Genomic DNA, 72089 nt, shown 5'->3' with positions numbered 1-72089 from the left:
ACCCAAACCCTAACCCCGGCAAACACCATTGATTCCGGTGACCCAAGCTCTCGGCCGGCCATCTTATTCTTCCCTTTTCCGAACTCCATCATGAGCCATCGAAACCCTAACCTATTTCTTCATCTTCTCCGATGAATCCCGCTGAATTCTGGCCAAATTTCAACCATTTTATTCGGTCACATCTTGTTAGATCCGGTCATTAATCTTAGAAAGAGAAAAAGAGAGAGATGGAGGTAAGCAAAGAAAATCTCAGATCTGAGAGGGAACCCTCAGATCTAAGATCTGAAATTGAAGGATTTGTTTTGATTAGGTTTTCCCTAATCTGAAAAAGGAGAAAAAGAAAAGGAGAGAGATCTGAGAGAGAGAAAGTGGCCGGTGATTTCGAATCTCCTTCTCCGGCAGATCTACCGGCCGGAATCTGAGCTCCGACCGCCAGATTCTCTGTTCAAAGTCATTCTGGGGAGAGTTCACTAATTCTGAGAAGAAGATAGAAATTCATCTGTAGCAGCCAAGTTTCTTGTGGGAGAAATTGAGGTAAGATGAAGTATTTGTTTGGGGAAATCTTAGCTAATGAAGGTCAATTGTTGTTCTAGAGTTTCATTTGTATGATGGTCTTAATTCTGTGTGTGATTAGAATATGTTATGCTTGAGTAGTTTTTGTGTATCCAAAATGTATAGGGAAAGATAAGCTTTCATGTGTATAACAAGGTTGGTGTTTGGGTTTAGAATGCTTCCTTTTCCAATGTTGACCATGTGGAGTTGTGTAGCTGAGATTTTTGCCGCCCATGTTATGATTCTTTTTATAGATAATGCAGGCAGCACTTTTACTTCTCAATGATTTTCATTTGCTCGATTACAATAAATTTCTTTTAATTCCAGTCGATTTTTCATATCACTATTGGCTTGATGCTTAAATCTCATAGAAAATAATCCTGCTCAGTAACAAGAATATAATTAGTTTGCCCTTTTTATTATTCTTGTTCTCAATTCTCTTTCTCTGTGGAGTTATGTTGAGCTTGGGTAGATAGATTTTGTGTTTCATTGTGTTGCATGATGAGTTTTAAGTTTGTAAAATGCTTTTTATTGAAAACCAATGATTTCCTTTAAACGATTGCATCATGACCACTTACTGGTTGCCTTATGTCATGATTTTCATTAAGGTGCTAAAATGTTTTGAATTCAATAAATTATTTGCAAATGATTTTGGTGTTGACCTGTTAAATACTTATCACTAATTTTCATTATAATGATGATTGTCTATAAGAATCCTGAAGTTGGCAGCCTTTTTATCTGTTGTAGGCTATTGATCATAATTGACAAGCATATTTTATAAATCAGACAGATATTGCACCGTGCTTAGAAATTTAAGTGTATTAAGAATTGCAAGGGCGATGAAGGCGCTAGCCCAAGCCCATCATCTTTAGGGGACTTGCTCAGTCCAGGTAGCTCTCCCCTCCTTTATATAGTAGATTTGTCTTGTCTTTTAGAAACCTTTAGACGTTAAGTCCCCTCATTACCAGGGCAATGATGGCGATAGTCGAAGCCTCCCCTTTAGAGAGACAATTTGTGTCTCTATAGAGCAAGCCCAACCTCAGGGGACTTACTTAGTCCAAGTAGTGTCCCCCCTCTTTATTTAGTAGACTTCTTTAGTTTTTTTAGAAACCTTTAGATGATAGTTTATCTTTCTCATTTAGAAGACTATTGTGGTCTTATTAACGAGTTCCATGCTAGGAGACACACTCTGTCTCATTGAGGTATTTCTCTTGTGGAGACAAGCCTCATTTTGGACCTACCCTTAGGGAGGTCGCTTTAGTTTGGTAGGGAGTATACCCATAGGAGGCATGCCTTGCCTCATTTATAGAGCTTCTATTTGGAGACAAGCCTTGTCTCATTTAGAAGGTTTCTATTTTTAGAAGGCTGACCAAGCCTTATATTAGAGCAGCTCCTTTTAGAGAGTTTTTAACTCATTCCTCCTTTAAGTTGTAGTATTAGAGAGCCTTTGGCTCATTTATCTTCATTAGTGTTTTTTATTAGAAAGTCGTTGACTCGCTCGTCCTTTGGATGTCGTTGTTAGAGAGTTTTTGATTCACTCGTCCTTTGATAACGGTATCAGAGAGTCTTTGACTCATTTCCCCCTTCTTCTATAGTTATTTTTAGGAGCTTCTCCTTAGTATTGTCGTCGTTCTTCTTTGTTAGAAACTGGCACAGTTCATTAGAGTTTTTCTTGTTTGTGATCTTAGATCATTCCCTCGTCCTTGATCATTAGTTTACCTTCTTTAGGGGTTTCCCCTGTTAGCCCTAGGGTTTGGCCCTAGGGTTTTGCTTTGTATATTCCCTTAGGTCTTTGACCAAAAGGGTGAAAACTCTTTAAACTTCAAAAACATTGGAAAAAGTTTTAAAATCCAAAAACATTGAATATTTTAAAACTCAAAAACATTAGAAATTTAAAACATCAAAAACAATAAAAAATATCAAAATCCTCAAATCTTTTAAAGTATTGAGTGTTTTAGGAGTAGTAATTAGGAGAGTTCGTTTCGAACTACGTTGGCTTGATCCTCTTCCACGAGGTACGTAGTGCAGCTTGGGATCCACATCCCAGGTCCAGCCAAACCTTTAAAAATAAATTTGTCAAAACTAAAAAAAATACAAAGCTTCTTGAAAACTTTTTTTCAAAGAGATCTTCCCCTAGAGTTAGGAGTCTGTCCTAGCCGTTTGGTTTGTTTTAGAGTTAGGAGTCTGTCTTGATTTGTTTGATATGGTGTGTCCTGTCGTGTGAGTGTCCCTAGAGTTAGGAGGCCTCGAGTCGATCGATTAGACATTTAGTCGAACCGATTGCTAGACTAGGAAGCATATAGTCAGCCCATGGTTTTCATTAGGTCGCACAGCCTAGATACACATAGGTTATAGGACCCACCTGCATTAGCTTAAGGCTAATCAATCTGCATTTAGTTAGGGCATATAGGGTGTCCTAAAATCCACAATTCACTGGAATTTAAATAATCATACAAGAAATTTTAATAACTAGTCCGGTCTTTTAGATCGAGTCTAGGATAGAGGGCTAGGTGTCTTAGGCATCATAGCTTAGAATAGGTCATCGAACTACGTGGACTCCGATTCTTCCCGAGGCCGGGATACGTAGAGCAGCTGGGATGGACGGCCATCTTGGTCCGAGTCAAGTCGCATTAGAGTTAGGATTTGTTTTGTCCTATCATATATAGGATTGATTTGTATTGTATGTTTTGATATGTTTTCTTACTTCCTTGTACTGATCCTATACCTTTAGCTATAGCTTGCATGTGTTTGCACATCAGAACTTAGACACCCATTAGGCATGTCACTCACAACCTAGCTATGCTTAGGTGACACATCTTTCATTTTATTTTATGTGTGCTTATTATCTTTATCCTCAGGAAATGTATGCTTAGGTAGACGACTCCTGAGGATTGTTCCCATTTCACATGATTTTTACCCAAACTTCTTTGAAGTCAATAAAAATGGCATAAGAGACCAAGTGCTTGCACTCGTACGAATTGGGGGTGCTCTCAGACCTTCCCCATTCGTAACCAGGCACGAACCCATATATATTTCTGGTTATCCATTGCACAGAGGATTTGATTTTAGGGTTCCATGGCATATCCATGGATGGCGACTCTGAGTTTATTTCAGGTATGTCTTGGTTTCGAGCCTTGGCTCCGGATCGAGACATATCTCTTTCTTTTTATATCGCCACTCGTGCTATGCTATGAGGGTGGCATCCGTTTCGAGAGTTCCTTGGCAGAGCTCTCCATTCACGTGGATGATCCAGAGGGTGTTAGGGACACGTTCTCTCGCCGCCTATCTTGGATCGGGGTCCACACTACCTTACACAAATTGGAACCATAGGGGGTCCACTTGTAACATTTTAAACATTATGGGTGCGTTTGGATTGCCAGAATCAGGAATCGGTATCGGTATATGATACCGACTTAGGCAATTCCAACGTTTGGCTGCATTTTGCAAATGGAATGGGAAAGGAAATTTCAGTCCGAACGGAATTAACATGGGAATGTTTGGTGTAATTTGATACCCACCTAAGGGGGTGGTATTCTGATTCCCGGAATCGAGAGAGAAAAAAAAGGCTTGAAATCTCAGGTCGATTTTAGCTTCTAATAATACTAGGTTTTCCCCACAGACATACCCCTCATCTCCTCTCCTCTCCTCTCCTCTCCTCTCCTCTCCTCTCCTGATCTGCAAATCAAAATGGGTTTCTCCTCTCCAGCTCTATAATCGAATCCAAGTTAGAATGTAGCATCTCTCTCTCTCTCTCTCTCTCTCTCTCTCTCTCTCTCTCTCTCTCTCTGTTTCTGTCGAAACCCCCAGGTGTCTCTATTTTTTTTACAAAACCCAGAGATGGGTCTTGTTAGACCGAAAATCGGTCACATGTACGACAATGACGTAAGAGCTGAGCTAGGTGACCAGAGGAACGGAGTCCTGGGGGACCAGAGCGAAGTGGAGTGAAGGGACTAAATCCTGCTGAGAAAACTAAGTCCTGCACAAAGGCAAGCGAGGTCAAAAGACCAACCCGGGTGTTACTATGGACAGGCCCTTCGACACTCAAGTCAGTATGAGCAGGAGTACAGAGCTAATTTTAAGAGTTTTGGGTGGAGAGAAGATTTTTCATTACCCTTGGTTTGGGCTTTGAACTCCCTTTTATAGAAGGAAATGTGGTGACGTGGGATGACCTGTGCGAGGACAGATGGCGGCCTGCCATAGGCTGGAGTTCACCTACTCCCAGGACAGGTGGTGGGACAGGTGGTGGCCTGTTAGAGGCTGGAGCTCACCTACCCCCAAGACAGGTGGTGGCCTGTGATAGGCTAGAGTTCGCCTACTCCCAGGACAAGTGGTGGGAGAGGTGGTGGCCTGTTAGAGGCTGGAGCTCACCTACTCTTAGGACACGTTGTGGGACAGGTGGTGGCCTGTTAGAGGCTGGAGCTCACCTACTCCCAAGACACGTGGCGGGACAGGTGGTGGCCTGTTAGAGGCTGCAGCTCACCTACTCCCAGGACAGGTGGTGGCCTGTGATAGGCTTGAGTTTTTGCACCCCATCAGTTGCCCCCTAGTTCTCCAAGTCATTGTAGTGACTTGGGGAAGTGTGGTGAATTACATTTCTGAATGGGCGAAGTCTGTCCGGAAATTTGCTGGAGATGAGTCCGGAAATGAGTCCGGAAATCTGCTGGAGATGAGTCCGGAAATGAGTCCGGTCTGGAAGTGAGTCCGGCTTGGGCCGGACTGGCGTTTAACGAAGCGTCATATCCAGTCCGCGTCATATCCAGTCCGGCTTGGGCCGGACTGACTTTTGTCGTTTAGCGAGACGCGTTATATCCAGTCTGGCTTGGGCCGGACTGACTTTTGTCGTTTAGCGAATGCGTCATATCCAGTCCGGCTTGGGCCGGACTGACTTTTGTCCTTTAGCGAACGCGTCATATCCAGTCCGGCTTGGGCCGGACTGACTTTTGTCGCCTAGCGAGACGCGTTATATCCGGTCCGGAGACCCTTAGGCCCTTAGCTTCTTGGAGATACGCGTGTATTCCCCCACGCCTTCGCCTAGAAGTGTGTGTGCGTCATACACGTGGCACCATTCAAACGCCCTCAAAGTATGTGCCCTTCATTAAATGCACACTGCCTTGGGTAAGGCTATAAAAGGAGGTTTTTACCTTCTTATTTTTCACTTTTCTCTTTTTATTTCTCCTCCTTTTCTTCTTCTCTCTGCTCTGCCAGTTCGGTTTGCGAGGTGGGTGATTGGAGTCGTGCGCGGACTAGGAGCTTTCTACTCTGCCCAGTATTCTTCTCAGCTTTTCTTTTTTCTTCATCATGTCCCATATTAGCTCTAGTTCTGAGTCCGGTTCAGAGTCCTCTTCCAGTAGCTCAGAGTCTAGTCCGGTTCAGGATCCTATATTGTTTAATCCGGACGTTAGAGTAGAAATTGTAGATAGCGATGACGGGGGAAATCAGGACGAGGTGATTTTGGATCTGAACGTCAAACCACTCCCAATGGATAGTTATCTTCGAGCAGAAGGGAGTGTTGGTAGTGACGTCGCTGAGGCGTCCATAACGTTTCATCCTGGCCGGGCCGTTGAGGTCGTAGCTAGGGCCCGGATGGAAGCCAACCCTAAATACAACATTCGGGCTCTTGTCGAGGAGAACTACTTGATGAGTCCATGATGAAGGACATCAGAAACAAATACTGTGTACCTCCGAGGTTTGGGATGAGGGTAGCGACAGAGGGAGATAGGGCTTGTAATGAAAGCTCAGACCTCTGCATCTATGATGAGTCGTTGAGGGCTGGACTCAGGTTCCCCTTGCACCCGTTCTTCGTCGCAGTGCTTCAATATTATGGACTGGCCCCAGCTCAGGTTGCTCTGAACTCGTAGAGGTTACTGACGGGCTTTGTCTATCTTGTCCAGGGCCGGCTAGAGAGAGGCTTATCTGTGCCGTTATTCCGCGCTTGCGCACACTTAAAGAGGCATAAGGAGGGGGGCTGGATTTACATTAGCCAACACCCAGAGTTGAAAATAATCACTGGCATTCCTTCCTCCATACACTCGTGGAAGAACAGATTCTTCTATGTTGAGGACAGGGAGTCCAGCGAGCCCTGGCCGGTTCCTCTAACATGGGATGTCCCTGACACAGTTGCGTTGAGTCGCAAGCCGTATCTTGAGGGCGACGATATGAAGACGTTTACCCTAATGCGTGAGGAGATGGAACGAGGGGGCCTTATTTATTGCGGAGAGTTCTCGGGGGAACCAATTTTGGTCGGGCTTGGTCTTAGTAGTGCGACTCCGGCACATATGTGGCTAGACTTGTTCTGAACTCTATTTGTTTTTTCTTTTCACTTCTGACTTCTCTGTTTATGTTCACTTGCAGAGAGGAAGCAACAGTCAACAGTTGAGAGAATAAGGCAAGGGGCTCTTCCAAGGGCTCAGCTGGGGGCTCAACAAGTGGCCCAGCAGAGCCAAAAAAGGAAAGCAGCCGAGATGGCGAGTCCGGCTTATACCCAGGACACTGCGCCTCCACCGCCTCCCAAAGGCAAAACCACGGTGAAACTGGTTGGTCCGTTTGGCCAAGGAACTGGCTCTTCAAAATCCGGTGGCGCATCCGCTGGAGCCGGAGCCCGTCCACCCCCAGCGAAGGCGGGAGACAATGTTTTTCGGCCCAACTGAGCCATTCAGAAAAATGATACTGGCCTTGGCGAGAGCCGAGTAGCTGTCGAGATTCAGAGCAAGTGTATCCTCAGCAAAGACAAGCAGCAGGTTCTCCACGAACCGCCCGCTATGGCCGAAGAGGCCGTATTTTCTTCACTTTATCAGGTAAGATGGCCAACGAGCACGCTCGCTTTCTATCCGTCTTTTGCTTCGCTTTCCCGTGTTAACACCTGCTTGTCTGTGCCTGTAGATTGGAGTGTACTTCAATGATCTTCAGGGGAAGAGTAAGAAGTTCTTTGAAGCAATCACGAAGTCAGAAGCGGAGAATGGGAAGCTGGCGATGGAGGCTAAGGAGCTTCAAACGAGTATCGGACAGGTGGAGGCGAAGAAGGTGCTGCTTAGGGAGGAGCTGACCCTTCAGAAGCAGAAAGCAGCCGAAGCTCTTAACGCCCAGAGGGAGAGAGCCAGGGAGAGACAGATAGCGGCCGTTAAGGAGGCCGTCGCAGAGGCCGTACAAAAGCGGGAGGACGAACTTTTCAGTTTGTCCAGTGAGGCCTACAAGATTGGATACTTCGACTGTCTCGAGCAGGACAAATCGTCCAACCCGACCACGACCTTGACCGGCCTGAACCTTCCTGAAGTACCAATGCTTGTTGACGAGGAGCCGGTAGCTACTGCCGCCGCAGTGGTCCCAGAGGAGGACTTACCTCGGAGCGGTAGCCACGGGGTCTCTTGAGCTCTCTTCTTTTTTTCTTCTGAGTCATCTCATCTGATTCTTTTTGTAATGGTCCTTAGAGACCCAACTTTTGTAGCAGCTTTTTGAGGCTCTCATCTTTTGTAATGGCTCTTTGAGGCCCTACTCTTTTATGAATAGAAATCATACTTTGATGTCTACTTGCTCTCCATTTGTCTGCCTCTGAATAGTAACACTGTTTGACTTCTTGCTGTGGGCACACATTTGAAATAAATTAACTTGCGAGTTCCCAAGTTTTGGTAAACCGGGTCTCCAAGCGTCAGATACCCAGGTTTAAAGAGCTAGGTTCCAAATAGATAATAAGTACCCAATTTTTAGCGAACTGGGTTTCCAGATAACGAGTACCCAAGTTTTAGCGAACTGGGTTTCCAGATATAAGTACCCAAGTTTTAGTGAACTGGGTTTCCAGATATAAGTACCCAAGTTTAGTGAACTGGGTTTCCAGATATAAGTACCCAAGTTTTAGTGAACTGGGTTTCCAGATATAAGTACCCAAATTTTTAGTGAACTGGGTTTCCAAGAGGCGTGGGGATCTGTAAAAGAGTTTTCATATTATTCATATTTAACATGTATTTATATTTACAAAATCACCTTTCACGCCTGACGTTTTGGCTACTGATAGTATTTCTTGAGATTCTTGGAGTTCCATGCGTGAGATAATAAGTGTTCCTCCAGTGTCTCCAGCTTATAACTTCCTGGGCGAATAAATTATTTTACTCGATACGGCCCCTCCCAGGTCGGGAAGAGTTTTTTTACTTCGTTGGTTGGGAGACTGCAGCTTTCCTCAGGACTAAATCTCCCACACGGAATTCTCTGGGGCGTAGCTTCAAATCGTGGTAGTTGGATACTTTCTGCTTGTAGGCGGCGACTCTGATTCGGGATTCTTCCCTCGCTTCCTCCAATAAGTCGAGATTCGCGCGGAGCCCGTCGCCATTGAGCTATTCATTGAAGTTGGTAACTCTTGGAGACGGGGTGCCTACATCGACTGGTATCACCGCCTCTGTTCCAAAGGACAGGTTGAACGGTGATTCACCCGTTGGTATGCGCGGATTGGTACGATACGCCCACAGGACATGATAAAGCTCATCCGCCCATCGGCCAGCCTTGTCATTCAGTCTCTTTTTTATCCCCTGTAGTAGGATTTGGTTCGTCACTTCCGTCTGCCCATTAGTCTGTGGGTGAGCTACTGAAGTAAACCTCTGCTCGATTTTTAAGTCGGAGCAAAACTTTCGAATGTTCCGGCAGTCGAACTGTTTACCGTTGTCCGTTATCAAAATGCGGGGAATCCCAAATCGGCAAACTACTGACTTCCAGAAGAAGTTCTGCACGTTTTTCTCTGTGATCTGGACTAGAGGTTCAACCTCCACCCATTTGGTGAAGTAGTCAATCGCCGCCACCACAAACGAGCGCTTCCCGGAGGCCGGAGGAAAGGGTCCCAGGATGTCCATCCCCCATACTGCAAAGGGGAGTGGGCTGATGATCGGGGCCATCGCCACGGCCGGTTGGTGGATGGTGGGAGAGAATTTCTGGTATCTCTCGCACCTTCTAACCAGATTGAGTGCGTCCTGTCTTAAGGTGGGCCAATACAGACCTCTGAGTAGCACTTTGATTGCCAGGGCTTTGCCCCCCAGATGTTCTCCGCAGATTCCTTCGTGCGTCTCTTGCAGGGTGTAAGCGGCATTGCCTGGCCGGAGACACTTCAGGTATGGGAGGGTGTACGACCTTTTGTACAGACTCTCATCACTGAGGGAAAATCGAGCGGCCCTCTGTATCACTTTGCGGGCTTCCTTCTTGGCTTCAGGAAGTTTACCGCTGCGCAGGTATTCAATGATTTCGTCCATCCAGCACGATTCGTGCTCCACCTGCATTACTTCAGCGGCCTCACTTTCGATACTAGATTTCTGTAAGAACTCCATACATATACTCCCGAGGGTGGTGTATCCGGAGGCGGCCAGCTTGAACAGCACATCTGCTTTTGTATTCTCTGTTCTGGGGATTCTGATGACCTCAAAACTTTTGAACTTGCTGGCTAACTGGCGAACCTTAGAGAGGTATTTGACCATACGCTCGTTGCGGGCCTCATAGACTCCTTGAATCTGATTTGCAACCAGCTGGGAGTCGCAGTACGCTTTAAGCCTCTGGGCACCGGTCTGGATTGTGAGACTCATCCCGGCGAGGAGGGCTTCATATTCTGCCTCATTATTGGACGCGCGGAATCCGAACCTCAGGGCATAATCTGCAGTGAAGTTATCAGGTCCGGTGAGAACGAGGCTGGCTCCACAGCCACCCTTGTTTGAAGATCCGTCCACTTATACTTCCCAGAGCGGTCCGGAGGGCGATGGATCCCGTCCTGCTGGTATGGGGATGGTTTCTGTTTCAGTTCCTCCTGCTGTGCATTCTTCAGTTGTGATTGATTTTTCCATAGCTGGGGTTTGAACAACTTCAGCCTCGGTGATCTGCTGGAGGATGGTACACTCGGCCACGAAGTCTGCCAGCACTTGAGCCTTGATCGCTGGCCTTGGCATGTACTGGATGTCGAACTCGCTCAGTTCCACGGCCCATTTCACGAGTCGTCCCGAAATGTCCGGTCGATGGAAAACTTGCCTGAGCGGTTGATCGGTCAGCACTTTTATAGTCTGGGCTTGAAAATACGGTCTCAACTTCCTGGCCGCCATTACCAGCGCGTAAGTGTAGACACCCCCATTTTGCTAGGCTTTAAAAAGTAAAAGATTCGGTAGTATCATCAATTTTTATATCCGTATTCAGCATTAGATTAGGCATCCATGCATTTTAGGGTAGATTTCATTTCATTATGAGAGTTTTGAAGTTGATTCGCAATCCTGAAGGTCTCTAGGGGGTTCCTTTGGCCTCTGAAAGATGAAAGTTCAAGTTTCCAAGCAAATGAAAAAACCTGCTATTTTTAGAATTTTCAGGGTTTCCCTCATTTTTGCCTATTTTGCACTGCAGGGGTATTTTGGTCATTCCCGATGTGTCTCGTTTGACCCCCGAGTTATATTTGAAAAATCTTGAGTGATTTTACAAATTTAAAAAAAGCTGCTATTTTTAGAAACTCATGGGGCTTCCACATTTTCATCATCTTATGGATATTTCAATCATTTCTCATATGTCAAAAACCATCTCGAGGGTACGGCTGATGGATTATGAGTAATTTCGTAAGTTTTGGGAAACCTACTAAATTTAGATCTCTCAAGATTTTCTCTTAGTCTTGCACTTCGGGGGTATTTTAGACATTTCCAAACATATCATATTTGATCCCTCAGTTGTGTCTAAGAAATCTTGAGTCCGTTCATAAATTTTCGAAAATCTGCTATTTTTAGAATTTCTCAGGGTTTTCCCTAGTCTCGCCAAATTCTAGCACCTTGGGGTAATTTGGTCTTTTCCTGTGTAATTCTTTTGATCTCCAAAATATGTCTGAGAGATTATGAATGATTTCCTGAATTTTGGAAAACCTGCTAAATTTAGAATTTCTCAGAAATTTCGCTTAATTTGGAAATTTTAAGTGTTGAGGGCATTTTGGGTATTTTTAGGGGATACCAAATGATTCTGTTTAATATTGCTCACCGAAAGGACCCAATTTTAAAAGTTTCTATTTTTGAAGTTCGACCACAAAGACTTTCCATTTGTAAGCCCAAGGGTCTACTCTCCTATCTTGTTTTGATGATTCTAAACATAATTGATTGTGTTTTTGAATACTAATCAATTTGCTTTGAAGTGTTGTGTTTAAGATAGGATTGATCATTGAAGAAACCAACACTCAACTTGGTCATGCTTAAAGGTGTACCAAACAAGAGCTAAAGGAGCTAAGTGTAGCTCACATCATCACTCAAGCAAGCATCCAAAGATGGAAGATCATTTGAAGACCAAAGCTAAAGAGGGATCGAAGATTGCATAGGTATCATTGTACATCCTTTCTCTTTAGATTTTCAAGTCAAGGCAAAACGTTTTCAAAGTGTTTTCAATTTGTTTTTCAAAGAACACTTAAGAACTTAAAATGGATTAGTGAATGGTTATGTGGTGGACCAACATGTTGGGACCCTCATAAACATTCCAAAATAACCATAGGAGTTGAGTTCCAAAAGCTAAAAATCAAACAAGCAATAAAAATCAAAAACTGCGGATTTTTAGGCTTCTCGGAACTCCGAGAATTTTTCTCGGAACTCCGAGAATTTTTCTCGGAACTCCGAGAAAAGGTCCAGTAGCGTCTGGACATTTTCTCGGAACTCCGAGAAAATTTCTCGGAACTCCGAGAAAATTTCTCGGAACTCCGAGAAATGGTCCAGTAGAAATTTTATTTCTTCTGGCCTATGTCTCGGAACTCCGAGAATGATTCTCGGAACTCCGAGAACCCTGCGACAGCTCAGAATATAGCCGTTGGGATTTGAATTAATTCTTGTATTTTGATATTTCCACCCCCAAACGGTCATATTCTTTGGAGAGGCTATAAATACAATATGTAGAGAAGTTTTTCTCACTCTCTTGATCATTTGAAAACATCCTTGAGCATCAAAGAAAACTTGCAACCTATTATTGCTTGAGATTTTTTGTTTTCCCCAAACTTGCCTTGCAACTTGCAAATCTAATTGAGTTGGGATTTTAGAGCTTTCACTTGCAACCATCATTGAAGAGCAATCAAGGATCTACAAAGAGCATCAAGCTTTCAAGAAGAAGCCAAGCTATTCAATCTTCATTCCTTGTATAGGTGGCTAGGGCATTCCGTTTTTAATTTCCTAGAGAGCAACCGCTTAGAACTCGGCGGAGAAGGAGAGTCTTTGTAAAGGTGTAAGGGCATCCTTGTTTAATATCCCTTGGAATTGTAACCGCCTCGGAGCCGGGCATCGTGGAGGTCTCCAATAGTGGAATCCCTCAAGTGCGACCTTGAGTAGAGTGGAGTAGGCCGTTGGCCGAACCACTATATATCGGTGTGTCATTTCTCACTCTTGCATTTCCATTATTGTTTGGCTTGGCATTTCACTTTGTTCTTTCAATTATATTTGCACTAACCAAATATTTAATTAAGTGAAGAAAAATTCCAATTAGGGTTTATAGGTAATTTTCAAAAGGCCTAATATTGAGTTAAATTCAATTCACCCCCCCTCTTGATTATTTCACCATTTTTAATTTTTCCCTTTAGGGGTGGATTTTTTACGGAAAAACCCGAAACCCGTGTGAAATGGCCCATTGGGCTAAAGCCCGCAAAGATGGAGCTCATGTGGGTTCACCCATATGGGTCAACCACCATGGTGGGCAGCCCACATGGTTGACCCACATGAGTTGAGCACCCACCTTGATGATGTCACAATGGTGACATCATATTTGTTAAAAGAAAAATAAAAAGAATAAAAAATGAAAAGAAGGAAAGAATGAAAAGATGAATGATTACTTAAAAAGATTTTCTTCCAAAGAAGCAATGTGGAATGAGAATAACATGTCTTGATTAACAAGAAATTAAGATTGGAATCAAATCCAATTTGGAAACAAGAAAGAAAGAAAGCAAGAGGGGAAAATTGGAAACAAGCAAAAAAGGGAGCTCTCACATTGGAAATTGCTATTTCTCTCTTAACCCTAACTTTTTTTATATAAAAATCAAAGCAAACAATCCAAAAAAAAAAATCTAAATTCGTCCATTTTCTCTCTCCTCCCAAGAAATTTTTTTTTTCTTTTCTCCCTTGAAGTGTGATCTCTCTCTCAAGTGTTCTTCACAAAAGGAATTCTTAAATTCCTTCTTCTTCTCCAAGGCATCATACAATCAAGAATTATTGGAGTGTTCTTTGGGTCTTCTTCGTCATAAAAAAGGGTGTGACAAAGGGTATACCTCGGATCTACGCACCCTAGAGACAAGAGCGCGATCAACGTGGTGGAAATAAAAAAAAAAACAAAGAAAGAGAAGAAATGACGCAGGATCGAGCGTCGGCGAGATTTTTTGAAATTTTTGGCTTTTGGATTCGGTGAGGATCTCCATCACAGGTAGCTGCACTATTCTCAGATTTTTCCAGGATTATTTGGTATTCTTTATATATTTTTGCATGGCTTTTAGCATTTAATTGAATTTAATTCGATATTATATGTGTGGTCAAAATCATGATCTACATGAGTGTTTCAATTCCGATTCGTCCCGAAATTTAATACACTGATCTATTTAAATAAACTAAAATAACCATCGGATCGGATCGGGCATTGAATCAAAGAATTTTGAAAATTTGAGTGAAGAGTGAAATTTTATTTAAAATAATGACTGAGAAATTACAAAAGTTGAAAAAATAGCTATCTCAGGATGATTTGTTTTGTGGAATTTCAAATTTTTCTTGTGTTCATCACATCAGAACAAGGTTAAAGGACATTTTCTGGAGTCGTAATTTTCTCGAAAATCTTGTTTTAAAAATAGAAGACTCTTCAAAAACATCTTTTTGACGAAGAAAAATAAAATATATACTAAACAGATTCCAAAATTAATGAAATTTCGTGGAAAAATAATATGATACTGATACATTCTACCATGAAGTTTTGAGAATTTCTAAATTTTGTTTGATATATTATTTAATGTTTTTTTGAAAATTATCAGATTTTGTGAGACTTTTTACTAACATCAGATCAAAATTAAAATTCTCAAAATTTTTATAGTAGTCTTATATTTCATATTTCTTGCTTCTGTAAAATTTTCAAGTGATTTGGATTTTTATTCCTAAGGGTTGTAGTGTAAATCCATAATCTGGTCTTAAAATTGAAAAATCCGAAATTTGTAGTAAATGGTTTTTAAAATTCATGAAAATCTTACAGCATACTATGTTTACTCATATCTTATTTCTGTATAAATTTCAATGAATTTAGATTTCTATTTCTAGTAGTTTCTGTGTTATTTTAACAATCTGGTCATATTATTGTTAAATCAAAATTAAATAGGAGCTTAATGTAAAAACCTGCAAAACTTTTCCAGTAAGCTACATACATTCCCATCTTGCTTCTGTAGAAATTTCAATCCATTTCAAATTCGTTTGCAATAAATTCACTTGTAAAATCACTCATGCGGTTTAAAATTGATAAAATCCACTCAAAATTGAAATTAATTAAAAATCATTATCAAAATTTCTAAAGAACCTTAAATTTTTGTTACATATTAATTCTTTAATCCATTAAAACAGAAATCTTAGGATCTTTAGATTTCCCTGGTAAAATGGTCAGTGCATCCATAATCGTATCCCAATTGCAACCGATCTTTGACAATTTGAATATTTAAGCTATAGCATGTTATTGGCTCCGAGGTTACTATCCACGAAAATCCTGAGATATGCTAGGCAATAAGGTGCTATAACCTAAGTATTAAATTGCACAAGGAAAGAGCGCACGATTCCCTTCCTTGGATGCCATTCGAGGCCGAAATTGGAGAACCCTAGAACCTTTGGTATTCCTTAAATGTCCAGAAATCGAAAATCCTTGAAATCTGAAATTAATTAACTTCAAGAACTTGAATCGATTTGTCTCGAGTCTTTCGGAACCATTGGATTATGGTTTCCGATATAAGAACCATTAGAGCCCAACTCAGGAACACTTATGTCAGGTCGTGTCCTAGGTCTTAGGGAGTCTTAGGTTTTAGGGAGTCCTAGAGTTAGGAGTCCAGCCTCATCACGGACGTTTGCTATGGATAGCAACCGTGCCATAGGTCTAGTTACACTAGTCACCCAAATTTTCCCTATGACAAGCCTAGTTACCTAGGATGTAGGTTAACCTGCATTAGTCTAAGGGACAACTTGCACTTAGATAGGATCATATAGCATCTTAGATGAAATCCTAGGATAATAAAATCTTCAACTTGAATTAAATAACTTATCTTAAAACTGTTGAAACAGTCAATCCAGTCTAGATCGGTGTCTTAGTTGAGTTAGGCATAAGTAGCTTAGCTTAGGTGCACCGAACTACGTCGACTCTGATCCCAGTGAGGCTTGGGTACGTAGGCAGCTTGGATGTCTGATGGCATACCAACCGCGAGTCTGCTCCACAACAAATTGTGGGGTTTTGTATATTAATTTTCTTGTAAATTCTTAATTAAATCACTTAGGATCTATATTGAAATTAGATCATAGGATGCATGTCACATAGTTCGCACACTAACAAAGAGTTGAATGAGCCATTTAAAATAAATTTAAAAGAGTTAGCTTTTGGAATTGAAGACTGATTATCGGGCAGGAATGGTGCATGTGGTGGATAATTCCCCATACCTTCAATTCTTGTAATCAGGTAACGAGTCTAGATTTCTGGTTAATTATGGGTCCTAGATCCCACATCTAGGTGGCGACTCTGTCAGTCTCTTTTGTGTGGAATTCGGATTGCCTTAGTGATCCCAAGTTCACATAAAAGATGAATTAAAATCAATAATAAAAGAGCACACGCCAATCGCGTGGGTACGAGAGACCAAGAGAGAGCGTGGCGGCTCGCGCCCCACCCCTCTCGCGGGATGGGTCCCACAGTAAGCCAATTTCTCGACCCGCTGGTACCTGATTTCTGCATCATGGAGAACTTTGCTGACACAGTAGATGGGTTTCTGTTGGCGATGCTCTTCACGAACTAGGACAGTTGCCAGAGCCGTGGGGCTCACGGAGAGATACAGGAGTAGCTCCTCACCTGGTTCCGGCTTTGTCAATAGTGGCGGGGAAGACAAGTATTGCTTCAATTCTTCGAACACGGTCTGGCATTCCTCTGTCCAGATCGTAGTCTTGAGTCCTTTCCCCAGCGCGGCTATCATTCCTGTGAGCCGCTGTACTTCTCTGATAGTTTTGGGTGGAGTGAGCTCCACCACGGCCTTGATCTTCTCTGGATTGGCCTCTATCCCTCGTTGACTTACCATAAACCCCAAGAACTTTCCTGAGCCTACGCCGAAAGTGCACTTGGTGGGGTTCAACTTCATGCTGTGTTTTTTCAGGACCTGAAATATTTCTCTCAAATCTGACACGTGATCCTGTGCACTTCGGCTTTTGACCAGCATATCGTCAACATAGACTTCCATGTTACGGCCGATCTCGTTCTTGAAAAGTCTGTTCACGAGCCTCTGATAAGTAGCCCCAGCATTTTTGAGACTGAAGGGTATGACACGGTAACAGTAGGTCCCTTGATCTGTCACGAAGGAGGTCATTGGTATATCTGATTCATACATTTTGATCTGGTTGGCGTCCATGAAGCTCAGTAATTCATGACCTGCGGTGGCGTCAATGAGCTGATCAATTTTTGGGAGCGGATAGCTGTCCTTGGGACAGGCCTTATTCAGATCAGTGAAATCAACGCAGGTCCTCCATTTTCCATTTGTCTTCTTGACCAGGACTACGTTTGCCAACCAGTCCGGGTATCGGATCTCCCGAATGAAGTCAGCCTTTAGGAGCCTTTCCACTTCCTCTTTTATCGCCTGCCGTCTCTCGAAAGCGAAATGCCTTCTTTTCTGTTTCACCGAGTCAACACCGAGTCTGTGCGTGCTGATCTCTGGGTCAATGCCAGGCATGTCAGCGGGAGCCCACGCAAAGACATCCGCGTTGTCTTGAAGAAATTCGGTGAGGTGGTGCTGGATGCTGTTGCTTAGAGAGGATCCGATCTAGACGACTTTCTCCTTATCGTCCTTGCTCAGAGGGATTGAGATGAGGTCTTTGGCGGGTTGAGTCCCCCAGAATTCGTCCCTTAAATCGAGTAGCTTAATCGGAAGCGATCCCACTGCATTTTTGCCTTTGAGTGCCATTGCATAGCACTCCCTGGACTAGGGTTGATCTCCCCGAACTTCACCGACACCGTTTGGCGTTATGAATTTCATTTTCTGGTGATACGCTGAAGCCACCGCACGAATCAGGTTCTGCCCAGGTCGTCCTAAGATAGCGTTATAGACCGAAGTGGCCCTCACTACCAGGAAATTGACCATGGTGAACGCTTGGCAGGGCTGTTCTCCGACGAGGACTGGAAGTTCAATCTGCCCCTCCACCTTCACAACCTCTCCTGAGAAACCGAACAGATCTGAGTTCGCCGGTTTCAAGCGGTCGTCGCCTATCATCATTTTTTGAAAAGCGTGATAGTACAAAATGTCTGCCGAACTCCCGTTGTCCACAAGGATTTTCTTTACTTCCCAGTTTGCGACGAGCATGGTTATGACCAATGCGTCGTCGTGTGGCAGTATCAGGTTGTTGAGATCCTCATCTGATAAGGAGATCTCATTCTCCGTCCTCATCTTCTTGATGCATGTATGCACGGCGTTGACTCGTCGTGCATATGCTTTTCGAGCAGCAGACGATGTGCCCCCAGCGGCTGGTCCGCCCATAATTGTGCCAATGACTCCCCTTGGCTGGGATTGTGGTGCCTCTGGTTGTGAGCTAGATGGCAGATAGGATTGGTTCCGGATAGGAGGCGGCTGCTACCGTCGAGGGCTGCGGCCCTGAGGACTCTTCTCTCTTCTTTCTGGTCTGCGGCCGTCACTTCGGACATATTTTTTCAAGTAGCCCCAGCCTATCAGCTGCTCGATTTCTTCCTTGAGCTGCCAACATTCATCTGTGTCGTGGCTGTGGTCCCTGTGGAACCGACATTATTTTGATTGGTCTCTTTTATTTCCCTTGGAGATCATTCTAGCTGCCCACCTCACGAATTCTTCATCGCTGATCGCAGCCAGTATGTGTTGAGAGGCGTGAAGTTCTCTTCTCTCCTCTGGGGGGACTTCTCTCTTCTGGGGGCGGGGACCTTATCATCCCTACGCTGCTTGGTGGTAGGGTTCTTGTCTTCAGAGGTTCTCCTCTGATTTGAGTCGAGGGCCGCCAGTGTCTCTTCCACCGTTATGTATTCCTTAGCACCGGTCATCAGATCTGCCAATGAGTGCGGATGTTGGCGTGCTATTGACCGGCGGAAGTTGTTGGATCTGGCACCCGCGAGGAGCGCATTCATGGCAGCTGAGGGATCTAGGTTTGGCACTTGGAGTGCCTCCCTATTGAAGCGGCGGACGAATATTTTCAGAGGCTCATTGTTCTCCTGGCGCATGGCCATCAAGGATGCTGTTGTTTTCCTTGGCCTGCGGCTACTCATGAAATGGCGGACCAGATCGTCCCCGAAATCTTCAAAGTTGCTGACGGAGTTCGGTTTAATCCTGGAGTACCAGTCCCGGGCTGCACCGGTCAGTGTTGTCAGGAATGCTCTGCAGAGGAAGCCATCGGATGCTCCGTGGAGGAGCATCATTGTCCTGAACGTCTCCAAGTGATCCACAGGATCAGTGGTTCCATCATATTGTGGGACGGTAGGCATTTTAAATCCTCTGGGTGCTGGGGCACCCATGACCTCGTCGGTAAATGGCGTTATGCTCGAGAACGCCCGCACAGTAGGCCGGCTCTGATATCTTGCCAGCTCTTCTATGCGGTGATCCATTTCTTCCATCCTTTGAAGCATTGGATCACCTCTGTGGTCCGGTTGGTCCAGCAGCCTATTTCTCTCCACTGATGGGCTCGCCGCAGAACCGGACTGACTCTCCGGACTCCTTCGACGAGGCCGAGACTTCTCTTGCTGTGTGCGATTTTCACGAGCTCGGTGCCTTTGTGCAAAGCGGGACCGCGGCTTCTGGCGGCGGAGAGGCTCTGTATGAGCATGCCTGGCTCTGGGGAGATGGACTTGCCTTGAGTCGTGAGTTTGGTCTTCTCCTTGGCGTGCTGACTCTCCCCCGTGGACATTCGACCTTTCCCGTATAAGCCATGGAGCTTCTGGAGGAGGTTGGGGAGGCGCTTGGAGTAGCTGCTGATATTGACCGACCAGAGCCGTCATCTGCTGGAAAAGAGCTTGAATTTGATCCGGAGTAGGCATAGGGTTGAGATGTTCCGAACGAGCCGGGCTCTGTTCAGCTGTAGCAGAGGTTGCCACCACCAGCGAGGCGATTCGCTCACTCCGGGTCCTGCGAGGTAGCACGCCTTGAGTCGTTCGTACGGTTGGTACTCGCGCACTCTTGCGCCCTGCCATTTTTGTAAGGGATTTGAACAGCTTTTGGTCCTGGGGTCCCACGGATGGCGCCAATCTGTTAGACCGAAAATCAGTAACATGTACGACAATGACGTAAGAGCTGAGCTAGGTGACCAGAGGAACGGAGTCCTGGGGGACCAGAGCGAAGTGGAGTGAAGGGACTGAATCCTGCTGAGAAAACTAAGTCCTGCACAAAGGCAAGCGAGGTCAGAAGACCAACCCGGGTGTTACTCCGGACAGGCCCTTCGACACTCAAGTCAGTATGAGCAGGAGTGCAGAGCTAATTTTAAGAGTTTTGGGTGGAGAGAAGATTTTTCATTACCCTTGGTTTGGGCTTTGAACTCCCTTTTATAGAGGGAAATGTGGTGATGTGGGATGACCTGTGCGAGGACAGATGGCGGCCTGCCATAGGCTGGAGTTCACCTACTCCCAGGACAGGTGGTGGGACAGGTGGTGGCCTGTTAGAGGCTGGAGCTCACCTACCCCCAGGACAGGTGGTGGCCTGTGATAGGCTGGAGTTCACCTACTCCCAGGACAGGTGGTGGCCTGTTAGAGGCTGGAGCTCACCTACTCCCCGGACACGTGGCGGGACAGGTGGTGTCCTGTTAGAGGCTAGAGCTCACCTACTCCCAGGACACGTGGCGGGACAGGTGGTGGCCCGTTAGAGGCTGGAGCTCATCTACTCCCAGGACAGGTGGTGGCCTGTGATAGGCTTGAGTTTTTGCACCCCATCAGGTCTCTCTCTCTCTCTCTCCCTGTTTTTTACAAAACCCAGATTTCTCTCTTTTGAAAGTTTATCTGATCAAATATTATCTTTCCATCTGTTTGGGCATTTCTTTGTGGCTACTTCTTTGATCCATTTGTATACGGGAATTGGGTTTAAGGGTGATGCTCATGAAGTGTTTGAGGAAATGCTAGTTAGAGATTTGGGGTCTTGGAATGCCATGATTTCTGAGGTTTGCCAAAATGGTAAGTGGGTGAGACATTGGGTGTGTTTGAGGAGATGATGTTGGGGGGATGAGGATGGATTGGGTTACGATCTCAGGTATTCTCCCTGTTTGTGTGCCATTGATGAACATCTTTTGATGGGAAGGTTGATCCATGTTACGTGGTGAATAGTGGGTTAGATTTCAACGCTTTTGTGCCATTTTGCGGAAAGCCATTCGGCAGCTGAATTTTGCAATAGAGAACAACCTCCTCAAATGAATTGAATGAATACGACAAAATCTGATGAAAATTGAGAATGTGTGGTTGTTCTCTTGTGCAAAGGTCAGCCGCGAAATGGCTTTCCACGAAAAATTGCCTAGCAAATCCTATTGGGATAATATGAAAAAAAAAAGTATTAAAAATTGATTCCATTGATGTATTGGTACCAACACTAGAAATGGAATCATGACTGATTCACTTGTTGAATTCCAATACCTACTCAAACACTAGAATTGGTATGAACACTCCGTTTACAGGGGGATTGGAATGAGATTGGAATTTGTTACCCATACCAATTCCTGATTCCTGCAATCCAAACGCATCCTAGGGTTAAGTTGAATGTGTCGGAAACCCCCCTGTTCCCCCCCCCCCCCCCCCCCCCCCCCCCCCCCCCCCCCCCAATGACAGCTGCATCTTCCAGTGTCCCAAGAACATACTCCCCAAGGAAATAAAAAGGTGCTGCATGGCTGTCGTCAGCGTATTTTTCCCTAATAATTTTCCTAATAGTAAGTAAATAACGGTTCAGATTCTCCAAGTGACGTACGTGCGTACGCTACTCGCGCAAGTTAGCAATTCAATTTTTTACTTAAACTTAACCTCGAAGGAAAAGAGAAAAAAATAAAGGTAAGACAGTGATAGCCGAGACGAAAGCAGGGAAGCGAATAATTGGAAACGTCAATACACCAATTTCCTTGCTATGTCCATCGTCCTTGGTAAGTAATAGCATCGATTTTTCCTCTTCCCAATACTCTCGTCCCTTCCCCAACCACCCTTCCAAAGAGATATGCTTTCTCCTTTACTTCTTTGCTCTTGATCCCTACTCACCTGCTGGTTTGAAATTTTTTAGATTATTTTGAACTGGGTTTTTCCTTTAAAGTCTTGTTATTCAGCTTTGGCACTTCCATTTCCAAATACCCTTTATAAAAGACCATCCACAGCTTCTCCTAATTTCTGCTTCTGATATCAATTGCCTCAATTCTGTCGAAGAAAAAAATGAAGGGTGTAGGTTCATTTGGTCAACGATCATCATCTACCTTGTCTCCGTTAGCTCCACCCTTCACAGTCCCAAAACCAAAACCTAGCTACCTCGAAGATCCTTACGATTTTGAATTCAGACCTTATCTCGACAATTGGCTCCATTCTTACCCTCCTACCTCTTTGTCTTATCCATTCTCACATCCTAATTTCGACACAGACTCGATTCGTGCAAGTTACTCTTACTTCGGCTCTCAGTCTGTTGGTTCACATAAAAGCCATTTGCCTTCTTTAATCCATAGTTTCCCATATGATCAGCAGTCTAAAGCAGAACCATATTATCCCCAATATAGCCTTGTTGAAGTAGAGCCGTATTATCCCCAATACCCTTTTGCAATTCATGGTGATAGTTCTTCTGTCATTGCCTCTTTGGATGGGCCCTCTCAAACCGATTATGCGTGTAATTTATCTGATTTTAGCTACTTGTCGATGTGGGCGAATCCATGGAGTGCAACGTTCGATGGAGATTCCAAAGGCAAGGCAGTTTCATCGAATTTCAGAAATCCGATACAGAAAGGTATTGGAAATTTCTCATGGGCTTGATTAACTCATACTGATAGTATTTCCGCAATAGACTATAATTTCCCGCGTTTTCATTCTTATAGTATAGCTTAATTGCCTTTCCCCTTAGGCCTTCTTTGTTTTAGATTATGACAACCGATTGTGGAGTCCCCAACCGCTTATTGGACCAAAAATTGCACTAAATTTGAGTCCAATAATGGGTTGGGAACTCCACAATCGGTTGTAATAATCTAAAACAAACAAGCCCTTAGTTTTGTAATCACAGATTCTGAATTTTTAGCATGATTCTTATACTGATCCATACGCTGAGTAAATTCACATGGTATCTTTTATTCATCCCCTTAATAAATTTTGGGATTTCTCTCTTTATTATGTTCATGTGCTGATTTCACTTTCTTTTTGTTTGTACACTGAAGGTATATTTAGTATATCTGTTGGTAATTAAGGTTGATGTAGTATATGATTCCACCTGATCTAAGTACTGACTTGAAATTTATGGAGTTAAATGTGAGAGGCTGGTTGTCGGACTGAAATTAGGGTCTATGGAACCAAGATGGGGTGAATTGGTTTTATAAAAAATTTATCCCTTTTTGAAGTCAAAATTCTAATCTAATTCAATTTTTCTTTTCTTGCTTAATTTGGTTAGTTCACATAATATCAAAGACACGGAAAAGCTAAACCAAAAGGCAAAAATAAGAGTGCAAGAATAAGAGAAGAACACACCGATGTATAGAGGTTCGGGCAAAGCCCTACTCCACTCTTCTTGAGATCGTCCTTAAGGATTTCCACTATTTGAGACCTTCACGATGTCCGGCTCCGAGGTGAGTACACTTTCAAGGGTATTAAATGAGGATGCCCTTGTCACCTTTACACCGACTCACCTTCTTCGCCTAGTTCTAAGCGCTACTCCCTAGGGTATTACAAATAGGATGCCCTAGCCACCTTTACAATGAATGGAAAGGAGATTGCTTGGCTTCTCTTGAAGGCTTGATGCACAATGATTGCTCCTCAAAATATTCTCCACAAAAGGATTGCAAGTAGAGGCCCTAAATCCAAACTCTAATGATTTGCAAGTGCAAGGCAAGTTTGGTGGAGAAGAAAAACAAAAGCTTAAGCCAAAAGGGTTTTCAAATGATTTGAATGCTTAAGGTTGTTTTTGAATCATTCAAGAGAGGTAGATGAACCTCTTGAATGTGTATTTATAAGCCCTTAAAATGATATGACCGTTTGGGGGTGGATGTATCAAAAAGACCACAAAAAGCAACTAGCCGTTTGAGTTCAAACGACTATATTTTTTTGCTGTCGCGACGTTCTCGGAGCTCCGAGAAAACAACCAGAAGGCTTTCTGGATTGTTTCTCCTAGTTCCGAGAAATCAAACAGAACTTGAAAATCTTCCTGGAAGGTTTCTCGGAGTTCCGGAAGATTTCTCGGAGTTCCGAGCTCGGTGCTCCGAGAAGCCTAAAACAACAGTCTTTTCTTGTTTTTGTTGCTGATTAATTTTTGGCTTTTGGAACTCTATTTTAATAATATAAATGGAATGTTATGAGGGTCCAAAAAGGTTGATCCACCTGACAAACATTCTCTTAACCATTTAAGTCTAATGCGGGGAGTGTTAGTCTTTTTGAAAAATTCATTTTGAAAAGTTTGCCTTGACTTAGAAATCAGAAGAGAGGATGTACAACAAGTCTAAGTATAATTACGCTCCTCTTTGGTCTTGGTCTTCATAGATCTTCTATTGTGTGCTTGCTTTGCTTGAGTGTGTTGAGGTGAGCTCCCCATTGATTGTTCTTCCGAGGTAAGTTGTCCCATGTGGTCTCTAGCTCCCTTGACCCCTGTGTAGTACAACTTCAAGCATGACCAAGTGATATGATGGTTCCTTCTATGATCAACTTATCTTATCACAACACTTCAAGGCAAATTGATTAGTATTAAACAAACATAATCAATTGTGTTTAGAATCATCAAAACAAGATATGAGAGTAGACCCTTGGGCTTACACGGACTCATTTGGTTGCTTTAAACAGAAGACAATTGTTCAGAAACCATTTAATTAAATATAAGAAAATCTACTGGGGAGATGCACAAGAACTAAAATCAAAAGATGGAAAATATTAGTTGACATGTTTCCCAAATTTAAATGGTTGAAGAATAGATGTCAGGTTGGCCCATGTGATGCAGCACCGTGAAGAAAAATTGAGGAAATGGGAAAGAAATAGACGAAAGGGGATAGAATTAGAAGAATAGGGGAAGAAGAGACGAAAATAACCTGAAGAAGAGAGGAAAATAACCAGAAGAATAGACGAATTTAGGGAGAGAAGAGAAGAAATCAGAAGAGAGAAGAAGAAAATCAGAATTAGAGGGAGAAAAATCTTTATTCAATATCGATAATCATCAAAAGTTACAAAATAAGCTGTGAAGAGGCCTATAAAATAGGCAATTAACAACCTAAAAGTTAGAAACCTTCTAAAATAAGAATTCCTAAAAAACTAAACTTCCCAATTCTAAATAACATGGAAAATAAATCCTAATGGGCAAATATGCCACTTATTTAACCCTAAAATCTACATCATTCTCTCCCGGTTGAAAAAGAACTCGCCCTTGAGTTCTAGTCTACCTGGGTCGAAAATGTAAACAATCCACTGAAGTAGTAGAACGCGTAATCCGGCGGAAGCAATCATGCTGTCTAACGCTAGAGACAATCGGGAGAAGCATCTGCAAGGTCGGCAGAAGAAGAGGGAAGAAAGTGCCCATGTAGACTCATGCGAACAGAATCTGCGCTGGAGAAGTAATCTAGCTGGGAAGATCGCAACGTACTCCTCCTTGATCGCAAAACAGCTATGGGCAGTATCAATCCATGATCAGCATCAAGATGGTCATCTTGTGCATTGAAATCGGCGGGCTCGTGTAATGATATGGAATCGGCATCCTCAATGATCAGTGTGCTCATGTAATGATATGGAATCGGCATCCTCAATGATCAGCTCGTGCTTTGTATGTTCTAGTAATGCCTCAACGATATGGTCACTCAGCTCGGACTCAGGCAATGGATCAGCCTCACGTGGATCTGCCACAATATCTGCCTCAGAAGAGTGAAGCTCACTCTCTAGATGATCGGCAATCGGTGCGGCAGAAATCTCAGAAGCATCATGCGCAACGATGTTGATATCAGCAATCAATTGAGTCTCTAACTCTGGATCGTCCATCTCAGAGTCTGAATCTGATGCAATCAAAGGCTCAACATCAATGATCTCATCAATACTAGCATCTTGACCCGTAAGAATATCAATAACGGGTAAGACGGATGAAGTAGTATAGCGGCTCTGCCAATTTGACTCATGCCTGCGACGCTCTAAATTCTCAGCTTCAATTTTAGCTTCGCGTGCACAACGAGCTGCTGCTTCTTGTTCGCGGCGAGCTGGTTCTTCTCGTCGAGCGGCTTCTTCACGCTTCAATTTCCGTAGATAGTGGAGCTTATAAAGAGCCATAAAAAATCATGAACATCCTTCCAATGACAGATTGGAGGCTCTCTTCTACGACGGTACGTTTCCATGAGGTCCTATGAGCATCGGGCTTGTCGTCGCACAGTTTCTTTAGCCCAATACATAGTCGCTTGGTGATCATGGTCATTGTACTCATGATATGCGTCTAGAGCATGCATCCTCATAATAGCTAAAGGGAGTGTGTCCATTCCAATAGCTTTCGTCGTACCCATCAAAATATGGAATAAATGGTGGAGGCATAGGGATCGATGTCGAAAACTGAAATCAACTGTCTGATATGTCTGGCATGTCGAAAGAAGCACAATGTCTGTCGCGGATCTAAAATTGGATGAGGGAAAGCTGATGATCGGAAGAAGGGGCGCAATCAACGGCTGAGATGGCTCCTGAAACTGTACTGAAGACTACTGTCCGCTGCTGAAAATAGGCTGGATGCGCTCTAAAAGTTGTCACGAACAACTTTCGTGTTGAGGTCGAGGGCCAATTTTGAGCAGAAATATCCCAAACAATTTTGATGTAGGAATATTGAGAAGAAATTGAGGGGATGTTAAGTAGTGTTTATAAATGAGGAAGGGGTGCCTAGGGAAAGAAGGGGGGGTGGGATAATAAGCCCCCCTTTTTTTTTTTCAAACTCAACTCATGTGATTGAAAAGTCACTCAACTCACGTGATTGAAAAGTCACGTGAATTACTTAATAAAAGAAGGGCGGGTGCATTAGGTAAAACTAGGGGGTTTTAATCAGTCTTCCTTAATTGACATGGGTGCCCAAAGGTAGAATTGGGAGGGGGGGTATAAACCTTTTTTATTATGTTGGAACTGGTCACGTGAACCACTCAAACCCCAAAAAGAAGTATTAATTAAAGGAAGAAGAGGGTTACCTTTGCTTTGACTTCTATAATAGCTGGCAGCTTCTAATATTAGGGTGGGGGGCCCACACTGTTGCTAGTATGTTGCTTGCTTGAGAAGGAAAACTCTACTTTAATAAGGTAACTTGACTTACCCATGATTGGCAGTCACATTTCAATTGGATACGGCAAGAGAGAGGGCTCCTTTTCTTTCCTTTTTAATTATAACTCCTGACTTACACCAATAGAAGTTCCTTTTGTGAGAAGGCAACTTGCCTCCTTTGAAACCTCCAAAGAACACGAGGGTTTCCAAGTTCTGCGAATATCTCTCTGTACTTGGAATCTTGAGGAAAGAAGGAGATGCCGGCAAGGATAAGGTGGTCTTGAATCTAGTGCTACCAAGTTGGAGATGAGGCATAAGATGAAAGGTGAATGCTTGAATGAATACGGTAGAACTGGGTAAGGATGGGACTGTTCGGGTGAGGAAAGGTGGAGGAGATGGGTGGATCAGTTCTGTGGGATGGATTTAGGGTTATTGTTGGAATTAGAAAGAGGGTTTGGGGCAATTAAATTTAATGAATATTTGGGGTAGGGTTGGTTTCGAGTTATTGATGGCTTTAGGTCATAGTTACCACGGTGGGAAACGAATTCAGGAAACGACACGTGAAACGGAAACGGAAAACGCATGAAAAAAAATACAGGGGAAACGAGAAACGAGAAACAATAGAAAATCGTACGAGAAATGTCTTAGGAAATTATGTGTTTTTCCAAAATGATTTCCGTAAGTTCCACACATATTTCCTACATGTTTCATATGCGTTTTCTACGAGTGTTGCATATGTTTATCACGCGTTTACACATTATTTACATAAGTTTTCCATATGTTTCCCATGTGTTTCAGAAACGTTTCTCCAGTTTTGTATCATATTTTGGAAACGTTTTCGAAACGTGTTTTCCTCATTTTAGGGGAAACGAGTTTCCCAACCGCGAGAAACGTGTTTTAGGGGTAACGGGTTTCCCACCCGCCCAAAAAGTTTCCGGCAACCAAGCTTTAGGTGGCTGATTTCTGAGTTGTTTGTGCGACCAACATGTACGCAGATTTTGGGATGTGATGCTGAAATTTGAAGGTTTCTACAATATTGTGAAATCTGTCGGGATGAAAAGTATGGAAAATAATTCCTAAAACTTGGATCTTGGGCTCTGATACCAAATTGATGCAGCACCGTGAAGAAAAATTGAGGAAAGGGGATAGAATTAGAAGAATAGGGGAAGAAGAGATGAAAATAACCTGAAGAGACAAAAATAACCTGAAGAATAGACGAATTTAGGGAGAGAAGAGAAGAAATCAAAAGAGAGAAGAAGAAAACCAGAATTAGAGGGAGAATAATCTTTATTCAATATCAATAATCATCAAAAGCTGTAAAGAGGCTTATAAATAGGCAATTAACAACCTAAAAGATAGAAACCTTCTAAAATAAGAATTCCTAAAAAACTAAACTTCCTAATTCTAAATAACATGGAAAATAAATCCTAATGGGCAAATGTGCCACTTATTTAACCCTAAAATCTGCATCACCATGACTGTAGTGTCTTGCTGCTAATCATCTCTATTGAAGGTGACTAGCTAATAAGTTGCATTCTTTATGAACATAAGTGATCCATCTTGAGATTGAATACTCAATAACATCTAATATTGATGTGAACTCTGAATGGAAGTGTGATGCAGGCCAGGAAGAAGAGGAAGAGAGGAAAGAGAAGAAAAGAAGTAGAGGAGAAGAGGAAGAGAGAAAAGAGGAGAAGTAGAGGAGAAGTAGAGGAGAAGAAGAAAGGGAAAGAGAGGAAGGGGAAAGAAGAAGGAAGAAGAGAAGGGAAGAAGAGAGGAAGAAAGAAGAAGGAATAGAAATCTGATGGGAGAAATTTCACTCAATATTATTCCAAAAACTAACCCAAAGTTCAAGACATCAAGCCTACATATCGGCAACAAATAAAATAAAATAAAATAAATAAAAATAAACTCCTTAACATAAAATAAATAAAAATAAACTAAAATCTAAAGGGGCAACTAAAATAAATCTAAGGGGCCAACTATGCCACTTGTTGGTTCCCACAGGAAGAATCAAGATCAAGATTTGAGAGGTCAAGATCAAGAAACAATCAAGATTTTGAAAACTTAAAGGTTAAGAAAAGGAATGAAGATCAAGCTGAAGGAGAAAAGGAGAAACTGTTTATAAACCTAACCGGGAAGGGTGAAAAACAGGAAATGAGGGAAACTGTTTTATAAACCCAACTAGGATTCATTTTCTTGCCTTGAAGTTTCAAGATCTTGATCTTGATTCTTCTTTCCTTCATCTTCCTTATCTTAGCTATGATCAACACATCCTTCTCATATATCTATCTATTTCTTGTTTGTCTTGGAGGATACCCTATACGCTACCCATATCCTTATCCGTATTCCATTACCCCTTCTAGATTTCTTTGGACCATAGTTAGGGAGTTTATTTTATATCTTTTTCGCGTTGTGGACAAACTAGTACATCACTATTCCATCTTAGTTACATATTTGATTTCTTTGGCATGCTACTTGTTGTTTATTCTTTTTTTTTGAAATGGACTTGTTGTTTATTCTATTATGAGAATGTATAGAGCATATTCCTATAAATCAACCTGCGAACCCTAGATTCGCATTAATTGGTATCCGAGTATAGGGTTTGCATTAAAGTGCCAAGGGCACTACTTCTTCACTTTACCCATTACATAGCATTTAAATATTCTTCTTTTTAATGATTGGAGGATGTTAGAAGTGTATATGTGCTTGAGGGCAAGATGCTATGTCACAAATATCTCCGATATTTTCAAAATATAGCATTTTATCGCGAGATTTTGATAAAACGATGAAATCCCGAACTAATCTCGAGATTTTAAAAATGTGGCGATATTTTCACTCTTATGATAAATTATCCCGATAATATCACAATATTATCCTGATATTTTTACGTTATTTTTATTTTATATTTTTTTCTTAAATTTAATATTTTTATATAGGGAAAATTATTAAAAAAATGCACAGTTTTTGTTAAATTGTGAATGAAGGGTAGACATTTCAAAACAATGAGAGAGGGGCTCTCAGGTCTTGTCGGAGACGGGAAATGACAAGAATACCCTTCTCTTTTAAAAACCTTCTTTTTACCCATCTCTCTCTACTGTCTGGTCTTGTCGGGGAAGGAAAATGACAAGAATACCCTTGTCTTTTAAAAACCTTCTTTTTATCGATCTCTCTCTCTCTCTGTCTCTCTCTCCAGGAATCTTATATGCTGCAAACAATGGGGCTCACTTCAAAGGATGATCCAAACCGTTCATTTGTTGGACCATGACGTATATAGGATTTACCCGCATATCTCCACATGAAGATCCTAACCCTCCATTTTGTACAAGGACTGTACACATCCAACTTAACCCCTAATGTTTAAAAAGTTACAAGTAAACCCCCTGTGGTTCAATTTGTGTAAGGTAGGCCCCCTCTTTTGAAACACTGTCAATGCTAATGAAGACCCCATACAACCCCCAAACCCCATACTCGAATCCAAACACTACCAAAAACACAGTGGGCCCACATTGTTTGGATCATCCAAAGGGGTTCCTTTGATGGGCCCTCACATATATAGAATGCCCATTCTACTGGACTCCATTCGGAAGTCTGAAAATTTGGTCGGAAGTCCGAAAAAAGTTTCGGACTTCCGAGTAGGGCTAGGAGCTGATGGTACGTCCTCAGATTGAAGGATTAGGATGATCCGATGGAGCTGATTTTTTCGGCACACCGTATATATGTGAGGGCCCATCTAATGAACGTCTTGGATGATCCAAACAATGTGGGCCTACTGTGTTTTTGGTAGTGTTTGGATTCAGGTATGGGGTTTGGAGGGGTTTAACATAGCAATGATACACTCATGATCACTATTACAATGTACCAACCACTAGTTGGACTCTTGGAACCATACTTTACACTCATGGAACCAATATTTAACGCCTCGGAACCACTAAATTATGGTTCTGAGGCATACATAATGGTTTCAAGATGTTTACAACACCAATGATATACTCATGATCACTATTAAAATGTACCAACCACTAGTTGGACTCTTGGAACCATACTTTACACTCATGGAACAAATATTTAAACCCCTCGGAACTAATTATGGTTCCGAGGCATACATAATGGTTCCAAGATGTTTAACACAGCAATGATACACTCATGATGACCATTACAATGTACCAATCACTACTTGGACTCTTGGAGCCATACTTTACACTCATAGAACCAATATTTAACCTCTCGGAACTACTAAATTATGGTTCCGAGGCATACATAATGGTTCCAACATGTTTACAACACCAATGATACACTCATGATCACTTTTACAACAAATACAATACTATTAAAATGTACCAAACACTAGTAGGCTCTCGGAACCATAATTTTCACTCTTGGAACCACTATTTTTAGTGGTTCCGAGGCCTACGTAATGGTTCCTACATGTTTAAAGCACCAATGATACACTTATGATCAGTTGTACAACCAATTTAATACTGTTACAATGTCCTAACCACAACTTGCACTCTTGGAACCATAATTTAGAGTCTTGGAACCACTATGTAACTTCTCGGAACCACTAAATTGTGGTTCTGAGGCCTACGTAATGGTTCCAATATGTTCTAAACACCAATGATACAGTCATGATCCTTTTGAAAACCAATAAAGTAGTATTACAATGTACCAACCACTTAGGAACCATAAATTACAGTACTGGAAGCACTATTTAACCTCCTCGGAACCACTAAATTGTGGTTCCGAGGCCTGAGTAATGGTTCCAATAGGTTTTAAACACCAATGATACAGTCATGATGACTTTTAAAACCATTAAAATACTGTTATAATGTACCAAACACCAGTTGGACTCTTGGAACCACAATTTTGAGTCTTGGAACCACTATGTAACCTCTCGGAACCAAACACTAATGATACAGTCATTATCCCTTAGAAGACTAATAAAGCAGTATTACAATGTACCAACCACTTCGGAACCATAATTTACAGTCTTGGAACCATTATTTAACCACTAAATAGTGGTTCCAAGGCCTACTTATGGTTCCACTAAATAGTCTTGGAACCATAATTTACACCAATGATAGAGCCATGATGACTTTTGAAAGCACTAAAATATTATTATAATGTACCAAACACTAGTTTGACTCTTGGAACCACAATTTAGAGTGTTGGAACCACTATGTAACCTCTCAGAACCACTAAATTGTGGTTCCGAGGCCTACGTAACGGTTCTAATATGTTCCAAACACCAATGATACAGTCATTATCCCTTCGAAGTCTAATAAAGTAGTATTACAATGTACCAACCACTTCGGAACCATAATTTAGTCTTGGAACCACTATTTAACCACTAAATAGTGGTTCCGAGGTCTACTTAATGGTTCCAATAGGTTTAAACACCAATGATAGAGCCATGATGACTTTTAAAACTACTAAAATACTATTATAATGTACCAAACACAGGTTGGACTCTTGGAACCACAATTTAGAGTGTTGGAACCACTATGTAACCTCTTGGAATGTGGTTCCATAGTGGTTTCGGGGTATAAAATGTGGTTCCCTAGTGGTTCCGAGGTATAAAATGTGGTTCCCTAGTGGTTCTAGAGTATAAAATGTGGTTCCCTAGTGGTTCCGGGTATAAAATGTGGTTCCCTAGTGGTTCCGGGGTAGAAGATGTGGTTCCGGGGTAGAAGATGTGGTTCCCTAGTGGTTCCGGGGTATAAAATGTGGTTCCCTAGTGGTTCCCTAGTGGTTCCGAGGTATAAAATGTGGTTCCCTAGTGGTTCCGGATATAACATGTGGTTCCCTAGCGGTTCCGTGGTATAACATGTGGTTCCCTAGCGGTTCCGGCGTATAAGATGTGGTTTCGGGGTAGAAAATGTGGTTCCGAGGTAGAAAATGTGGTTCCCTAGTGGTTCTGTGGTATAAGTTGTGGTTCCCTAGTGGTTCTGGGGTACAAGCTGTGGTTCTCTAATGGTTCCGAGGTATAAAATGTGGTTCCGAGGTATAAGCTGTGGTTCCCTAGTGGTTCCGGGGTATAAGCTATGGTTCCCTAGTGTTTCTGGGGTATAAGCTGTGGTTCCGAGGTATAAAATGTGGTTCCTGGGTATTCCAAGAATCCATATCAAATCTTGTTGTATGACATTCGAAATGATGATGACCTAGCAATGGTGATGATGCTTTTTGAGAATAGCCTCTTCAATTGTATGAGCCTGTTCATGCGAAAGTCCTTACCAAATCACATATTATAGTTAGACAGACGGTGGAGGATTTGAGGGAAAAAAATGTAGTGGGGCCTGCTTATTTGAGTGACCTAAACCATTTACTTGCTGGGCCATTTCATGTAGTGCCATAAAATCTTCTCTGCAGGATGATCATAACCCTCTGATTTGTTAAGGCTGTTTTTATGGGATCCATTCATTCTAACCCTCTGTAATCCTAATGGTTCAGATCATCCTAATGGTTCAGATCATCCTATGGGATCCATTCATTTTAACCACATTATCTACCCCGGAACCACTAGGGAACCACATTTTCTACAGGGAACCACATTTTATATCCTGGAACCACTAGGGAACCACATTTTATACCTCGGAATCACTAGGGAACCACATTTTATACCCCGAAACTACTAGGGAACCACATTTTATACCCCAGAAACACTTTGGAACCACATTTTATGCCCCAGAACCACTAGGGAACCACATTTTATACCCCAGAACCACTAGGGAACCACATTTTCTACCCTGGAACCACATTTTATACCCCGGAACCACTAGGGAACCACATTTTATACCCCGAAACCACTAGGGAACCACATTTTATACGCCGAAACCACTAGGGAACCACATTTTATACCCCGGAACCACTACGGAACCACATTTTATACCCCGGAACCACTAGAGAACCACATTTTCTACCCCGGAACCACTAGGGATCCACATTTTATACCCCGGAACCACTACGGATCCACATTTTATACCTCGGAACCACTAGGGAACCACATTTTATACCCCAGAACCACTAGGGAACCACATTTTATATCTCGGAGCCACTAGGGAGCCACATTTTATACACCGGAACCACTAGGGAACCACATTTTATACCCCAGAACCACTAGGGAACCACATTTTCTACCCCGGAACCACTAGAGAACCACATTTTCTATCCCGGAACCATTAGGTAAGCACATTTTCTACCCCGGAACTACTAGGGAACCACATCTTATACCCCGGAACCACTAGGTAACCACATCTTATACCACGGAACCACTAGGGAACCACTTTTTCTACCCCGGAACCACTAGGGAACCACATTTTCTACCCCGGAACCACTAGGGAACCACATTTTATATCCCGGAACCACTAGGGAACTACATTTTATACCCCGGAACCACTAGGGAACCACATTTTATACCCCGGAACCACTAGGGAACCACCTTTTATACCTCGAATCAACTAGGGAACCACATTTTATGCACAGGAACCACTAGGGAGCCACATGTTATACCCCAGAACCACTCGGAAACCCTACCTTAAACTCCGAGTTGGAAGTCCGAACCAACTGCCGGACTTCCGAGTGGAACTAGTAAATTGGTGTCCTACTGGAATTCCGAAGTTTGGTTCGGACTTCCGAACCAATCTTCGGATTTCCGAATGGAAGCCAGTAGAAATGGCAAATCTACTCATTTCCGTCAGAAATCCGAAGGTTGGGTCGGACTTTCGAAACAAACGTCGGAAATCAGACGGAAACCAGTAGAAATGGAGCTTTATCCCGTTGGCAAGGGAGTTTTTTTTTTCAAAAATACAATGGCAATGGTGCTTTATCACGTTGCAAATGTAGTTTTTTTTCAACACTACAATGGCAATGGAGCTTGGAAACGTTGGCAATGGAGTTTTTTTTCGGCAATGGCAAGCTTCAAAAACCTTGCATGAAGTTTCCCATGTTTTTGAAGCCTTGAGGAAGAAGAAGGTGGTAGGTAAATGGCAACCTTCAAAACCCTTCCATGGAGTTTTCCACGTTAGAAAAGTCTTGAGGAAGAAGAAGGTGGTAGGTGAGAAGATAATAAGTGCATAGGGATAGGTGCAAAAAGGTGGAGGGAAAAAAGAGGTAGGAGGGGTATATTTGTCCTAAAAGCCATCATCTCTTACCTGACAGCACCTGTTTTATAAATTTCAAATCACTACCCTTTAGTCACAATTTAGACAAAACTTTACATTTTTTTAATCATTTTTCCTTTTATATATTTTTTAATAATTTTATTTTTACTGTTTATTTCCCGATATAAACTTGAAAAAAATAATAAAGATTAATATATCTCGTGATTTTCCCTTGTGAAGAAATTCCCGAGAACGACATTTGTGACATAGGCAAGATGGTCTTTGTACTCTTATTTTAATATAAATACATAAGTGAGGGGGAGCAAGACTCCAACTCTTCTCTCATTCTCTTCTCTTCACTCTCTAACATGATATCAGAGCCCTAGGGTTGTGGTGCCCTAGGGACCTCCAATGGAAGAACCCATATTCCTCACGCCTCCTCTCCATGCGGCAGCCCACCTCCATCCTCCTTCCCCCATCCTCTTCATACGACAGCCTCCTCCTTCCATCTTCCTCACGCCTTCCTCATGCCTCACTACTCTCCATACGACAACCCCACCTCCATCCTCAACCTCCATCCACCTCGTCCCATCCTCACGCCTCCCTCACAAACCCTAATCCCCAACCCTCATCACTCAAAACCCTAATCCCCAACCCCTTCTCCTCCACCCGACCCTTCCCACCTGACCACTCCCACCCGCCGTCTTCCCTCCCCCTCAACCCACGGTATTACCCTCCAACCTCCCTCTTTGGGGCGAACCCGGAGGTTCGCGAATACTACCGGGAACCTTAGGAGCTTAATGGAACCAAGTCTTCACATCCAAATAACCACACCATAACCCATGAACAATGAAACAAACAATTAATGGTAAATCATGAGATTAGCTTTAAAAGATAAGCCATTAAAGAGAAATGCTTCTACACTAAATAGTTATTGTATAGATCAACCTAAATAACACAAAAGATGAGAATTAAGGGTTCAAATATAATGCAAGAAATGCTGTTTGGTTGCTGTCCATAAAAGAAAATAGAAGTATAAGGCCCAAAACTACGCTAGAAAGTGATAAAAATCCTAAAATATGCTAGGGCAAATTATTGGCAAGCTCCCTATGGGTTTCAAAGGGGAAAAAGGTTCAAGAAAATGGCTGAATAAAATGAAAATTTCTCACCGGACAAAAGGCAGCATTCCTTCACCTCAAATCCGTGCTAGCAAAGAGTCCAACAGAGTGGGGGAACAATCCGCGGGCGCGACCCGAAACTCTGGGCAACAGTAATTCGCCAAAAATAATTTTTATGGGAAGGTTCCAAGGAGGGGTAGGAGAAAAGAAAGTAGAAGGGGAAATAAAGAGGAGAGAGAGAGAGAGAGAGAGAGAGAGAGAGAGAGAATAGGGAGAGGGTATGTGGGTGCGAGAAAGAGAATAGGGAGAGTACAAAAGGAGAGAAAGAGGCCTCTCGTACGAGAGAAATAGAGAGGGCGAGTGAGATAGAGTGAGAAATAGATGGGGGAGGGGAGAGAGATGAACAAAGAGGGAGGAGATGAGGGGTGAGGGAAGAGAGAGGTGAGAAATAGAATGCCAGAGAAGAGACAGTTGAAAGATAGAGATGAGAGAAGAGAGGTAGGGACACAAATCTTCAAAAACTAGGGCTTTCTCTCCTTGTGCTCTCATTTATATTCTATTCATGGTGGGCCCCTTTTCGAGCTCACTTAAATGAAAGTGAAAAGACCGCCATACCCTTATTCACAAAGAAGAAGTTAGTAGCATAAGGGCATAATAGTAACAACTAACTAAACAAAAAAGAAAAGGCAAAAATGGTGTGTGCAAGCGTGCGCTCTAGATGATGTGAACATCCCTCACATCTATGTCTCAAATAAAATAGAGAAATAGTCCATAATTCTCAAAATAAAAACAGAAGTAACGTGCTTTGCAATGAAAGTGGCGATCCAACGGTCGGATCACATCACTCTCATGCCTCCCCAAGCACAACTGACACCCCAAATCCCCTTTACAACCCTTTTCCTTGTTTCAAACCCTAATTTCTCTACCCTCTTGACACCTTAAGGCTCAGTTTTATTGTGACGATAAGGCTGCTATTCACATTGCTACCAATCCTGTTTTTCATGAGAGAACCAAACACATAGACGTAGACTGTCACTTCACTTCATTTGTCAGAGAATACAAAAGGGCGAGATATGCGTTTCTTTCACTCGATCAGTGGATCGGGCTAGCTGATGTTTTTACCAAGTCATTGAGTACAGCTAAGCTAAATGATATTTGTAAGAAGCTAGGAATGTATGATATCTACACTCCAGCTTGTGGGGAAGTATTAGAAGTGCATATGTGCATAAGGGCAAGATGGTCTTTGTACTCTATTCTCTTTTATATAAATACATAAGTGAGGGGGAGCAAGACTCCAACTCTTGTCTCATTCTCTTCTCTTCACTCTCTATCAGAGGAAAAGGTGTGGAAACAAAAAACTCCATGAGGATGCTTATCACCGTTACAGGTACGTGATTCACAATGTAACCGCATAATGTTAGGTACTGTTGCCTATTTTGCCTCTTAGATCTCCCTTCTCTTGTTCTCTTCCTGGGTTTTTGTGTGTTTCGATGTGCAAATTGATACTCAGTAAGTTCTAATTTGATACAAAATCTGAATGGTAGTGTCATGCCTAGCCATTTCTTTACCTTCCTCAGTACATCTAATTTCAGAAGTCCTCTTCTATTTAATAAGTGAATGGAGGAAATGGTGGGATAAAAAAAGATACTTTGTGAGTATGCCCATCACTTTTGCAGCATATGCCATTATGGACATAACTGCATAATTTTGGATAATTTTGCTTTTCTCTTTTGGGGCTCTGCCTTCGCATGCTGTGTTGGCTGTAGCTGTTTGGCATGCGCAAATATATGTCGAATTTTCTCTCTGTTTTTCATTGCCTAGATCCTCCTGGATCAGTTCTTTGGATACAGTTTAGGAAACCCCAAAATAAAAACATCTGGAGTACCAGATTGCAAACTACATAAGAAGTCGCGCTATAAAATTTTAACAACACAGCCATGCACCTAGCATACCAACCCTGTGGGAGGTTTTATTTTATGAACCAATTTTTGTGAATGTGATGTAGATCTTCTGAAATTTCCTAATCGTTCAGTTGGGTACATGGAATTTCCTCCGCCCTCCTTCCTTCCTCCTCACAATATTTTTTACAAGCTTGTAAGTGGGGACCCATCTGGTAGATTATCAACTCTGATCGATTGGGCCACCTTTGATGCACCCATCTCTTCCAAGTAGGGACAAGTTTGGTGTTGATTAGGTAAGTTGCTTCCACGGAATAACCATCAAACTTCAGGCATTGCCACGAATCCATGATTAATCGTGCACCTCTGTTACCTTCCAAATGCCAAATCCTGTCAAACTCTTCTCTTAGTAGTCTGAAAGAATGTAAATGCTCTGTCACTTTCTATAAATATGTGCACAGGTACCCATAGAAATTGGATAAAAAAACACCCTAGCCATTGACATGGTGATCTATTGCGTGGTTGAACTGGAGTTCTATGAAAATATCCATTAATGTACAGAAAAGAACTGTAGTTCTTGATGGCACATGTTATGCAAGTTTTGTCTCTATCTTGCTGACCCTACCAGCCCCTTCAAACCTGCAGCTTGCCGAAACAGTCCCTAAAACCCTGCTTGCTGCAGATTTTTGCTGCCCTTCACTTAATTCAGAAGAAATGCCCCAAAACCAGCCTTCTTTTGTTTGCGCAAGAACCCAGCCGCAAACAGCCTCTCCTCTCACCACCACAACACACCCAAAATGCCCTCTTCATACGCCCAAATTCCGGTCCTCATCTCTTCCTTCTCAACCAGCCTACTACTTTCTCTTTTCATACTTTGCTGCATACCAAACTCCGTGCCCTTAACCCTTGTTTCTTCCACCTCTTTCTCACCTAGAAACCGCAGCCCAACTATCCCCCAATGGCCTTCGTAACTCTCTAAAGCCGCCCCATCCCACCTGTGTTAACCGCAAACCCACCCTCTATGCTCTTCTCAGCCACACCCAAAGGCCACCCGAAACCTCCATCAACCTTTAGTATTTTTAGCCTACCCAAAATCCTTGAACATTAGCCCATAATTCCCTAAAACTAGCCGACTTACCCACCTTAACTCCCAACCGCCAACTCGTCTAAACATTTAGTTTTAGTTGTAACCACTTGCAGCTTCTCATTATTTAATCGATCACAAGCTTCCTGAAACTTCTCAAGATCCCTTTTTATCTTGTTAACCGATCACCACCTTCACCCTTTCTTTATTAACCCAAACCGAGCTAGTGAACAACCATCAACCTCTCATGAATCCCATCTTGATTCTTGATTTCTTAAGCAGCCATTAACCTTCTTGATCCTATCTTTTAACACTACAATCTTCTTTATTAACCTAAACCCACCTAGCGAACACCCATCGACCTCCCAAGAATCCCATCTTGATTCTTGATTTCTTAAACAGACATTAACCTTCTTGATCGTATCTTTTTTCACTACAATCTTCTTGAATTAACCACCTAGATCCCAATTCTTTAACTAACTTCTTCCCTTTATTAACCAACCCATGAAACCTTCTTGTTCTTCTTTTAAACCACTTGTAATCCAATTCCATCTTAATTAATTATGCCATTAGATTACCAATAGGGTTCCCTACAAAACCACCTCCTCTTCAATAAATATCTCTATTAGTTTCATGCCCTTTTAGTCCATTTTAGGTCTTTTCCCAAGAGTTTCACATGCCCTTTCAACTATTCCCATTGCCCCTTTTCAAACTTTTCAACTACCCCTTCATTCCCTCTTCTTTAGTTTCCCTTGATCCCTTAACCTTACCTTAAGCTTCCGCTGTAGCATCCGTGCATCAATTGGTATTAGAGCTTCTAGTATATGCTTCTGCATTATGAGGGGAGAACAGAGAAGGAGAAGTTGAAAGAAAGAAAGATAGGAGCTTAGGAATATAAAATTGACCTAATATGAAGCATTGCACTTTTGAAAGGTCATCACACTCAATCAACATAAGAAAACATTAATTTTTATTCATATTCAACTATTTTCAAGGCCAATATGCATTTCATGTTGATCGGCTATGCTAGACATAAAGAAGTTGAAAAAAACACCTAATCCTTGTTGCAAAACAACTCTGGGTCTATTAATAATCTTGTTCAATTTAAAACTATTCCAATTATACTGCAAAGCAATGTAAATATAAAGATAAATTTAATGCACAAGAAAGATACGCATAGATAGAGAAAGAGTGCACCAAGACTTATAGTGGTTTGGCCAAATCCCGGCCTACGCTCACTTTCCCATTGATATCCCCTCCTTGAGCCTTTACTAACTGATCTTCTTACGGGCGGAGATCAAACCGTTACAAGCCGAAGGTTGATCCGGTGCCTTCCCACCAATCTCAAAGCTTTATCCCAAAGCCCGCCCCCAAAGGTTGATACGATGCCTTCACACCAAGACTGAAGGTTGATACAGTGCCTTCTCACCAAAAACAATGAAAATAAAACAAGAAAAACACTTCTAAAATGGGATCCCGTGTTGAAAATAAAGAATGGGTGAAAATGACCGATCATTTAGGCCATTTTTGCCCCTTTTGTTGCATTTATGGGGATATGCAGTCTTTCCTTTGTTGTTTGCGCACGTGTCACGATAGGAGGACATCATGCTCTTTTTTGGCACGAGATCCCATTTTGCTCACATAACCAACTCTAAAAAAGATTTACAAATGAATCCTCTACCTAATCCCTTGAAATCTTCCAACTAATAGCACATGGGAGTTCTAACACTTAGAATATGCCTCAAAGGTAAGCCCAAGTGTTAGTCTTGATCTTTAGGTACCCGAAGGGTCATATTTATAGAGGTTGGAATAGAAATAGCTGTTATAGCACTTAAAACAATCAGAACGGAACTACGAACTTACCACACTCGACCGTTGAACTAGCTGTTGGAAACTGGCCGTTGTAGGTTTTCCTTGGACGATCGATGGTGAAGTGCCATGGTCGACCTTGAATCTCTTTTCCACATGGTTTCATTTCTCTTTCTTCCTACTTATGAGTAATGACTTTAATATTCTTTCTTAGTGATTATTAGTTTGACTAGATAACCCTTGTTGCCATTAATCGCAGGATTCATGAAAGGTTAGTTTACAAACTAACTTTGACCCATAAGACTTCAATCTTTTTCAGTTCTTCAATCTTCATGCTCCATGGATATTCTTTCATTTTCACTCTTTGTCTTAACGCTTCCAAGCTCCATGACTTGATCCATGCTCCAACTTACTTCACTTGGTTCCTAGGAGAATATTCTTTCAAGGCATTCAAACATTAGTATAATAAATACTGTAAAATATCATGTTTGTTGTCATCAAAACATTACTTAAAAGGGTGACCAAGGTTGAATTCTTGGGCTAACAATCTCCCCTTTTTTATGATGACAAAACACAAAATGATTTTTCAATAAAAGCTTCCCCTTAATGTTTGTTTTAAACAATTCGCTTCTCCTTAATGTATGCTTTGTTTAAAACAAAATGATTTTCATAACGAAGTTCAAATCGTCAATTTTCTCTCCCCCTTTCTCATCAACAAAAAGATAGGGCCAGAGAGATTTTCGATTTGATCCAAAAACATATAAAAATGATTTTTCAAAATGAGGTTCAAAACTAAATGTATTCATAGGAGGTTCATGCTATATTAAAGATTTAGATTCTTCCCCCTTGTCATAGATAAATTATAAACTTGATAAAAGATATCTGTACCAATCAAAGCATGTACATCAAGTTTGTAATGATTATAAGATCATGTAATGAATTTAATCATCAATTTACCAAATTCTCCAAGGATTTTATAAAATTGCTTCATGGTTGAAACCTTGAGCTATTAATCTTGCTTTACTTCTCACAATCAATCCATTCAGTATTTTCAAATTCCTTTCAATGATCACCTCCTATTTTAGAGATAACAATTTTGAAAACTATTTAAGAAGTTCATCATTTTACTAGCTATGAGCAAAACCTAAGAGAATCTACTATCACAATCAAATTTAGGCTTTTGGTACGCACACTTTCTTGGGTCCATTTTGGTTATTTTCATAAGATGATTTCTTTTTTATCCATATGAAACTATGATCATGCACATTTCTATATTTGCAAGTAAATTTATAATGACCTAGTCTTCCAAAATAATGGCATTTAATAGAAGAAGTAGAAGAACTACTACTACTATCATGACATGAAGATACTTTCACAAAATAGTTTTTAAAGTATTTTTGTTTTTGGGAATGATTATATCACAAACCAATCTTGTCATGTGAGCATCTTTGTTCTCAAGTATTATGTCAAGTATGTGTTTTCCATTTACAAATTTTTCAAGACATGGTTTAAAGTCATTGTTCTTGGAAATCAATTTTTCGTTGTCTTCTCGTAAAATTTTGTTTTCTTGAATAAACTCATTGTTTTTAAAAACCAAATCCTTGTTTTCTTGTTTCAACACTTTGATTTCTTGAATTAAATCATTATTCAGTTTATCGTTTTCTGCTTTCAAAACTTTGTTTTCTCGAGTCAATTCATCATTTTTAGACATAATCAATCATAATTGGAAATTGATTTTTCATTTTCTTCTTGTAAAGCCTTATTTTCTTGAATGAAATCATTTCTTTAAATGCAATCAAATCATAATCCTTTTTCAAATTTTCAGATATTTTGATACATTAGAAAGATATTTTCTAGTCGTTTTATTTTTTGAATAATTGCTTTTTTGAATCTTTATGCAGTTCCTCAAAAGCATCAAGCAATTCATTATAAATAAAACTAGTATGATGAAGAGAATTACTAGATACCTCATTTTCTTCACTCATTCCCATGAAGTACACATTGCAATCTTCAATGCTTGAATCTCTCACGGATTATCCACTTTCTTCACGTTCATCCCATGTTGCGCTCAGGCCTTTCTTGCTTTCCTTCACTTGATTTGTCCCTTCATAAATAGCTTCATGTGTAATCCATATCTCTTTAGCATTTTCACAAATAGATATTCTATTAAATTCATTTGGGATAAAACACAAAATAAGGCATTCATTGCCTTGGAGTTTAGTGTAGCCAATTTTTTATCTTCATTATTCCATTTCTTCTTGGGTTTGGAAGGTATAGAATAACCTTTTTCAATTATATCCCAAATCTCATAATCTATGGATTTGAGATAGGTCTTCATACGGGGCTTTCCAATACCCATAGTTAGATCCATTAAAGAATGGAGGTCGTTGAGTGGCCCTCGGCAAAGCCGGAAATGGTTTCTATTTTACTCTTAAGATAAATTTAATGCACAAGAAAGATAAAGAGAGAGACAGAGTGTACCAAGATTTATAAATTTCTAAAAGATAAATTTAATGCACAAGAAAGATAAAGAGACGGAGAGAGAGTAAGAGTGTACCAAGATTTATAGTGGTTCGGCCAAATCCCGGCCTACGTCCACTCTCTCAAGGGTATCTCTTCCTTGAGCCTTCACTAGCTGATCTCCTTACGGGTGGAGATCAAACTTTTACAAGCCGAAGGTTGATCCTGTACCTTCCCACCAATCACGAAGCTTTTTCCCCAAGCTTCACGCCCAAAGTTTGATACGGTGGCTCCTCACCAAGACCAAAGGTTGATACAATGCCTTCTCACCGAATATAATGAAAATAAAACAAAAACCTTTTCACAAGGTTGAATTATGAGTGAAGCTCACACAACCAACTCTAAAAAAGATTTACAATTGAATCCCCTACCTAATCCCTAAAAATTTTGCAACTAATGGTTCAAGAGAGTTCTAACACTTAGAATATATCTCAAATATACGCCCAAGTGTTAGTCTTGATCTTTAGGGTACCCAAGGGTCACATCTACAGAGGTTGGAAGAAAAATAGTCATTATAGCACTCAAACGGTCAGAATGGAGGAATCATGGACGAACTAGTCGTTTGAAACTAACCATTACTAGTTTCCCAGTGCCATGGTCGACCATGAATGCCTTTTCTACACAGTTTAATTTCTCTTTCTTCTAACCAGTAATGACTTTAATGTTCTTTCTTAGTCATTTTTAGTTTGATTAGATAACCCTTAGTGCCAATAACCACAAGATTCTTGAAAGATTAGTTTACAAACTAACTTTAACCCATAAGACTTCAATCTTCTTCAATTCTTCAATCTTCTTCAATTCTTCAATCTTCAGATTCCATGAATCTTCATTCATTTTTCACTCTTTGTCTTCATGCTTCCATGCTCCATGACTTGATCCATGCTCCAACTTACTTCACTTAGACCCTAGAAGAATATTCTTTCAAGATATTCAAACATTATTATAATAAATACTATAAAAATATCATTTTCGATTTGTTTTCATCAAAACATAACTTAAAAGGGTGACCATGGTTGAACCCTTGGGCTAACACCTTATAATGTATTGATTAAAATCCATAGGCTATGATCGTCCCTTCATAATCCGCTATTCCGATAAGCCACTCGAACCTTAGCTCTAATACCAAAGAGGTGCAAATCCTATGAACATGCAAAACCCATGTTCACGGATCATTTTTTGGGAACTTTGGAGCTTAAGACAGATTTCTAGTTCAAATTAATAGCAACATACATTCCCAAATAAAAATAAACAACACATAAGAACTCAAAGCAGTTAATTTTTTTATAAAGATTCAATTCAGAAAAATTATAAAGTTTTTGAAACAAGTAATGAAGATAAAATCAACTCATCCAAGTAAAGATCCAACAATAGGTTCTACTCCAAGGGAAACTAAAATAACTTATCAAAGAAACCAACTCTACTAACTAATGTCAAACTATCTCCCAAAAAGTATCTAACAAGATATAAAACTAATGGGGTTGGTAGGTTTAGGGTATGAAGGGGAAAATAAGGTGGGAATGATTAGAGTTAAGATTGAAGGAAAAATTCATATGGATGATTTAATGGGAAAAGAAAGGATGAATCCGTACCTGACATGAAATACCGACCTTGGCGTCATCCTGCTTCAGGTGGTATCCAAGAGTAGACAGGAGTAGACGGGGATGGCTAATGAAGCCAACTGGTGGGGCTGGTGGGGGTTGAGAGAAAACCGGTGAAAGAGAAGTGAAAAGGATGTGAAAAGAGAGAAAGATAGGGACATGGGTGAAGAAAGTGGGGGGAGAAAAGAGAGAAGTAGAAGATGAAAGAAAGATAAGAGTTTAGAGCTAGAAAATATGAAGAATCGTGCTTTTGAAAGGGCAACACACTCGATCAACATAAGAAAACATAATTTTTCATTCATTTTAAACTGTGTTGTATTCAGGTTCAATAGTTCATTAATATTTATAGTTTATGTAATCCATACAAAAATTGAAAAAGTATAAGCAACTAATCCTTGTTGCAAAACAACTCATAGTCTAATTAGGGCTCTACTATACTTAAACTACTAACTCATCTTTGAAATGAAACTATTAGATGTACTCTCCTTATTACAAGTAAACTAGGAATTTTCAAACCCATTAGGACTCATCATGAAAAATAACCCACTTCAAGTCCCAAAAATACAAGGACTCTCTTATGTTACAATGTGGGTCATTGTGGTACACACAACTTATGTGATTAATTGCAAATGACTTTAAATGCCCCTAGCACTTTAGATTTTCCTAATAAACATGTTGGCTTCTTTTAGTCCCATTTTAAGCACCTACAACGGATTGAAACCAAGTTATATAAGTGAGAAAAGACTGTGGTACCCTTCTATAACTTATGGTACTTAAAAGACATCTAAAGGTAGACTTGGCAAACAGGCGGGCCGGGCCGGATTTGACCCGGCTCGTACGGGTCCGGGTCAAAATGACCCGGAAAATTTTACGGGTCACTAAGCTTGGACCCACACCTGGCCCGTATGGGTCGGGTCGACCCGCTGGTCACCCAGATTTTTGACATGTTTTTTAAGATTTTTTTTTATTTGTATAGGGATTTGCTAGCCGCCTTCGCCAACTAATGTTGACTGTTTGAGAGATTTGTCTTATTGTTGCGTGGTGCAAACTACAGAGATTGGCAGAAGTACGATTTGTGAAAAGGTGGTTAGCAATAAATAATAGCAATAAATAATAATCATGGGTACTGAGTTTTAAATGAAAAATTACGGAAAAAATAGAAGCAAAGTAGAAAAATTATGAAAAAAGAAAGAAAGAATGTTCTAAAATATGACAATTACGGAAACAAATACATAGAAAAAGCAAAAGTTATGACAATGACGGAAAAATACATAGAAAAATTAAAAGTTATGACAATTACGGAAAAAAGGCCAAAAGGTGCCAAAATAAAACCTTTTGCACTTCTCTATGGGCACCCGCGGATCCACCCGGCCCGGCCCAGTTTTGACGGCCCGGGTGGACCCGCGGGTCCGGGTCCCTTTTTGCCAGGTCTATAAAGGACACTTAAAAATTAGAATATGACCCACGATCACTGGTTGTCTGGTTGAAACCAAAAATGTTAATTTTTCGATGACCGATTTGCTCAACTCGTTTCCACATTTTGTCCAGAAGGTTAGCCTTTCTCAAATAGTTTTGTTCCATCCCTAAATCTTTGTTGTCGTTTTCTAATTCATATTGCTATTTTATACGCCTCTGTAACAGTCCCTAAACGTAAGCACAAATTGAATGGAGTATCAGAGACTATTAAGATACCACGACATTAATTATCATTACTTTCAAAAATATAATTTCTCATTATTAATTGATAAAATTCCATTGTATACTCATCTGCACTCCTATTTCGTTGTTGAAGGTTTTGGAGTCTAGAAAATTAAGTTTGGAAATAATTTTGGAGGTAGAAACTTTTCCCGAAGTTTGGAGTCCATCTTTTCCCAACTAGTGATTCATGTCTTGCCTCTTATTCTCTTGTAATCTTATGTTGTTTGCACCAATGAGAGACATATCCTTTCAATTTAATGGCAACTAACTTACATTAGATTTTCTATAACTTTTTATAATAAAAGATTCTTTCCTAAGTATTCATCCAATCAATGAAGCCTCTGGGGTTCATTTTTTTATGAAAATTTTCCAATTTAATTTTAATCTCGTGCATTCATTTTGTCGATAATTTCTTTGATTGTGGATGCCCTCTTCAAGTAGATCTTGATTGTGAAAGAGGTTCTGATCTCCATCAATGTCATCATCGTCATCATTTTGAGATTGAGCATATGAGCACAGCCACCTCATCTTTTTAGTGAATGTATTTTTTAATTTATTTGTTGTTGAACTTATATTTTGATGGTGCTTGAGTATTTTTTTTCCCCAAGCTGTATACCACCTTTTATTTCCACCAATTATGTCCAGTTCAATATATTTCCTAGGGTTGTATCATTTTTCGAGGGTACTCACACACCAGTAAAATTTTTCGCATAGATTATTTTTGTTTTTCTTTAACTACAATTGCACTCAGAGGTTCCTTACGTGTGCGTAGCTCTTTCAGTTAAACTGCCCTTAACCGACTTTAGTCGATTCGGGTGAATTTTGCTTAGATTTGTTGAGTTGCTGAAGTGTTTTCGCATTATGGTCCTTTTTATTCTAGCTTTTGATAAAGCTAAATAAATAAAACTGAATTTTCCATCACTGTACTTAATGTGTAGGTCTGAGCTTTGCATATTTTGTGATCTATATAACATCCATTCATCATATTCTGCTGCTTTCTTTTTCTTTTTTTTAAGGTCATGATGCTTTCATTTTGTTACTGTGCAGGAAGTCCAGCTTCTGAAAGCTTTATGGCACATGAAGAACCTTTAGGTGTTTGGCATGGAAAATGTGTTGAATCCTTCGTAAGAAAAGTTCACATTGGATCGGAAGGCATCAGTTCAGAATGGGTAGATGCTAAATGCTCATCAATTTCTGGGGAGAATACCAGCATTCCTAGAACCTCAGCTTTTGCTTCGAGTCCAGTACTCCAAGAACTCCCTTATTCTCAGTTACCAGACACAGTATCCCTCAATAAACCCTGGAATCCCTTTTATACTGCATATGATAGATGCTTTGAGCAAGTTGATTCATGTAATACTGATCCCATAGTTCTGTATCCATCGTCTTTTTCCCTGGACCAAGGCTTTGGCTCACCAGGCAGTGGCGCTTGTTTGTCGTTTGGGTCAATGTCACAAAACATGAATTGTGTTGATAAACCTGTGGATTCCAGTATTATCCATGGGGACTCTGTAGACGATGTTTCTGCCAATGTGAAGGAGGGTAAAATCAATCTGAATACTGAAGGTAATGAACGTTATGCTAATACTAGCAGAATTGGTAATGACATGAAAAGAAATGATCAGATTTTTGTAGATTCCTCTCCAACAAAAACAGATCTGTCCTTAAACCAGAAACCTGTTATTGGAGATCACTTGGGTCATTCTCAAGTGGCAAAATTCAAACTTAAAATCACCACCTTGAGCATTCCTAATACGTCAACTTTTGCTCCCAGTACTTCTGGACTAGGTGATTCTGCACAGAGTTCTGAGGCATTTGATCAATATAACCAGGATGTGGATTCACCCTGTTGGAAAGGAACACTAGGTTCTCGGCATTCTCCATTTGGATTTGAGGAAGTTCTTATTCCTCTGCTTCCGATAAAGCAATTAGAAGGTGGGAATGATTTTAGTCAACACACTGGTTCTCTCGAGGAATTTTCCTCAATTTTTCCAAAGGAACCCCTATCTGATGTTACTCCCCTCTGCTCAGAATCTAAATTTACACATGCTGATAAAACAAGAGCAGATTGTTCGAAGGTTTGCAACGAGAATGGGACTCAAAGCTCCAATCAAATTCAGGAACCAAGAAACGATTATATGGTTTCCAACATTCCTAAAAGAAGTTTTGAACTGAGAACTTCTGACTCCATGCCTTTAACCCAAGAAGAAAATGTTGTTAATTCTACTAGAATTGCAGATCCTGGGACTGTTTCCAATAGTGCAACTCAAGATGGGTCATCTGGTTTATTTCCTCGCACTTCTCGAGTTACTGTTTCCACTGAGGTTACTGAACTTAATGGAGCAGCTGATATTTCGAGTGACCATTCAATTCCAGACATAAATGCCCCTGTCCTGATTAAGATGATTCATAGTCTCTCTGAATTGCTTGTTTTTAGTAAGTATAGTGATGTGAATGAATTGAAAGAACAGGACTATGAGGTTCTTCAGCTTGTAATCGACAATCTTGATGCATTTCTCACCAAGAAGGTTGGGTTAGTGAGTGTGATGTCCAAAGCGTTTCCTGAGTTGGGCAGTTCTTATTCTTTTAGGAAGCCAACGGATCTGCACAGGGTATTATTCTTTGCCTCTCAACACATCCTATATCACAATGGTTACGAATTTTCACATTGTGTTATGGTTTGCCTCTTAACTTTAGTTATGAATTTCGTTTCATTCGACGTTTCGTTTTGGTTACTAGAACAGAACGTTTCGGCATTTCGGTCGTTTCGTTCACCGTTTCGTTAGAAACTTTTCATTCTGCTACAATGGCTGATTTATTTAATAGTTAAAAATATGAAAAAAATCATAAAAAATTAGAAATTGTTAAAAGTATAAGAAACAATTAAATGTTCCTGTTAGGCCTAAAATCGGTAACAGATACGGCAGTGACGTAAGAGTTGAGCTGGAGGACCCGAGGAGCCGAAGTGAAGGAGCTGAGTCCTGCACAAGAGCACACGAGGTCAGAAGACCAACCCAGAGTCGTTGCTCCGGACGGGCTCTTCGACACTCAAGTCAGTATGAGCAGGAGTGCAGAGCCAAAAATTTAGGATTGGTAGCTTAGAAGTTATTACCGCTTGCTTTGAGCCTTGAGAGGCTTTTTATAGAGGGAGACCTGGGGTGGTTGGATTACCTACCCCAGGACAGGTGTCGGACCTTTTGTGGGTTTAGGTTCACCCACTCTTAGGCAATTACCGAATTACCCCTGTGCAGCAGTTGGGTTTGTGGTGGGCCCTTCCGGGGCCACGTGTCGACAGCTCATTAGTTGCTGTTTTTCGTACCCCATCAGTTGCCCCCCAGTTCTCCAAGTCATTGTAGTGATTTGGGGAAGTGTGAGGAGTTGTATTCTTAAATGGTAGAATGAGCCGGTGTTCGGGATGGCTCGATGGAAAAGCTGTCCGGCCAAGCCGTCTGCCCGGCCTGGGACGGCCAGAAGCGGAGCGGAAAATCTATCCGGCTAAGCCGTCTGTCCGGCCTGGGAAATCTGTCCAGCTAAGCCGTCTGTCCGGCCTGGGGAATCTGTCCGGAAAATTTATCCGGCCAAGTCCTGTCCGGCGTGTGCCGGATTGATTTTTGTCGTCTAGCGGACGCGTCATATTCTGTCCGGCTTGGGCCGGACTGATTTTTATCGTTTTGCGGATACGTCATATCCTGTCCGGCTTGGGCCGGACTGATTTTTGTCATCTAGCAGACGCATCATATTCTATCCGGCTTGGGCCGGACTGATTTTTGTCGTCTAGCGGACGCGCCATATTCTGTCCGGTTGGGGCCAGACTGAATTTTGTCTTTTAGCGAATCAAGCTATATCCTGGTCGGCTTGAGATGACCAGATTTTTGTCCTGTAGCGTATTGCGCTATATCCTGGTCGGCTTGAGATGACCATAATTTTGTCCTGTAGCGAATCACGCCGAGTCCTGGTCGGCTTCAGATGACCAGAGTTTTGTCCTGTAGCGCATTGCGCTATATCCTGATCGGCTTGAGATGACCAGAATTTTGTCCTGTAGCGAATCACGCCGAGTCCTGGTCGGCTTCAGATGACTAGAGTTTTGTCCTATAGCACATTGCGCTATATCTTGGTCGGCTTGAGATGACCAGAATTTTGTCCTGTAGCGAATCACGCCGAGTCCTGGTTGGCTTCAAATGACCAGAGTTTTGTCCTGTAGCGCATTGGGCTATATCCTGGTCGGCTTGAGATGACCAGAGTTTTGTCCTGTAGCGCATTGCGCTATATCCTGGTCGGCTTGAGGAAAGGATGAACTGGAAACTGATTCAGGTCAGCCATTTCAGGTCGTCCATCTCAGGCCGGCTGAAAAACAGATGAGCTACAACTTACCCTTATTCAGGTTAAGTTTTACCCACGCGTTATATCCAGTCTGGCTGGAGATGTTCTGAACGGCTTAGGACGACCAGGATTTTGAAGTGAAATATCATGTTCGGCCATGTGTGCTCTGAACAGCTTCGGATGACCAAGTTTTATTGAACTTGGGTTTTTGCAAGGGTTTGGTTTTCTGCCCGGGCCCGTTCCTGACTAGGAGAGCGCTCCCGGTCTTTGTGGAGACGAGCTGAAGCGAACCAAGCAGCGAGTACCCAAGTTTTAGTAAATTGGGTTTCTGAGACGGTTTGGTTTTTCTGCGCGGGTCCGTTCCCGACCAGGAGTGCGCTCCCGGTCTTTGTGGAGACGAGCCGGGGCGAACCAAGTAGCGAGTACCCAAGCTTTACTGAACTGGGTTTCTGAGATGGTTTGGTTTTTCTGCGCGGGCCCGTTCCCGACCAGGAGTGCGCTCCTGGTCTTTGTGGAGATGAGCCGGGGTGAACCAAGCAGCGAGTACCCAAGTTTTAGTGAACTGGGTTTCTGAGATGGTTTGGTTTTTCTGCGCGGGCCCGTTCCCAACCAGGAGTGGGCTCCCGGTCTTTGTGGAGACGAGCCGGGGCGGGCCCGTTCCCGACCAGGAGTGCACTTCCAGTCTTTGTGGAGACGAGCCGGGGCGAACCAAGCAGCAAGTACCCAAGTTTTAGTGAACTGGGTTTCTGAGATGGTTTGGTTTTTCTTCGCGGGCCCGTTTCCGACCAGGAGTGGGCTCCCGGTCTTTGTGGAGACGAGCCGGGGCGGGCCTGTTCCCGACCCGGAGTGCGCTTCCAGTCTTTGTGGAGACGAGCCGGAGCGAACCAAGCAGCGAGTACCCAAGTTATAGTGAACTGGGTTTCTGAGATGGTTTGGTTTTTCTGCGCGGGCCCGTTCCCGACCAGGAGTGCGCTTCCGGTCTTTGTGGAGACGAGCCGGGGTGAACCAAGCAGCGGCATGATCTGAGGAACTCGGAACTTCGCAAAGAAGCAGTAGCCTTTTTTCATTATCCACACAAGCGTAATTACAATGGCATCCGCTTTTGTGTCGGGCGGTAGGCTATTGATAGTATTTTCTGAGGTCTTCGGCGGGTTCAGTCACCTAGGCTTTGTCTCTCAGATAAAGTAGCTCAATCGGCAACGATTCTGATGCATTTTTGCCTTTGAGTGCCATGGTATAGCACTCCCTGGACTGTGGTTGATCTCCTCTGACTTCTCCCACGCCGTTTGGCGTTATAAACTTCATTTTCTGGTGATACGCTGAGGCGACTGCACGGATGAGGTTCTGGCCTCGACGTCCCAAGATAGCGTTATAGACCGAAGTGGCCCTCACTACCAGGAAGTTGACCATTGTGAAAGCTTGACAGGGCGGCTCTCCGACGAGGACTGGGAGTTCAATCTGTCCTTCCACTTTCATGACCTCCCCTGAGAAACCGAACAGATCTGAGTTCGCCGGCCTTAGGCGGTCGTTTCCTATCATCATCTGCTCGAATGCATGGTAGTAGAGAATGTCGGCCGAACTCCCGTTGTCGAAGAGGATCTTCTTCACTTCCCAGTTCGCGACTAGCATGGTTATGACCAGGGCGTCGTCATGAGGGAGTATCAAGTTGTCGAGGTCTGCGTCTGAGAAGGAGATCTCATTCTCTGTCCTCATCTTCTTGCTGCACGTGTGCACGGTGTTGACTCGGCGTGTGTAGGCTTTTCGAGCAGCAGATGATGTACCCCCGGCGGCTGGTCCGCCCATAATTGTGTTGATAACCCCCTTGGGCTGGGATCGGTGTATCTCCGGCTGTGGACTGGACGACGGGGGAGATTGGTTCCGCACAAGAAACGGTGGGGGTCGTCGAGGGCTTTGGCCATGAGGGCTTCTCCCCCTGCGCTCTTTTCCGTCGCCATTACTTTTAACATACCTTTTTAGGTACCCCCGATTAATCAGCAGCTCGATTTCTTCTTTGAGTTGCCAGCATTCATCTGTGTCGTGCCCGTGGTCTCTATGGAACCTACAATACTTCGACTTGTCTCTCTTATTTCCTTTTGAGATCATCCTGGTTGGCCATCTTACGAATTCTTCTCCCTCGATTGCGGCCAGTATGCTTCTCCTGGAGGTGTTGAGGGGGGTGTAATTATCTTCCCTCCTCTGCGGGGATCTTTCTCTTCTCGGGGCTTTATCATCCCTACGCAGCTTGGTAGGGTTCTTTTCTTCAGAGCTCCTCCTCCGGTTTGAATCTAAGGCCGCCAGAGTCTCCTCCACGGCTAGGTACTCCTCGGCTCCAGCCATCAGATCCGCCAGTGAGTGCGGGTTTTGGCGAGCTATCGATCGCCTGAAGTCATTAGACTTCGCGCCCGCTAGGAGCGCATTTACTGTGGCTGAGGGGTCTAAGTTTGGCACCTGGAGGGCCTCCCTATTGAAGCGGCTCACGAATGTTTTTAGAGGTTCGTTATCCTCCTGCCGCAAAGCCATCAGGGATGCTGTTGTTTTCCTCGGCCTCCGGCTGCTCATAAAATGGCGGACCAGGTCGTCCCCAAAGTCCTCAAAGTTGCTAATGGAGTTTGACTTGATCCTCGAGTACCACTCCCGGGCTGCACCGGTTAGTGTGGTCGGGAATGCCTTGCAGAGGAATCCATCAGAGGCGCCGTGGAGGAGCATCATAGTTCTGAACGTCTCCAGGTGGTCCACAGGGTCGGTGGTTCCGTCATATTGCGGAACCGTCGGCATTTTGAACCCTCTGGGTGCTGGCGCGTTCATAAAATTATCGGTGAACGGAGGTTTACTTGAGTACGTCTTCACAGCCGGCCGGCCTTGATCCTTTGCCAGCTCTTCTATACGGTGGTCTATCTCTTCTATCCTTCGTAACATTGGGTCAGCCCTCCGGTCTGCTCGGCCCAACGACTCATTTTTCTCTACTGAGGGGCTCGCGGCGGAGCTGGAGTGACTTTCTGGACTCCTTCGATGATACTGGAATTTTTCCCGCGGCGCTCGGTCTTCCTTGGCTTGGTGCTTCTGCTTGGAGCGAGATCGTGACCTCTGACGGTGACAAGGTTCTGTATGGGCCTGCCTGGTTCTGGAATGATGGACTCGCCTTGGGGAGTGGTGGGTCCGGTTTCCACTAGGGCGAGCTGGCTCTCCCCTGTGAGCACTCGACCTTTCCTGTACAGGTCGTAGGGCATCTGGGGGATGCTGGGGAGGCGCTTGGATTAGATGTTGGTATTGATCGACAAGAGCAGTCATCTGTTGGAAGAGAGCTTGCACTTGATCCGGAGTGGGAGTGGGATTGAGGTGTTCTGAATGAGCCGGGCTCTGCTCTGCTGTTGCAGAGGGAGCTACTACTTGCGAGGCGATTCGGTCACTTCGAACCCCGCGATGTACTACAGCTCGGGTAGTTCGTGCAGTTGGTACCCGAGCACTCTTCCGCCCTGCCATTTTGTATAGGGGATTCGAACAGCTTTTAGTTCGGAGTTCCACGGATGGCGCCAATCTGTTAGGCCTAAAATCGGTAACAGATACGGCAGTGACGTAAGAGCTGAGCTGGAGGACCCGAGGAGCCGAAGTGAAGGAGCTGAGTCCTGCACAAGAGCACACGAGGTCAGAAGACCAACCCGGATTTGTTGCTCCGGACGAGCCCTTCGACACTGAAGTCAGTATGAGCAGGAGTGCAGAGCTAAAAATTTAGGATTGGTAGCTTAGAAGTTATTGCCACTTGCTCTGAGCCTTGAGAGGCTTTTTATAGAGGGAGACCTGGGGTGGTTGGATTACCTACCCCAGGACAAGTGTCAGACCTTTTGTGGGTTTAGGTTCACCCACTCTTAGGCAATTACCGAATTACCCCTGCGCAGCAGTTGGGTTTGTGGTGGGCCCTTCCGGGGCCACGTGTCGACAGCTCATTAGTTGCTGTTTTTCGTACCCCATCAGCACCCAATATGTAAAAGATCCAACATTTACTTAAAGGAAAATCACTATCAACTGAAATGCCTTTGTACCCGTGTGTTGACAAGATGAAAAAAATTTAGAGAGCAAATTGTGAGATCTTTTTACCTGACTTTTGGGATTTAATAATGTTTGGACATGATAGAATTTATGAATTTTTAAAATTGGAAAAATACCCCATCGTTTGGAAGTTAAGATTTTCACCAGGCCCGGTTTTTTCGAATTTTGTACTAGAACTGGAAAGTTGACTTTTTATCCTTTTAGAATCGGGTCTTGAAACTATTTTTAATAAATCCAACTTGGGGGTAATCCCTTATTTACATGTAAATCTTAAGGAAATAGACATTAAAAATAATAAAGACATGTACTTGACATCTTATTTTCTTTTCTTAGTGTTCTCCAAGTTGCTACTAGCCTCCTTAAGAATTGAGATGACATATAGCAAGAAAATTTTCGACTTTCTAATTTTAAACAGCAAAAAGTAGTTGTTTTTTTAATGGTGACAAAAAGTAGTTTATTTGAGGACAAAACTTTCTTGAAGAGTTAATACACCCTACATTTAAATTCCAGTCGTGAAGTGCTTTAGGAAAATGACAACCTCTGAAACAAAGATAGGGGTGATTTTGGTGTCCATCAAAATTTTTTCTATAGTTCAAGATTCTTTTGCTTTCTATATTTTTTTAAAAGACTGAAACCTATATGTGCGCTATGTACTATTTCCTATAGACTGAAAATGACAAATGAAGTTTTTCTTTGTTTAGTGATACATTAGCAATTTTTTTTTCAAAACATTTACTAATTTTAAGAATTAAGGGAGTTGCTTTGTTATGTGAAACATTGAGGTACCTTCTTGCTCATGCCTTGAAAGTCTCCAGCAAAAACATTTACAATATGTTTTTGCCGGAGTCGTTTTGAAACAGTTGATTGAGTTCTTGATTACAATATATACAGGCCATCTGTGGAAAATGTATTTTATCTCACTAGTGTATGTTTCCAGTTTGTCCTTTTCAGAAGTATTTTGTTTGGTGGTTGTGATGGTTGGACATTTCATGATATACTATTTGGTCTCAAGATTCCATCTCAAATTATGGCAAAGTTCTAAACTGCATTGTTCTCACCTGAATCTTTTGCAGATTCAATTATCACATTATCTATGTATTGCTGTACCTTAAAATTAATTCATTTAACATAATTTTTCTTTGGCAGTGTATCACATTTGTCACATGTTATTTTGAAATTGAGTAGTTTCTTCTCCAGGGATCTGATACAGGTAGCTCTCTGGTTCCAGTGATGGAGGCTCATAAGAAAGAAAGTCGATCCCATGAATTTGTTTTGGCAAGTGGTGATATGGATCTCAAGAAAAATAATGGGATTACCCAGGTAATTTGGGGTTTTTCCACATAATATGCCATGCCCGGTTCCTTGTTTCTGTAAATTAAAAGCGACACTCTAACCTGCAGGATGCAAAGATGGTTCTGAAGGAAAAAATGAGTGATGAGAGAGAGAACCACCATCAAACTCTCTTATATAAGAATTTATGGATTGAGTCAGAGGCTGCACTATGTTCCATGAAGTATGAACTTCAACTTGTCAAGATTGAGATGGAGAAAAACAAGCAGGATAAGGCACAAGGTGAACAATTTGATGTATTTTTCTCTACTCTGTTTGGATTTTGCTTAAGTGAATTCAATTGGTTTGGCTACAGATTCCCACACCCTATCTGATGCAGCTGGGAAGTAATGCGGAGAAGTTTGATATTACTCGAAGATTAGTGGAATAAGTAGTCAACAGGGAAGAGACGAGCATTGGATTTGCTTGGAACTTACGTCGGAGAATAGTGGCAAGTAGTGTTTGGTTTTCAGCCACGTAGTGTAGTGGTAGGGGGTGTCATTACCAATATATAAATAAATAAATATATATATTTATATATATATATATATATATATATATATATATATATATATATATATATATATATATAGAGAGAGAGAGAGAGAGAGAGAGAGAGAGAGAGAGAGAGAGCATCATTCCTAACAAATCCATGCAATAATCCCCCTTTTTTTTGTGGATTTTGCCTTTGGATATCATAGGGAGGGGACATGGGTGACACATCACCAGACATGCAAGGACACATCACTAGGAGTCTCTTGGGATGTCAATGCTACATTGGCAACCAAACAAGGTGTTTTGCTGATGTGGCACCCAAATGTCCCGGCTTTTGTGCGACCAAACACCCAAAGATTAGACAAAAGATGTTGAGGTTTCAGTTGTCACCAGATTTAGAGTTCTAAAAAGTCAGATTCACAATCCAAGTTCCACAAATAAAGTGGGTCAGCAACTTCCGGACACTATCAATGTTTGGAGACAAAACTTGATGTTGGGATGAAAGACAAGCCAGCAAAGGCTTTCAATCTGTGTTTTTCGGAGGGGAGAAAGCCGTGGTAGTCGTTCATTAGAGATGTACTGGAAGATGGACATCCTTGAGTTGGAAACAGATCTGACTTGCATCATATTCCCATATTGGTGCGAACTTTACGGACAAAATTGGCTTGTGCTCAGATATTTCAGAGCAACTGGAAATGACCATGGAATTCAGGTTGAGTCAAGAATCCAGTCACGTACAGCTGACTGACTAGGAAATCGATGGCCGGGTTGTGACTCTGATAGCCCTTCGTCTGACTGGGGGGAACATGAATTAAATGTTTTGGAATTTCGCCTGCTATTTGGTTGAAGCACAAACTGTTACTTGAAATTTCCCTTTTCTTTGCTCTCTGGATTTATAATCACTACGATTGTATGTATGGTTGCAATATTGACATTATAAGTTGGAAATGTTCTAAAGCGTATGAATTAACATTTAGACGCTTGTATGAATGGTTTGTATACTCTTAAACAGGACGTGGTTTGCCTTCAAATCTGCTGGCATATGGTGCCTTCAAATCTGCTGGCATATGGGGCAAGATTCGATCTTCCAATTGGAAAAATATTCTCATAATAAACATAAGGTGCTTGGGAAATCTTCTCTGGTACAGAGCTTTACTAATCACTAGTTTTCGGTCAAATACGGAAAGAAAAAGGAGAAGGGAGGAGATAAGGCCGGCGGAGAGAAGAGAAGGGATAGGTCGTGGATATTGAAATCACTGCTTAGCAAGTTTTGGTGATTAGTTTGTTTCATCTCTCCGAAGCAGCCCAACCTTCTCCCAAATCGCATTCCATGTCTCTCAAAACTCTTCCATTTTCAAAGAATTACCCAAGTTAAAATAACCCTGTTGTTGTTGCATACACTAAGAAATCAAATGAAATGAATGACTGTCATCCAAAGACATCCAAATTTTAGTTTTAACAATGATTTTATAGATATAATTAAAACTAAAACTTTAACAAAAAGTTTCTAATTACTCTCTCTCTCTCACACACACACATAATCTGTGTGGTTTAAATTCAGTTTTGATGGAAGTGCCAAGGGCAAATTAGATCCGACAGGAATAGTAGAACTCCGTGATACAAAGGGCAATACCATTTTTCATACTCCAACCCGGCTGGAATATGCGAATCAAATGAGGCAGAAAGCAAGAGCTTTATTGCATGTTCATAAGTGGTATGTTTCCCATCACCTTGGGCCATTAATAGCGGAGGGAGATTCATCCAACGTCATCTCTTGGGCGAGAGGAGTAGCCCTAGGTGCTTGAAAACTCTCTAAAATCATCTTGGAAATCATTGACTGATGTAAGATCATTCGCCTGATTTTCATGCATAGCCATAGGTCAGGGAACGAAAAGTGGATGAGCTAGCAAAAGCTGGAGCGGGAAGCAGCCACGTGGTAGAATGTTGATCCATTGTATCTCATGCTAGCTAGGCCTTGGTAATGAGGGGACTGTGTATCCCTAGGGGGTGTTTGGATACACGGATTTTAGAATCCAAGTTTTTAGTTTGAAAACAGTGTAAAAGAGGGTTCATGATCAAGTTGTTGCATGTTGCCCTGGTAGCGTTTCTTGGATTTTCAGTAAGAAAACCAAGTTTTAGAAACCTCTCCACCATCATGAGATTTTTAAAACCTGATTTTCTTACTTAAAATTAGGGGTGGACATGGTTCGGCTCGGTTCGGTTTTGGGGTATACCCGGAACCGAACCATATATAATCGGTTCCCAGAAGTTGGAACCAGAACCGAGCCATATATGTTTGGAACCGAACGGAACAAGAACTGATATTGATCAATTCGGTTCGGTTCGGTTCTGGGTTTACCCAACCTTCACCGAATGTAGATATTTTGCCTAATCATGTGGTTTTCTGCTCCATGATGAACTACAAACAGTTATATAAGAGCAAGGGTTATATAAACAATTATGTGAACAATATAACAGTTACATATAAACTACAAACAGTTCTATCAAACCAAAATTTCTTTGTGGTTTTCTGCTCCATGATGAACTACAAACAGTTATATAAGAGCAAGGGTTTTATAAACAGTTATATAAACAATTATATAACATTTATATATGAACTAGTGAACTACAAATAGTTCTATGAAACCTAACCTCTGAAACCCCCCTAATATCCAATGCAAAAATCAAATTAAACCAATTCATCAACTTGCATATCAAGGTTAAGTTACACAAGAACCAATCATTAGGGGAAATAACCAGGCACAAATTTGGGATAGAGTTAACAGTTATAACAAAAGCATAGCCTTGGCCCTTGGGTCAGTCCCAACTCCCAAGCTGTAGAGTTCAAAACTTCAAATAATAGTTCAAGATATAACATCTAAACATCCCAAGCCATAAAACATACAAATAGAAAGAAAAAATAAATAAAAAGGAATGCCATCAAATCTTCCATTCCAATGTCCAAGTTCACGTTTCTTTGCATCATCCTCCTCAAACATGAGTGAAGTGGCAGTTCGACTTCCAAGGTCAATCAAGAGAAGTAACAACTGCAAAAGTATACAACAATTAATGTGAGCGTAGTTACAAAAATTAATTATAACATAATAATTAAGACAACAATAAAAAACAAATAAAATGTTACCTGATTGAAATTCTTCAAGTTCATCTAGCTTTTCTTCTACTTCAATAGGGAGTGGCGAAGCTCGTAACCAATCTTGTCCACAAATCAAGCACTCCACTAAATTAGGGGTTAGAGAACTACGAAACTGATCAAGAATACAACCCCCAGTGCTGAAAGCGGACTCTTAGGCAACAGTAGAGACGGGAATAGTTAGAACATCTCTTGCTATTTGGGAAAAAATTTTGTATCTAGAACTTTCAAATTTTGGGTGTTGCTTTTCACATCCTTCTTCTAAGTACTTATCCACCCCAGACTTAGTATCCTCGCTCTCCTCTTCTTCTAAAATTGCAATAAAGTCCAAATCAACAAGATCTATAGTTTGCTTACAAGCTTCTAGGTCTTGCTTGTCAACCTTCATCTCATCTAAGTTTTGAACTTTACAGGGGGGCGATGTGGAAAGTGATTGGCAATGCACAAAGAGACGATGAAATACTCCATATACTCTATTAGTGAGTGCATTAACCTTTTCCGAAGTATAGAGTTTAGAGTAACAAAATTTAATATACTTCAGCTTAAAGCAAGGATCCAACACCACGGCAAGTAATAATATCATGTTAATTTTATCGATGTTCCCTCAATACATGTCAAAATTTTCCTTCATTTTCGATGCCATAATGCTCAAATAAACATCTCCACTTTTCGACGACTCATGCAATAGATGCTCAATCTTGAAAACTTCATGAAAATATGAGTTAGCGGTAACATATAAAGATCAGGATAACCGTAGAGTAGTCTCATAGAAAGATTTCAAAAATTGAGTCAATACTCGAGCATTATCCCAATCGTCATCATTAGGACACCCATCTTCAACTCTGCCACAAAAAGTACATCTTCCTCTCCAAACTGTTCAACAGCTTTTCAAAATTTCAATGCAATTTTCAACATATGATAAGTAGAGTTCCATTTAGTTGGGACATCTAGGCAAAGTGAACTCTTACATGTAATTCTCTCTTTCTCCATACAAGACTTAAATCTTTATGCTCTTGATAGAGAATTCCTAATGTGCCTCACAGCCCCACGAATTCGAGAAATCGAATCGATGACCTCACTTATCTTGTCTTTGACAATCACATTTAATATATATGCACAACACCTCATATGAAAAAACTCACCATCTAAAATGAAACCATTCCTATTAGAAATTTTTTTCTTCAAGTATTCAACAGCAGTATCATTTGAACTTGCATTATCTACTGTAATTGTGTACACCTTTTCTGTACTCCATTGTATCATGCATGACTCGACGGCTTGTCCAATTGCCTCACCCTTATGACTAGAAATCAGATAAAAGTTTATTATTCTTTTATGTAATTTCGAATCATGATCAATAAAGTGGGCTGTAAGGCACATATAAGAAATGTTTTGTAAAGAAGTCCATGCATCTATTGTTAGGAAAATTCTTTGGTCTATTTTATGCAATAAGTCCTTTAATTTTTTTCTCAATTGCATACACTGCCAAATAATCTCTAGCCACAGTACGATGCCCAATCAACTTAAATCTAGGTTGCATGACACTACAAAAATGTCAAAAACCCTCTCATTCTACAAACTTGAAAGGCAATTCATCGACGATAATCATCCTATTAAGCGCTTCCCTACACAGCTCTTGGTCAAATTTCCATGCCATAAGACTACTATCCCCTTCTTGTGACAATGATTGATATGAAGAAAGGAGTGTTTGCCTCGTGTCTTGAAAATTGGGATACTTAGGGCAATTTTTAATATGCTTCCATAACGTACTAGTCCCATAAGAACTACTATAAGTATAAGAAGTTGTGCAATAATTGCATGTTGCCTTTTCAAGTTTCCCCCCTTTCGGATTTTGAAGTCCAACAAAATGCTCCCACACTCCAGATGTAAAAGACCTTTTTTTAGTTTGGCTTACCTTTGCTTTAGTTTGAGACATGCCTTCCTCAATAGGACTTAAACCTCCAACAGATACGTCATTAGGAATGTTGGTATCTCCCGTACTCGACATCTAACAAGATAAACAAGATATGGATGGTTAGATGCCTAGATGGTGTGAACTGTGGAGCAACCACAATATAATGAAGATGTCTTAACCTAGTAAAAGTCATTTGAAATATATAGCTCCAAACACAATTGGTAGGAATAAATGTACTCGAAATTGCAAAATCATCAAGCCTAGAGAACTCCAAGCATTTCATTTTTACAATCTACAAAATCTTTCTATAACTCCATCAGTGAATCAAAATGGGTGTTCCTAATTAGTTACACTATCAAAATGAAACGGTAGACAATAAAATATTTACTATGAGTATACAAAAGACAAAGAACCTTATTTTTGTGGTGCCTCTTAGAGTACTAACAGAAATAATGCAAGAACCAGCATGTAATCTAATCATTAACTACAAAGATTTAGATGCATCACGAACGGAAATCCCATAATCGCATCACAAGCATAAATCCCCCAATTCTAACCAACAAAAAAAACATAAAAACCCATATTGATGCAAAAAAGGAACAAGAATCCTAATCTCTGCATTTCAAGAAGAAATCCCCTAATTTCTGCATTACAAGCATAAATCCCCCAATTCCAACCAACAAAAAAACCCTAAATGAAGCATAAAAAACAAGATACATCCCATTCGAAACCCCAAATACATCCCCCTTCTTAAACTGTATTGCAAAAAAACTCCATCAGTAAATCCTCAAATACATCCCCCTTCTTCAACTGGATTTCAAAAAAAAAATGAAAATAGAGAGAGAAAGAGGGGGGGGGGGAGAGAGAGAGAGAGAGAGAGAGAGAGAGAGAGAGAGAGAGAATAAGAGAAGTTCATAACTAGTTTTATCATTGAAGACGATGGCATCAACGAGAGGAGGAGCTTGCGCCTTGCGAGTTGCGAGGTTGGAGAGACCGAGAGAGTCGGAGAGAAGGAGACGACGAGAGTGGAAAGCATGAGAAATGAGAAAACTAGGATTTCATTTTTTTACGATTGTGGTTTTAGTTGTTTTTTAACTTTTTACGACTTAAAGTCTAAGCAAATCGTGAAAAGGGGGGTGAATTAAAATTTTAAAGGCAAAGCAACATGTTAAAGAGGGGTGAATTAAAAGGGGGTGGGCTGATTTTCTCAAATGAGGCATTGGGTTTTAAGGAGAGGGTCTGTTCTCAGGTTGGTTTTCAGTTCCGGGATCCCAAACCCATAACCGAACCGAATTTCCACCGGTTCTAGGATATCAGAACCGGAACCAAACCATAGAGATCCATACCGAGCCGAACCGAACCAAATGTGCCGGTTCGGTTCGGTTCCTCGGTTTGAACCGGAACCATGTCCACCACCATGTCCACCCCTACTTAAAATCCAAGAAACACTGCGAGGACATCATGCAGCAGCCTGATCATGAACCCTCTTTACACTGTTTTCAAATTAAAAACCTAGATTCTAAAATCCGCGTATCCAAACAGCCCCTTAAGGTTTTATATGTGTACCCCATCTAGGGATGGGGTACACCTCGTCCCCTCCATCCATCTATTTGGCTAGTCTATTAATAGTTACCTTGATGAAAAAAAAAGTGTGCGTGTGCGTGTGTGTTTATAAAATTGTACACAAGTGGTTTGAAAAACAACAGGTGGATGAAAATATAGTTACGGAACTGAGATTATAGATGTCAAGGGTAATTTACAGATATGTCCAATGGGAGTTCAATTAGCCCATGTCCGAGTCTCGTTTATCATCTAACTTATTGGTTGATTGCTTTTATATATGTTAAATTATATTTGTTTGACATTGTCGATGCCTTATATGTTATGGTTACATTGAATTTGCATGATTTGAGTCATAATACAATATATTAAATGATATTTAGTTCTTTCCAACTAAAACTAAGAAATTGCATTGTATGACATCATACTTTATATATATGGTTGCTCGATGACTTTAAAGGGCCCATGTAATCCGTCATGGATCCTTCATGAGTTTCACCTTCAGGCAGGCCCTGTCTGCTTGGATTACTACGAACTAGAAACAAGAAAAGAAGTGGTGTGGCATGCTAGACTAGATTAGTGAAGTAGACTGAAAGTAAAAGTGAAAGTGGAGTAATTGTGAATACTTGGTTGTAAACAAAATGGGAGGATAGGGAAAATTTAGTCCTATGCTCTATGATGACGACACGTGGCAGAGTATGATCTGACGGCCTAAAATGAACCACTCATCGCTTTCCGTTCATAACAAATCCCATGATTCCTTTAAGCCACGCCAGCTAAAGTTGTCAGCTGGAGCTTGAAGCCAGCAAGATGTGACTTCTCACTGCTTATCTTGAGTCAGGTCTAGTTCATTGCCCTATTGAGTAAGGGTCGGGTCAGGGTATCGGAGGATACGAGTAACAAGGAAGACTCACTGATGATTTAGATGGAGGGTGGAATAAGGCACGCAGAATACTACGGAGTCAGAGATCAGAAGACTCCAATGCTTTTCTTGGACAGTCCGATAGCCCCTTCGGACGAAGGCATGAACCATACATAGAATTTCATAGGGACGGGGTTCCAGTGAGCCCCAAGAAGGCAGGCACCAACCAACCAATTAGTAGAAACTTCGGAGACAGGTTTTTATTCCAAAGAACGCTTTTGTTTGCTAGCCATAGCACAAACTGAGCTAGATGTGTCGTCGACCACAGAAGTGGGCCATGCTTAGCCATTTCACCCGGCGCTTGGGACAAGGCTCATAGTTTGTCTCATACTTAACCCTTCTTCTGCATGTTTCACTAATGTTGATCACCTACTCAATCAAAATGGAATTCGGAGACTTCGGAATGGTATCGAAGACCAGAATCAAGCTCGATAGGTTCAGGTAAGGAGGGTTTCGGGATTTCAGCGAAAAAGGCATAGGAATCCGTCCCCTGCCAGCCTCCATTTTGTTTGACTTGGGAGGGGACCTAGCCCTCTAACATTGCGTGAGGGGTGCAACGGGATGGTCTCAGGGGGCTGATTTTTTAGAGAATGATGTTAAGTAGCCCTCCCACCATCGGCATACCCTGGCCCGTCAGGGTGCTTCTAACACCTTATCGCGTCAATTGAAGTCTACCTTATTTAAGATGAGGCCATTTGATCGATCGGCTCAATGGGATCAGGGTTTTACCTCTCGATCTTTGGGGAATTTGGGGGGATCCCCCCCTTTTAGGACAACCTAATGCCCTTCGTCGCCATGATCGTGATAACTCTATTCGATCCGCTCAGAGGTTAGCTCTACTCACTTACCACCAACTCAAAGACATTGAATTCTCAAAACTTAAGGGTTAGGGTGTAGACAGAATGCAATTGAGTTCAGCAATAAGCTACAGGAGAGCTGTGCGCTAAGCTTGAAGAACGAAAAAGCATCCCCATCCAACTAAGATCTCCTAGTTTAAGAAAGGGAGAGATAGAGAGAAGCTTTAAGTAAGTAGGGGTGGTCCAATTTAGTGTTCTTCTCACCACATGATGTTAGTGGGGTGCTATACCATAGCTTATGGATGGAAGCTTGAGTTTCTCCTCTCTCCTACAAATGAAAAGACAATAAATATTACCCTACAGAATAAGTAACTCTATCCATTTGGAAGATTCTATTGTAAAAAATAGCATGATGACATCTGGCCGTGGAAATGATGAATCCTGGCAAGAAATAACAAACTAGCAATGTGGTGCAGTCCATTAAAGATTCTGTTATTTCGGCGAATCAAGTGTCGAGTAGGCGCCTGTCTCTCCTAAACGGACGGACGCTGGGGTTGCTACCTAAAAAGACTTACTTTGTTTGGTGGCATTTCCCTTGCCATTGTTGAAACCATAATCTGTCATCTCATCGTTGGATTGTACATATCTTTTGTGTGTATATGATATTGTCGGTTGATTAGATTAGGACCCATTTCTAGTGGGGGATTCCTGGTTTAATCAATTATATTTACATTCTTTCAGATTCACCTGACGGGTGGCCTGCACTTGTCATGTAAGCCCAATGGTTTTCACCTTGGCATTCCCATCTTGTTTTGATGATTCCAATACACAAGTGATCTTTTATCACTAATGTGTTTAAATGTCTAAGTTATAGATCATGATAAAGTAAGATCAAGGATGCTTGGATTGAAGGCCAAGAAGCCCACATTGGACCACTAATTGGAAGGCCAAAGTCATCAAGCAAGAAGTCATGAAGACTTGAAGACATGAAGAAATTCATATTGAGGACCATTTTTTGTCTTTTAGAATGTAATTGATCCAAACCTAGATTAGGTTTTTAGAGGCATAATTAAGTTAATCTCACACACCCTAAATAAACAAGTGATTGTATTTGTGGAGTTCCAACACCTTGGAACCCTCATAGCAATCCCATCTTGGTTGAGAATTGGAAGCCCAAAACAGAATTGAAAATCTGCTCTGCATAGGCTTCTCGGAACTCCGAGAGTTTTTCTCGGAACTTCGAGAATTCTCGGAACTCCGAGAAATGGTCCAGTAGACTTTTTCCAACTTCTGTGTGGCTTCTCGGAACTCTGAGATTTTTTCTCGGAACTCCGAGAATTCTCGGAACTCCGAGAATTATTCTCGGAACTCCGAGAATTCTCGGAACTCCGAGAATTATTCTCGGAACTCCGAGAACACTCCAACGGTCTGAAAAAGAGCCGTTTGGAATTTTGCTGGAATTACCTCAATGCCATTGAACGGTCATATTTTGGTTTTCCTATAAATATGGGTGTTCTAAACATACAAACAATCAATCCTAACACTCTAAAATTTCATTTGAATATCCAAGAGGGAATCAAACTTCAATTGTGCCTCTCATCACCATCTTTAGGATTTGGATCATAGGCTCAAATTTGTACATCCATTTTGTAACCCTTGTGAGGGATTTTTAATTTCTTTCTTTCAACCTTCGAGTGTTGTATTAGGGCGAGTATTCGGAGAAGCGTAGCCTATTCTCCGTGGTGAGGATAGCCACCGAGGTTAAAGCTATTGTATTTGGCATTCGATCTTCGCCAAGGTTAAGAAGATCAAATAGTGAAGCCATCAACGGGTTTGGTTGGTGGAGTGGAGTAGGCCTCGGATTTGAGGACCGAACCACTTTAAATCTCGGGTGCACTCTTTCTATCTCTTTGCTCTTTTATTTTTGCATTGCACCATTAGATTTAACTTGTATGCTTAAATATTGTTTTTGATCTCTTAATCGGTTTAAGGTTTTCAAATTGGTAAATTCTAGTTTTCTTAAACAACCGTATTCTCCCTCCTCATAGTTGCCATTTCTATTTCAATTTGGGACCCCCTATATCGGATTTTCACTTGGTATCAGAGCCTTGGCTCTTAAAAGATTTTAAAATTTTTGTGAAAGTTATTTCAAAAATCTAACTAGGGAAAGATTTTATTTGGCAACTACTAATTGTGAAATGGCACACCAAATTGGAACCGGACTTCCGGAAGGCCATTCCACAACTAGACCTCCTTTCTTCAATGGGTCAAACTATGGACATTGGAAAACAAGGATGCGCATCTATCTTCTTTCGATAGATGTGGAACTTTGGTACATTGTTGAAAATGGATACAATGTACCTTCCAAACCATTTGAAGAATGGAATGTGGTAGAGAAAAGGCAAGCTAATTTGAACTACAAAGCAATAAATTCTTTGTTTTGTGCCTTAGCTACCGAGGAGTTTAATAGAGTTGCTCTTTTTGATTCCGCCAAGACTATTTGGGATACCCTTGCGACTACCCATGAGGGAACATCACAAGTCAAGGATTCCAAAATAAACTTGTTAAAGAGCAAGTATGAAATGTTTAGAATGAGTCCAAACGAGAGTATTTCAGAAATGTATACTCGTTTTTCTATTATTTCTAACGAACTAGCTAATCTTGGTAAATCTTATCCTAACGATGAGCTTGTGAGTAAGTTACTTAGGTCTCTTCCTCCCCATTGGGATCCAAAGGTGACCGCGATTCAAGAGTCAAAAAATCTCAAGACGCTAACCATAGAGGAGCTTGTAGGATCTCTCATCACCCATGAGATGCTCCTTACTAGCCGACAAGAGGAAAAGAAGCCAAAGGAGAAGGAGAGGGAATTTAGATCCCTAGCACTCAAGGCTTCCAAGGAAGACTCATCAAATGAAGCGGATAGTGACGAAGAAGAAGCTTTACGAAGATTCAAGAGCTTGTGGAGAAAGAAGCATAAGAAAGATAAGAAAAAGAAAGAAGAAAGTGATGTTGATGGAGCCTTAAGATGCTTCAATTGCAAGAAGATTGGACACAAAAGACCGGATTGTCCACTTCTAAAATCAACTTCCTCTAAGTACAAGGGTAAGAAGGATTGGAAGAAGCATAAGGCTCTTGCCGCCGGTTGGGATGCGTTAAGCACATCGGGCAAAAGCTCAAGTGAAGGGGAAGAAAATAAAAAAGATGATCTTTGCTTCATGACATTCACCCATGAAGTTGAGGTAAACTCTAACCCCTCATATTCTTCATCTAGTAGTAAAAGTGATAGCATACCTTATGATGAATTATGTGAAACCTTGCATACCCAAATTTCCAAAAACAAGGTTCTTAAAAAATCCATTTTAAAATTAGAAAAAGAACTTGATTTTTTGAAAAAAGATTTATCTTCTTCCATATCTCAAGAACAAGTTAATCTTGCAAATCATAAACTTGAGATTGATACCCTTAAGGGTAGTTTGGATGAGAAAACTTGCCAACTTTTAAAACTTCAAAATATGGCAAGCTCCTCCAATTCTTATGAAGATGAAAGAAATGAGCTTTTAGTTCAAACATCCCATCTTCATAATGAAAATGAGAGACTTAGATTATGTTTACATGGATTTTTAAATGGAAATAAAATTATTGACATAATCCTAAGTAAAACTAGTCTTAGACCTCATCATGCTTATCATGATAGGACTAGTGTATCTAACCCTCTTGTTAGATGCCATTTTTGTGGAATGAATGGTCATTACCAATTCCAATGTGCATCCAAGAGTAGGGCTAGATGTGGGACCAAGAAATCTTGGGTTCCCAAAACCCCCATATGATGTTATTCATATTGTGTAGATTAGGGGTTTTTGAACTTAAAAATTGAATATATTTCATTTGTATGGTTTTTTGATAACCCCTCTTGTATTGTAAAATTATTTTAACTAGGGGGAGTTAAAATTAAATTTTTCTTTGAAAAAGGGGGAGCTTTAAAATTGTAAATTTTAAACCCTTTGTTTTTCTTACCCCTTCTTTTTGTTGATGACAAAGGGGGAGAAGAATCTAGAGAAAAGTCTCTAGAGTAAGAAAAATGTGAAAAGAGTATATGCCTTAATTTGTAAATCTCTTGTGCTTGTCATCATCAAAAAGGGGGAGATTGTAAGCCCAATGGTTTTCACCTTGGCATTCCCATCTTGTTTTGATGATTCCAATACACAAGTGATCTTTTATCACTAATGTGTTTGAATGTCTAAGTTGTAGATCATGATAAAGTAAGATCAAGGATGCTTGGATTGAAGGCCAAGAAGCCCACATTGGACCACTAATTGGAAGGCCAAAGTCATCAAGCAAGAAGTCATGAAGACTTGAAGACATGAAGAAATTCAAATTGAAGACCATTTTTTGTCTTTTAGAATGTAATTGATCCAAACCTAGATTAGGTTTTTAGAGGCATAATTAAGTTAATCTCACACACCCTAAATAAACAAGTGATTGTATTTGTGGAGTTCCAACACCTTGGAACCCTCATAGCAATCCCATCTTGGTTGAGAATTGGAAGCCCAAAACAGAATTGAAAATCTGCTCTGCATAGGCTTCTCGGAACTCCGAGAGTTTTTCTCGGAACTCCGAGAATTATTCTCGGAACTCCGAGAAATGGTCCAGTAGACTTTTTCCAACTTCTGTGTGGCTTCTCGGAACTCCGAGATTTTTTCTCGGAACTCCGAGAATTATTCTCGGAACTCCGAGAACACTCCAACGGTCTGAAAAAGAGCCGTTTGGAATTTTGCTGGAATTACCTCAATGCCATTGAACGGTCATATTTTGGTTTTCCTATAAATATGGGTGTTCTAAACATACAAACAATCAATCCTAACACTCTAAAATTTCATTTGAATATCCAAGAGTGAATCAAACTTCAATTGTGCCTCTCATCACCATCTTTAGGATTTGGATCATAGGCTCAAATTTGTACATCCATTTTGTAACCCTTGTGAGGGATTTTTAATTTCTTTCTTTCAACCTTCGAGTGTTGTATTAGGGCGAGTATTCGGAGAAGCGTAGCCTATTCTCCGTGGTGAGGATAGCCACCGAGGTTAAAGCTATTGTATTTGGCATTCGATCTTCGCCAAGGTTAAGAAGATCAAATAGTGAAGCCATCAACGGGTTTGGTTGGTGGAGTGGAGTAGGCCTCGGATTTGAGGACCGAACCACTTTAAATCTCGGGTGCACTCTTTCTATCTCTTTGCTCTTTTATTTTTGCATTGCACCATTAGATTTAACTTGTATGCTTAAATATTGTTTTTGATCTCTTAATCGGTTTAAGGTTTTCAAATTGGTAAATTCTAGTTTTCTTAAACAACCGTATTCTCCCTCCTCATAGTTGCCATTTCTATTTCAATTTGGGACCCCCTATATCGGATTTTCATGTCACTCTCATGGCCACAATCTATTTGCTACCCTTTGATTGTATATCCATTCTTTTGATGTGTCATAGATCCATGCTGTGTGTAGATATTACTCATTAGGTTAGGTTCTTGCTTGTTTGCTTGTTGTGTCTTGGATCTGGTCGATGGCATGTCCGCTGTCTCTGTAGCCATGATATATCTTTTGGTCTTTTGGTCGCAAAATCCGACCCATGACCAAGCGTCGTCATTCATGGTCAGTCCTTCATGTGATTATATCTCCGTGGTGACCATATTCTGCTTACTGATTGTGTGCTTATCTTGCCATCATTATTTGAGTACAAGTGTCCTTGCAGAGAGTCCTGCATTACTGAGTTTCTATTCATTTACCCTTATGTTGAATTGTGGGGATCACCTTATATAGTCATCATGCTGCCAAATTTTATATAAACACCTTGAGCGTGATCGCTATCTTTTCAGAGTTATTGATAAGCCATGTTGTTACCCTACCATGATCCTTCTTACAGTTCTACTGTTAGTTTTATCCAAGGGAGAGATGCGTTTGTATTATCTCTTGTTTCAACTTGTGTATATCATTTTCATGAGATTGCCTCATACTAAAATCAGTTTTTGTCAATTCCATGACAGGAGTCTGACCTAATTGACCTCACCCATTTGTTGAACCAGTTTCCTTTCATTTCACCTAATCAAGTCAACAGGACTTATATCAGGGTTGAACCCCAAGTCATTGACACCATGGAAGAAGGTGTACTACTCATATATTTTCAGTGCCAGTTCATCATTATCGGAAAAAAAATGTCCTGTGTTGTTAAGGTTTGTCTTTCATTAAGTTTGTACCAACTTTCTTCTTTTAGAGTTGGTAAGTCTTACTATGTTAATGTCAAAGAAAAGAGAAAAAAAGAGAGGATGTGTGTCATGTTTGTCAGTCGTGTTCATTCAGAGTCTGTAGTTTACGTCCTTTGTCAAGTTCAATGTAGAGTCCATTGAGGTGCGTAAAAAAAAAAGAGTTACTGATGTACTTAAGAGTCTTCAATTCAATAAAGTTGTTGGTTTCTAATCTTTGAGATTCTATGATTCACTCTTAGATCTAATGTTTAAATAATTAAAGACACCCTCTTGGATGAGATTGCAGACGAAATTCCCCTCGAGATCTGAAAATGTCAAACGAGAGGAAGAGCGTCCAGCATAGCCACTTGAAGAAGAA

At 41.4% G+C, this 72089-nt stretch overlaps 1 protein-coding gene across 2 annotated transcripts; it reads left to right on the top strand.

The window, feature by feature from the left end:
• Window positions 1-21731: 21731 nt before the first annotated feature.
• Window positions 21732-58111, top strand: LOC143885340 (uncharacterized). Of its 2 annotated transcripts, none has more exons than XM_077389471.1 (6): window positions 21732-22666; window positions 47989-49553; window positions 56503-56625; window positions 56706-56877; window positions 56951-57085; window positions 57336-58111. In XM_077389471.1, the coding sequence occupies exons 1-5, from the start codon at window positions 22108-22110 to the stop codon at window positions 56983-56985; spliced, it is 2454 nt and encodes an 817-aa protein (XP_077245586.1). In that variant the 5' UTR covers window positions 21732-22107; the 3' UTR covers window positions 56986-57085; window positions 57336-58111. The 2 variants fall into 2 exon arrangements, with proteins under 2 accessions (XP_077245586.1, XP_077245585.1); XM_077389470.1 differs by having other exon boundaries at window positions 56951-57122.
• The last annotated feature ends 13978 nt before the right edge of the window (window positions 58112-72089 follow it).

The sequence above is a fragment of the Tasmannia lanceolata genome, unplaced genomic scaffold, assembly GCF_043159265.1.
Source record: "Tasmannia lanceolata isolate RefF3 unplaced genomic scaffold, GAP_Taslan_0.1 ptg000008l, whole genome shotgun sequence".
Lineage (NCBI taxonomy): Eukaryota > Viridiplantae > Streptophyta > Magnoliopsida > Canellales > Winteraceae > Tasmannia > Tasmannia lanceolata.
This window is presented reverse-complemented; position numbering and strand designations above follow the sequence as displayed.

Coding starts and splice junctions, on each gene's coding strand:
- LOC143885340 (XM_077389471.1), top strand. CDS start 22,108: ATGAAGGGTGTAGGTTCATTTGGTCAACGATCATCATCTACCTTGTCT. Junction 22,667..47,988: donor CAGAAATCCGATACAGAAAG/GTATTGGAAATT, acceptor GTTACTGTGCAG/GAAGTCCAGCTTCTGAAAGC. Junction 56,878..56,950: donor CAAGCAGGATAAGGCACAAG/GTGAACAATTTG, acceptor GTTTGGCTACAG/ATTCCCACACCCTATCTGAT.